Genomic DNA, 72,089 nt, shown 5'->3' with positions numbered 1-72,089 from the left:
TTTCGTACTCATAAGCCCAAATACGTCCGTATGTATTATCTCTAGTAGTTCGCTTGCTCTTTCACCCACCTTTGAGAAAGATCGCTTTGTCATTTTGCCAAGTAAACAAGATTCGCATTGATCAATCTTCTCTAAGTCGAATGATTCTAGAATTCCCTTCCTTTGAAGCCTTTCCATGCGATTTGTGAATGACGAGTTGGACCAATATGCGAATCGAGCGAGCTACCTACCGTTTGACAATCCTGACAGAACAATGACTTCCCAATCTTGACGAGAGATAAGGGATTTACGCGCTGCCCCACTTTTGTCCAGTTGGTAGAGGTGCGTGCAGCTTCAAAGCGTTCTTCTTCTAATGACAGAGGCTTCCTATAATGGAGGAAGTTTCACCGCCGCCGGTGAACTAAAACGACACTGGGGGGTGAAGGGGAGCGGGCAGAAAGTTGGAGGACACTGCAGAACCGCGTGATTGATCCATCTGCCCTTTTTTTGCCTCAAAAGGAGCACATTGTTAGGTTATGATACATATAAAGAATATATATTTCATGCGGAAAAGCCATAAAGCCAGGAATCCAAATTAATTGCCACATAACAATTAGCATAATTTAGGATTCCCTAACTGCTCCCGAACCGAACAAGAACAAGTTTAGGACTCCAAATGTCGTCCCTCCGTCGATAGTCCACAACACGTTCGGATCCGCCTTAGATTTAATTAACTAGAATTGCACCTAAGGTTTTAAGTTATTCGAATAATTTGTGGCAAATTAACGTTAGTTTTAATCCTTAAAACTTATGTGAATACTTGAATTATGTATGTGTATAAATTGTGAATGTCATCATATATTTATAGGGTTGGAATAATGGAATTTAGAAGTCTACTAGGTTTCAATTAATCTAATCTTATTAGAATTAGACATTAACTAAAACTAATAAGTTATTGTTTAATTAAACAACTAACTCTAGTAACTTTAGGAAATTTAATCTTTAATCTAATCCTAATTGCTTAAGGATTCGACGTATGCACGAACTCTACGCACACACACACGCACAACCCACGAGGGGCGCTGGACGCGCGCGCGCACGGAGCAACTCGGCCCACAGCGCTGCGCAACCCACTGCCTTGGGCGCGCCAGTGGCCTTGCGCGTTGGGCCTGGCCTTGCGTGCTGCTTGGCTGGGCCTGCGTGCCTTGGCTCGCTGTGTTGCGCGCAAGGGCTTGCTAGGCGCAGGCCTGGCTTCGTGCTGGGCCTTGTGTCTAGCAAGCTCGTCCGATGTTTATTTCGTACGACGCGCTTCCGATTAATTTTTCGATTCCGGAATTCATTTCCGATTCGAACAATATTTAATAACAAATATTTAATTTTTCCGATTCGGGAATTATTTTCTGATTCCGATAATATTTCCGATTCTGACAATATTTCCGTTTCCGGCAATATTTCCGATTCCGGCAATATTTCCATTTCCGATTCCGGCAATATTTCCATTTCCGATAATATTTTCCGATACGTACCATGTTTCCGTTTCCGCCAACATCTACGACTTGGATAATATTTATATTTCTGATACGATCCATGTTTCCGTTTCCGGCAATATCATCGTTTCCGGAGTATTCATAATTTGCCTTTGACGATTTCAGCTCCCACTGGAACCGAGATCCGTCGATTCAGAATTTCCATAAATGGAGTATTTAATTCACTTAAATACTTGATCCGTTAACGTAATATTTGTGTGACCCTACGGGTTCAGTCATGAGAAAGCTGTGGATTAATATTATTATTCCACTTGAACTGAAGCGGCCTCTATCTAGGCATACAATTCACTTGATCTCACTGAATTATTAACTTGTATAATTTAATTAATACTGAACCGCATTTATTAGACTTTAGCATTGAATGCATACTTGGACCAATGGCATTATTTCCTTCAGTCTCCCACTTGTCCTTGGGGACAAGTGTGCATTGCCTAATTCCTTTGTCGCTTGATGCTTGCTCATGAACATAGGTAAGAGTTGCCATCCTTATTATGTCCAGAGGTGTTTCTCTATTTCAGAGTTTAACTGATCAAATAAACAGATAATCATCGCCTATGATTCATCTGAGCACGACCATGCTTTTTACAGTTTCTAGCTCTCCGAGTGGCCTTGTACAACTTTCAGCATCTCATCCCGATTTATGGGAGGACAATCCCAATCTTGCGATCTTGAGATTAGACTTCGTTTGATAGGTGATTACCCGAGCGTTGCCGTTATAGCCTCCTTTTACGGTGCGGCGGTTGACAACGTAAAAGTAACCAGTTCTCAAACAAGTAATCTCAAATCACTCAGGTATTGAGGATTAGTGTGTAACAATTTTAATGAAATTTACTTATGACAGATTTTCATCTCTTACAGCAAAGTTTCATAGGTTTGCCCGATACTAGTCTTCCCAAAGTAAGTATCTATGCAAATGATTGCGACATTGCCATGTCCACATAGTTCAAGAAATAGAACTACTAGTCATCTTACATTCTAGTCGTCTAACGTTTTCTATGCGTCCATCTTTATAGAAAACTCCGACCAGGGACCATTTTTAACTTTTGACATTCAAGTTCACTTGATAGACATTTCTTAGTCACAGGACTGGTCCTAACAGTCTATCTTGAATATATCGTCAAATTGAAGGGACTCATCATTTAATAAACCACAAATTAAATGGAAAAATGAATTCTATTCATTAATGTGAATGATTAACCAATAATGTTTTACAAAGTATTAAACTCTAAAACTTTAAAACATTAAATAAGGACATCAAAGCCATTCTCCAACATCCTTGATTCCCATAGCTGTAGTGCGCGAGTTGTGCTTCACCTGCGGCAGAGGTTTAGTCAAAGGATCTGAGATGTTGTCATCAGTTCCAATCTTGCTTATCTTAACTTCTTTTCTTTTAACGAACTCTCGTAGAAGATGAAATCTACGAAGTACATGCTTGACTCTCTGGTGGTGTCTAGGCTCCTTTGCCTGTGCAATAGCTCCATTATTATCACAATACAGAGCTATTGGTCCTTTAATGGAGGTGACTACACCAAGTTCACCTATGAACTTCCTTAGCCATATAGCTTCCTTTGCTGCTTCATGTGCAGCAATGTACTCCGCTTCAGTTGTAGAATCCGCAATGGTGCTTTGCTTAGCAGTTTTCCAGCTTACTGCACCTCCGTTGAGGTAGAAGACAAACCCAGACTGTGATCTGAAATCATCTTTGTCGGTTTGGAAACTTGCGTCCGTATAGCCTTTAACAATTAATTCATCATCTCCACCATAGACCAGGAAATCATCTTTGTGCCTTTTCAGGTATTTCAAAATGTTCTAGGCAGTAGTCCAATGTGCCTCACCTAGGTCTGACTTGTATCTGCTCGTAGCATTGAGTGCATACGCAACATCCGGGCGTGTACATATCATAGCATACATTTTTGAACCAATCAATGATGCATATGGAATCCCATTCATTCGTCTGTGCTCATCAAGTGTTTTTGGGCACTGAGTCTTGCTTAGAGTCATTCCATGAGAAATGGGTAGGTAGCCTCGCTTGGAGTCTGCCATATTGAACCTTTCAAGCACCTTATTGATATAAGTGCTTTGACTGAGTCCAATCATCTATTTAGTTCTATGTCTGTAAATCTTGGTGCCCAGTATGTACTGTGCTTCTCCTAGGTCCTTTATCGAAAAACATTTCCCAAGCCAAATCTTGACACAGTTCAACATAGGAATGTCATTTCCGATAAGTAATATGTCGTCGACATATAATACTAGAAAAACGATTTTGCTCCCACTGACCTTCTTGTATACACAAGATTCGTCTGCGTTCTTGATGAAACCAAAGTCACTGACTGCTTCACCAAAACGTATATTCCAGCTCCTTGATGCTTGCATCAATCCATAGATTGATTTCTTAAGCTTGCATACCTTTTTAGCATTCTTTGGATCCTCAAAACCTTCAGGCTGTGTCATAAACACAGTTACTGTTAAAACGCCGTTTAAGAAAGCGGTTTTGCACCCTTCAGCCATATTTCGTAATCGTAATATGCAGCGATTGCTAACATTATCCAAATAGACTTTAGCATTGCAACTGGTGAAAAGGTTTCATCGTAATCCACACCGTGGACTTGCCTGTAACCTTTTGCAACCAATCTAGCTTTGAAAACTTCAAGTTGAAAACCCATTTGCTTCCTATGGCTTGGTAGCCATCTGGCAAATCGACCAAATCCCAAACTTGGTTTTTAGACATGGAGTCTAATTCAGATTGCATGGCATCTTGCCATTGCTTGGAGCTAGGTCACGTCATAACTTGTTTGTAAGTCGTAGGTTCATCACTTTCAAGTAATAGAACTTCATAGCTCTCGTTCGTCAAAATACCTAAGTACCTTTCCGATTGAGATCTATATCTTTGCGATCTACGGGGGGTTACATTTCTAGATCGTCCTTGATTCTCACTAGATACTTCTAAAGATCTCTGAGTTTCATCCTGAATGTCATCTTGAGCATTCTCTAGAGTTTGTTGTTTGACTCGAATTTCTTCGAGGTCTACTTTTCTCCCACTTATCATTTTGGAAATGTGATCTCTTTCCAAAAAGATACCATGTCGAGCAACAAACACCTTGTTCTCAGATGTATTGTAGAAGTAATACCCCTTTGTTTCCTTTGGATAGCCCACAAGGATACATCTGTCAGATTTGGGATGAAGTTTGTCTGAAATTAATCGTTTGACGTATACTTCACATCCCCAAATCTTAAGAAAAGACACTTTTGGAGGCTTTCCAAACCATAACTCATATGGAGTCTTTTCAACAGCTTTATACGGAGCTCTATTTATAGTGAGTGCAGCTTTATTTAGTGCATGTCCCCAAAATTCTATTGGAATTTCGGCATGACCAATCATCGATCTAACCATGTCTAGCAAGGTTCTATTCCTCCGTTCGGACACACCATTCTATTGAGGTGTTCCAGGAGGTGTCAATTCTGATAGAATTCCACATTCTTTCAGATGGTCATCAAATTCATAGCTCAGATATTCACCGCCTCTGTCAGACCGCAGTGCCTTAATCTTCTTGCCTAATTGATTCTCTACTTCACTCTGACTTATGCTTCATTAGGTAGACATAACCATATCTACTGAAGCCATCAGTGAAAGTGATAAAGTAGCTGAAACCTCCTCTAGCATTTGTACTCATTGGTCCACATACATCTGTATGGACTAAACCCAATAGTTCATTTGCTCTTTCTCCAACTTTAGAGAAAGGTTGTTTTGTCATTTTTCCAAGTAAACATGATTCGCACTTACTGTAATCCTCTAAGTCAAATGGTTCTAGAGTTCCTTCCTTTTGAAGTCTTTCTATGCGTTTCAAGTTAATATGGCCTAATCGACAATGCCACAGATAGGTGAGATCTGAATCATTCTTTTTGGCCTTTTTGGTATTTATGTTATAAACTTGTTTATCGTGATTTAATAAATAAAGTCCATTGACTAATCTAGCAGATCCATAAAACATCTCTTTAAAATAAAACGAACAACTATTGTCTTTTATTAAAAAGGAAAATCCCTTAGCATCTAATCAAGAAACATAAATGATGTTTTTAGTAAGACTTGGAACATGGAAACAATCTTCCAGTTCCAAAACTAGCCCAGAGGGGAACGACAAATAATAAGTTCCTTCAGCTAATGCAGCAATCTGTGCTCCATTTCCCACTCGTAAGTCGAATTCACCTTTGCTTAACCTTCTACTTCTTCTTAGTCCCTGCGAATTGGAACATAAGTGTGAGCCACAACCTGTATCTAATACCCACGAAGTTGAATTAGCAAGTATACAGTCTATAACGAAAATACCTGAAGATGGAACGACTGTTCCGTTCTTCTGATCTTCCTTAAGCTTCAAGCAATCTCTCTTCCAATGCCCCTTGATCTTGCAGTAGAAGCATTCAGATTCAGAAGTGGGTTGGCTCACCTTCTTCTTTTCAGATTTGGTGCCGCCTGGTTGCTTAGTCTGGCTGGCCTTGTTGCCACCTTTCTTAGCACTCCTCTTCTTGCCAGATTTCTTGAACTTGCCCCCACGCACCATAAGCACATCTTGCTTATCACTTTTCAGCGTCTTTTCAGCGGTTTTCAGCATACCGTGAAGCTCAGTGAGCGTTTTGTCCAGACTATTCATATTGTAGTTCAGCGTGAACTGATCATACCTGCTATGAAGAGAATGGAGGATGGTGTCTACAGCCATTTCCTGAGAGAATTGCTGATCCAGCCGACTCATATTCTCAATGAGTCCAATTATTTTGAGAACATGTGGACTTACGGGCTCGCCTTTCTTAAGCTTGGTCTCAAGAATTTGCCTATGAGTCTCGAATCTTTCGACTCGAGCCAGATCTTGGAACATGTTCTTTAACTCACCGATGATCGTGAAAGCATCTGAGTTGATGAACCTTTTCTGTAGATCTGTACTCATGGTTGCAAGCATTAGACATTTCACATCCTTGTTGGCATCAATCCAACGATTGAGGGCTGCCTGAGTGACCCCGTCGCCAGCGGCTTCGGGCATCCCCTCTTCTAGGACATACTCTTTTTCTTCCTGCATAAGAACTATTTGCAAGTTCCTTTGCCAGTCAATGAAGTTTTTCCCGTTCAACTTCTCTTTTTCGAGAATTGATCGGATGTTGAATGAATTGTTGTTTGCCATAGTTAAAACTACAATTGAAAAATAATAAAAAAAATAAATAACCATTCATAGTTTCTCTTAATAAACTTTAAATTCTAGCATACACGCATAATTTATCATTTATTAAGCATTTTATTCAAGTTATGTGTTCCGGCAGGTGTGAATAAAATGATTCCAAGACCCTTAAATCATTGAAGAATTAAGCACATTATGTATTTAGACTCAATTCTAAAATATTTTAGGTAAGCAAAGCCTTTGCTAATAGTCTAGATGTTAGGTTATGATACATATGACAATTCATAAATCATGCGGAAAAAACCATTTAGCCAGGAATACATATTATTTACACATAATCATATAGCATAGTTTTAGATGCATACTCTTTGTTGCGTGCCTTCCCTAGCTGCGCCCGAACCGAACAAGAACAAGTCTTTAGGACTCCAAGTGTCGTCCCTCCGTAGATAGTCCACAGCACGTCCGGATCCGCCTTAAGATTGACCAACTAGAATCGCCCTTAAGGTACTAAAGATTTTCGGCACTTATAGTCAAGGAATGTGTCTGAATTTTCTCTCAAAAACTCACTTTGAATACTTGAATTATCTATAAAATATATGACCCTAGGCACGTATTTATAGAGTTATGGAAAGGGTTTTGGAATCCTATTAGGATACTAATTTATTTAATTATAACCCTACTAGGACTCTAATTAAATAATCATTATCTAATAGTTTTAGGATTTAATCACACTTCGAATTCTGATTGCTTCAGGATTCCCGCACAAGCATTGCACGAGCACCGTACACCCGCGCAAGCCTTGCGGCCCACGCTAGGCGCACAGCGCTCGGCCCACTGCTGTGCTCCGCGCGCGCGCCCAAGGCCTTGGCTGGGCCTGGCCTTGCGCTGGGCCTGGTCGAGGCTTGGCGTGCGCTGGTGTGCGTTGGCTCGCTGGGCGACGGCCTGGCTTCGTGCTGGGCCTTCGTCTAGCGGGCCTCGTCCGATGCTAATTCGTACGATACGCTTCCGATTAAATTCCCGATTCCGGAATTCATTTCCGATACGAACAATATTTAATATTTCCGATTCCGGAATCAATTTCCGTTTCGAACAAATATTTAATATTTCCGTTTCCGGAATTATTTTCCGATTCCGATAATATTTCCGATTCTGACAATATTTCCGTTTCCGGCAATATTTCCGATTCTGGCAATATTTCCATTTCCGATAATATTTTCCGATACGTACCATGTTTCCGTTTCCGGCAACATCTACGACTTGGATAATATTTATATTTCCGATACGATCCATATTTCCGTTTCCGGCAATATCATCGTTTCCGGAGTATTCATTTCTTGCCTGTGACGATCTCAGCTCCCACTGAAACCAAGATCCGTCGATTCCGAATATCCATAGATGGAGTATTTAATGCCATTAAATACTTGATCCGTTTACGTACTATTTGTGTGACCCTACGGGTTCAGTCAAGAGTAAGCTGTGGATTAATATCATTAATTCCACTTGAACTGAAGCGGCCTCTAGCTAGGCATTCAGCTCACTTGATCTCACTGAATTATTAACTTGTTAATTAATACTGAACCGCATTTATTAGACTTAACATAGAATGCATACTTGGACCAAGGGCATTATTTCCTTCAGTCTCCCACTTGTCCTTAGGGACAAGTGTGCATTTCCTAATTCCTTTGTCGCTCGATGCTTGCTCTTGAACATAAGGTAAGATTTGTCATCCTTATTATGTCCAGAGGTGTTTCTCGGTTTCAGAGTTCAACTGATCAAATAAACAGATAATCATAGCCTATGATTCATCCGAGCACGGCCATGCATTTCACAGTTTCTAGCTCTCCGAGTGGCCTTGTACAACTTTTAATCATCTCATCCCGATTTATGGGAGGACAATCCCAATCTTGCGATCTTGAGATTAGACTTCGTTTGATAGGTGATTACCTGAGCGTTGCCTTTATAGCCTCCTTTTACGGTGTGACGGTTGGTCAACGTCAAAGCAACCAGTTCTCAAACAAGTAATCTCAAATCACTCAGGTATTGAGGATTTAGTGTCTAATAATTTTAATGAAATTTACTTATGACAGATTTTCATCTCTTACAGTAAAGTTTCATAGGTCTTGTCCGATACTAGTCTTCCCAAAGTAAGTATCTATGCAAATGATTATGACATTGCCATGTCCACATAGTTCAAGAAACAGAACTACTAGTCATCTTGCATTCTAATCGTCTAACGTTTTCTATGCGTCCAATTTTATAGAAAACTCCGACTAGGGACCATTTTCAACTTTTGACATTCAAGTTCACTTGATAGACATTTCTTAGTCACAGGACTGGTCCTGACAGTCTATCTTGAATATATCGTCAAATTGAAGGGACTCATCATTTAATAAACCACAAATTAAATGGAAAAATGAATTCTTTTCATTTATTGTGAATGATTAACCAATAATGTTTTACAAAGATTTAAACTCTAAAACTTTAAAACATTAAACAGAGACATCAAAGCCATTCTCCAATATGCTTGATTCCCATAGCTGCAGTGTGCGAGTTGTGCTTCGCCTGCGGCAGAGGTTTAGTCAATGGATCTGATATGTTGTCATCAGTTCCAATCTTGCTTATCTCGACTTCTTTTCTTTCAACGAACTCTCGTAGAAGGTGAAATCTACGAAGTACATGCTTGACTCTCTGGTGGTGTCTAGGCTCCTTTGCTTGTGCAATAACTCCGTTATTGTCACAATACAGGGCTATTGGTCCTTTAATGGAGGGGACTACACCAAGTTCACCTATGAACTTCCTTAGCCATATAGCTTCCTTTGCTGCTTCATGTGCAGCAATGTACTCCGCTTCAGTTGTAGAATCCGCAATGGTGCTTTGCTTAGCACTTTTCCAGCTTACTGCTCCTCCGTTGAGGCAGAAGACAAACCCAGACTGTGATCTGAAATCATCTTTGTCGGTTTGGAAACTTGCGTCCGTATAGCCTTTAACAATTAATTCATCATCTCCACCATAGACCAGGAAGTCATCTTTGTGCCTTTTCAGGTACTTCAGAATATTCTTGGCAGCAGTCCAATGCGCCTCTCCTGGGTCTGACTGGTATCTGCTCGTAGCACTGAGTGCGTACGCAACATCCGGGCGTGTACATATCATAGCATACATTATTGAACCAATCAATGATGCATATGGAATCCCATTCATTCGTCTACCCTCATCAAGTGTTTTTGGGCACTGAGTCTTGCTTAGAGTTATTCCATGAGACATGGGTAGGTAGCCTCGCTTGGAGTCCGCCATCTTGAACCTATCAAGCACCTTATTGATATAAGTGCTTTGACTAAGTCCAATCATCCTTTTAGATCTATCTCTGTAAATCTTGATGCCCAATATGTACTGTGCTTCTCCCAGATCCTTCATCGAAAAACATTTCCCAAGCCAAATCTTGACAGAGTTCAACATAGGAATGTCATTTCCGATAAGTAATATGTCGTCGACATATAATACTAGGAAAGCAATTTTTTTTGCTCCCACTGACCTTCTTGTATACACAAGATTCGTCTGCGTTCTTGATGAAACCAAAGTCACTGACTGCTTCATCAAAACGTATATTCCAGCTCCTGGATGCCTGCTTCAATTCGTAGATTGACTTCTTTAGCTTGCATACCTTTTTAGCATTCTTTGGATCCTCAAAACCTTCAGGCTGTGTCATAAACACAGTTTCTGTTAAAACGCCGTTTAAGAAAGCAATTTTGACATCCATCTGCCATATTTCGTAATCGTAATATGCAGCGATTGCTAATATTATCCGAATAGACTTTAGCATTGCAACTGGTGAAAAGGTTTCATCGTAATCCACACCGTGGACTTGCCTGTAACCTTTTGCAACCAATCTAGCTTTGAAAACTTCAAGTTTCCCATCCTTGTCCTTTTTCAGTTTGAAAACCCATTTGCTTCCAATGGCTTGGTAGCCATCTGGCAAATCGACCAAATCCCATACTTGGTTTTCAGACATGGAGTCTAATTCAGATTGCATGGCTTCTTGCCATTGCTTGGAGCTAGGGCTCGTCATAGCTTGTTTGTAAGTCGCAGGTTCATCACTTTCAAGTAATAGAACGTCATAGCTCTCGTTCGTCAAAATACCTAAGTACCTTTCCGGTTGAGATCTATATCTTTGCGATCTACGCGGGGTAACATTTCTAGTTTGACCATGATTCTCACCAGATTCTTCTAAAGATCTCTGAGTTTCATCCTGAATGTTATCTTGAGCATTCTCTAGAGTTTGTTGTTCGACTCGAATTTCTTCGAGGTCTACTTTTCTCCCACTTGTCATTTTGGAAATGTGATCTTTCTCCAAAAAGACACCATCTCGAGCAACAAACACCTTGTTCTCAGATGTATTGTAGAAGTAATACCCCTTTGTTTCCTTTGGATAGCCCACAAGGATACATTTGTCAGATTTTGGATGAAGTTTGTCTGAAATTAATCGTTTGACGTATACTTCACATCCCCAAATCTTAAGAAAAGACACATTTGGAGGCTTTCCAAACCATAATTCGTATGGAGTCTTTTCGACAGCTTTAGACGGAGCTCTATTTATAGTGAGTGCAGCTGTATTTAGTGCATGTCCCCAAAATTCTAATGGAAGTTCGGCCTGACCCATCATTGACCTGACCATGTCTAGCAAGGTTCTGTTCCTCCGTTCCGACACACCGTTCCATTGTGGTGTTCCAGGAGGAGTCAATTCTAATAGAATTCCACATTCTTTCAGATGGTCATCAAATTCATAGCTCAGATATTCACCGCCTCTATCAGACCGCAGTGCCTTAATCTTCTTGCCTAATTGGTTCTCTACTTCACTCTGAAATTCCTTGAATTTGTCAAAGGATTCAGACTTATGCTTCATTAGGTAGACATAACCATACCTACTGAAGTCATCAGTGAAAGTGATACAGTAGCTGAAACCACCTCTAGCATTTGTACTCATTGGTCCACATACATCTGTATGGATTAAACCCAATAGTTCATTTGCTCTTTCTCCAACTTTAGAGAAAGGTTGCTTTGTCATTTTGCCAAGTAAACATGATTCGCATTTACCATAATCCTCTAAGTCAAATGGTTCTAGAATTCCTTCCTTTTGAAGTCTTTCTAAGCGTTTCAAGTTTATATGGCCTAATCGACAATGCCACAGATAGGTGAGATCTGAATCATCCTTTTTGGCCTTTTTGGTATTTATGTTATATACTTGTTTGTCGTGATCTAATAAATAAAGTCCATTGACTAATCTAGCAGATCCATAAAACATCTCTTTAAAATAAAACGAACAACTATTGTCTTTTATTAAAAAGGAAAATCCCTTAGCATCTAAGCAAGAAACTGAAATGATGTTTTTAGTAAGACTTGGAACATGGAAACATTTTTCCAGTTCCAAAACTAGCCCGGAGGGCAACGACAAATAGTAAGTTCCTACAGCTAATGCAGCAATCCGTGCTCCATTTCCCACTCGTAGGTCGACTTCGCCCTTGCTTAACTTTCTACTTCTTCTTAGTCCCTGTGGATTGGAACATAAGTGTGAGCCACAACCTGTATCTAATACCCAAGAAGTTGAATTAGCAAGTATACAGTCTATAACGAAAATACCTGAAGATGGAACGACTGTTCCGTTCTTCTGATCTTCCTTTAGCTTTGGACATTCTCTTTTGTAATGGCCTATTCCATCACAATAAAGACAACTTGATGTGGACTTGTCCTGCTTTGATTTAGCATTGCCCTTGGACTTTCCACCTTTCTTGAACGGTCTCCTTCTAGCCTTGAGTAAATCTTTGGCTTCACAGTCCAGTATTATTTCAGCCTTTCTGACAAGGTGAACAAATTCTGCAACTGTTTCTTCTCTTGGTTCACTTAGGTATAGTTGCTTGAAGCGACCAAACCCACTGTGGAGTGAATTGAGCAAGATAGAGACTGCCGTCCTTTCGCTTATTGGTGTTCCTAGTAGACTTAGGCGATCAAAGTATGAACGCATAAGATCCACATGGAACCTCAGTGGGACGCCTACCCTCTGTTTAGTGCGAAGGAGCTGAACATGTGTTTCTTGGACCTCCATCCTATAACACCTGTTGGGAGAACTAACCTTTAGACCAGACATTGATTCAATCAACTCATGGACGTTCAGGTCCCTGTCCTCCGTGCTTCCACGACAGATATCCCTCAGATTCTTGATGAGCGTAAAAGGTTCATAGGCTACAAACCTTCTAGCCCAATCATCAGGGATATTGTTCAGCATGAGACTCATAACCTTTTTGAGATCCGCATCCCAGGCGTAAAATCTCTCAGGGGTCATGTCTATGGCATAGTAGCTTGGCATGGGATGTGACAGTACATACTCAAGTCCATTGAGTTTGACTATTTCAACTAGCTTAGCTTCCCATTCAAGAAAATTTGCCAGGTTCAGCTTGACCATAAGCTCAGAACCTTCGATGATGTTTTGATTGTTGTTTGCCATATTTAAAACTACAATTGAAAAGAATAAACAAATAAATAACCATTCACAGTTTCTCTTAATAAACTTAAATTCTAGCATACATGCATAATTCAATGTTTATTAAGCATTTTATTCAAGTTATGTGTTCCGGCAGGTGTGAATAAAATGATTCCAAGATCCTAAAATCATTGAAGAACTAAGCACAGTTTGTCGACTTAATCCTAAAACATCTTAGGTAAGCAAAAGCCTTTTGCTAATAGTCTAGAAACTATTCTTGGTTGATAGGTACGTCTAAGAACTTATTAGGTAAACCTATCGATTTTGCCACGACATAAAAGGACTCCTTACTTATATCGTTGAGTTTCACCAAAACTAACATGTACTCACAATTATTTGTGTATCTTGCCCCTTTAGGACCAATAAGTAACACCTCGCTGAGCGAAAACTATTACTAGATTGATGTAAAGGATATCCAAGCAAGTGTATATTTTGGCATGGCACCTTTTAACTCAATTTTTAAGTTTGGAACTTAAGGCTCTTACTATGTTGGTTAGATTTTAAGTGAACTAAAATCCTTAATCATGCAACATAATCAAGCCACAATCTCATGCATAATTAAGACATATTTAAAGCAATAAATAACTTAAAGCATGCATAAGATAAATGTGATCTAGTATGGCCCGACTTCATCTTGAAGCTTTAACTTCAAAGTCCGTCTTGAAAATGGATTGGAAACTCCGTCTTCAAATTCATAAATCATGCGGAAAAAACCATTTAGCCAGGAATACATATTATTTACACATAATCATATAGCATAGTTTTAGATGCATACTCTTTGTTGCGTGCCTTCCCTAGCTGCGCCCGAACCGAACAAGAACAAGTCTTTAGGACTCCAAGTGTCGTCCCTCCGTAGATAGTCCACAGCACGTCCGGATCCGCCTTAAGATTGACCAACTAGAATCGCCCTTAAGGTACTAAAGATTTTCGGCACTTATAGTCAAGGAATGTGTCTGAATTTTCTCTCAAAAACTCACTTTGAATACTTGAATTATCTATAAAATATGTGACCCTAGGCACGTATTTATAGAGTTATGGAAAGGGTTTTGGAATCCTATTAGGATACTAATTTATTTAATTATAACCCTACTAGGACTCTAATTAAATAATCATTATCTAATAGTTTTAGGATTTAATCACACTTCGAATTCTGATTGCTTCAGGATTCCCGCACAAGCATTGCACGAGCACCGTACACCCGCGCAAGCCTTGCGGCCCACGCTAGGCGCACAGCGCTCGGCCCACTGCTGTGCTCCGCGCGCGCGCCCAAGGCCTTGGCTGGGCCTGGCCTTGCGCTGGGCTTGGTCAAGGCTTGGCGTGCGCTGGTGTGCGTTGGCTCGCTGGGCGACGGCCTGGCTTCGTGCTGGGCCTTCGTCTAGCGGGCCTCGTCCGATGCTAATTCGTACGATACGCTTCCGATTAAATTCCCGATTCCGGAATTCATTTCCGATACGAACAATATTTAATATTTCCGATTCCGGAATCAATTTCCGTTTCGAACAAATATTTAATATTTCCGTTTCCGGAATTATTTTCCGATTCCGATAATATTTCCGATTCTGACAATATTTCCGTTTCCGGCAATATTTCCGATTCTGGCAATATTTCCATTTCCGATAATATTTTCCGATACGTACCATGTTTCCGTTTCCGGCAACATCTACGACTTGGATAATATTTATATTTCCGATACGATCCATATTTCCGTTTCCGGCAATATCATCGTTTCCGGAGTATTCATTTCTTGCCTGTGACGATCTCAGCTCCCACTGAAACCAAGATCCGTCGATTCCGAATATCCATAGATGGAGTATTTAATGCCTTTAAATACTTGATCCGTTTACGTACTATTTGTGTGACCCTACGGGTTCAGTCAAGAGTAAGCTGTGGATTAATATCATTAATTCCACTTGAACTGAAGCGGCCTCTAGCTAGGCATTCAGCTCACTTGATCTCACTGAATTATTAACTTGTTAATTAATACTGAACCGCATTTATTAGACTTAACATAGAATGCATACTTGGACCAAGGGCATTATTTCCTTCACTAGAAACTACTCTTGGTTGATAGGTACGTCTAAGAACTTATTAGGTAAACCTATCGCATTTGCCACGACATAAAAGGACTCCTTACTTATATCGTTGAGTTTCACCAAAACTAACTTGTACTCACAATTATTTGTGTACCTTATCCCTTTAGAATCAATAAGTAACACCTCGCTATGGCGGAAAACTATAACTAAGATTGATGTAAAGGTTATCCAAGTAAGTGTTATTTTGGCATGGCACCTTTTAACTCAATTTTAAAGTTTGGAACTTAAGGCTCTTACTATGTTGGTTAGATTTTAAGTGAACTAAAATCCTTAATCATGCAACATAATCAAGCCATAATCTCATGCATAATTAAGACATATTTAAAGCAATAAATAACTTAAAACATGCATAAGATATAAATGTGATCTAGTATGGCCTGACTTCATCTTGAAGCTTCAACTTCAAACTCCGTCTTGAAAATGGATTGGAAACTCCGTCTTGAATTTCATCATGGCGCCATTTTCTTCAAATAGGATAAACTATAATTTAAACTAATTACAACTATTTGATGGTACGCAGACCATATTTAAAGCAATAAAATTTGGTACTTTAGACCAATATTACATTCAAATTAATGGTACGCAGACCATATTTACTATTCTATTTGGGCCATACTAGTCACTTTCCATAACCTGCAAAACAGTACATTTACAATATACCATTCACCCATTCATTTATCAATGAATGGCCCACATAGCTGGTTAGTAGAACATATTATGCATCACATAAATATTTGCAGCAATTAATCAAGGCTTCCAATAATCTACCAATTATTCAATCCTTATTAATTCTAATAAAGTTGTTTTAACCTTAAAGGAATGTAGACCTAATCAAGAGTTTATGACTAAAACGCTCCCACTTAAACCAATAAATTTACATGCTTTACTAATTTTAAACATAAAATTGTATTTCCTAGTCTAACAGGAAACACACAAATTTAATTAAAATTTAAAGCTCATATAAATTATTATTTGAATCCTTTAATTTATTTTCAGTTTATTAAGTTAATTAATTTAAATTTAATCAAGGTTTTAATTTTAGTAAAATAATTAGTATAAATAAAATTTATAATAATTAAATTATTCAAAATTAAATTCCGAGAAAAAATTAAATTACAAAATTAATTAAAATCGTTTTCCAACTGAAAATCAAAATTAATTTCAAAGCGTATCAATCGGGTCAAGACGAGTCCATCGAGGCAGCCTCGCCCCTCTCCAGAGATCGCACAGCAATGCACGAGCAGCAGCCACGCGCAAATGCAGCAAGCCAAGCCACGCTTGTGCGCAACATTGCTCGTTGGCTTCGTAGCGCAGCAGCAGGCTTGGCGAGGCAGCGCTCGCTGCTGCGAGGCATCCCTCGCTGCCCGCGCGCGCGCGCCTTTGTTTGCTTGCCTTGCTTTTCGCCCCACCTGCCCATGCACATCACATCACTCGACGGAAGGCCCGCCCATGCACATCACAGCACTCGACGCAAGGCAGGGCTACTGCCTTGCGCTCGCGTGCCACTCGCTTGCTCGTTGCATACGTACCGCATGGGCGACGAGCTCCCATGCTCGTCGTCGCATACCCACATTATACAACACCCCTTAAGGGTAACACTTAGCGTCCATTGCTTTGTGCGTGCAAGATTCATGAGCGGATTACATAAAAATCAAAACTTTTTAATTTAAATTTATAGGCAAATTAATAAATCATATTAATTTCATAAATTTAGGGCGAAAAATCGAAAATTTATTATCCAAATTAATTTCCGATTATCATGGATTCAAATCTAGGTCATAAAATTTAAAAGTTTACCAAATTTACCAAATTTTATGGTGGTTTTTAATCATGGATACCTAATTAAATTGTCAATTAATTATGAAAAACAAATCAAATTCTAAATTATTCGAATTTCAACAAATTAATTACAATTAAAAATTAGGTTGTATAATTAACAAGCTTAGGCATTAAAATTGTTAAACATATACAGTAGGTCAATCATAGATTCAAGATTTACAAACAAGAATCGCAAATATTTAATTTAACATCTTAAAAATTACAAATTTTGCGTTCGAAAAACTAAAACCTCAGAAAAGTCATAGTTAGGCTTCGAATTTGGGAATTCTGGGTTCGGCATCAAATCTTGGATTTTAGTCAAAATTTTAAAACGCCGTTTACATGCGAAATACACAATAAAATTATACGATTCCGACCAATATTGACTAAACTGCCGAAAATTCTGCGAACATATAATTAAATAATCGCACGAATTTGCAATTAATTACAAAAAATCAAAATTAATCACCCCTTTAGTTCATTGCAAATTTATAAAATTTAACCATGTTAACTATAATTATTATGGAATTAATTAGAGGCTCGTGATACCACTGTTAGGTTATGATACATATAAATGAATATAAATCATGCGGAAAAACCATAAAACACTAGTAGAAAAAACCCCTATTGCAGCCCCCTTGTTGCAGCGTACATGTATTAATACGCTTCAACAAGCAGTAGGTCAACGCGGGTCAAATCCCATTAAAGGGTTGTTGCAGCGTACAAATTAATTGCCCCCTGCAAAAGAGTTTTTTGCAGCGTACATATTAAAAGCCCCATGCAATAGCTAGATACTGTTGCAGCGTACAAGTCATTGTACCCTGCAACAATTCCGTGTACCAAATTTATTCGCTGCAATAATATTATTGTCGAATAATTAATTCATTTAACCAAAATATCTATCTCAAAATTTTAGAGTTCCCCGCGCTCAACTCTTCCCTCAGTTTTCAATTCCCTCCGTCGCCGTCGAACTCAGAGCTTGCTCGGTCCCGCGTCGCCGTCGAACTCAGCTTGCTCGGATCCGCCGTCACTCTCCTCGCCGGTGAGTGTCTTTTCTCGCCTCCTCGCCACCCGTCGCGTCCAATACGTTCTCCGCGCTGAACCACGACTGACATAGTCACTGAAAACTCAGCTAGCTCGGCCGGTGGTTCCAAGAAAGAACGGTCTGTTCTCCGGTGCTTGCTCGGCCGCCACTCTCATCGCCACAACAAGTAATTATCTTCCTGTCCCCTTTTGATTTTCGTTTTCAGAATTAGGGTTTGTACAATTCTTTTTTTTTTGGCTAGTTGTTCAATTCGTTCTTTGCACTTCATTTTTGAAGATCGTACTACCTGCAGGAATCTATCATCGTGCTTGTCTGGATTTCAACAACTGCATTAAGGTATTGATATATCTAATTATATTCATAAAGTTTCTCTTTTTCCTCTTTTGAAAGTCTGAGGCCAGCTCATAGGAAGTCATAATTTCTATATCTTTGGTAATTGAAAAGTTCAATTTTTGGCCCCCTCAAAAATAAAAGTTCAATTTTTGGCATTATTTAAGAATTATAGATAAATTACAAGTTGGTATGTAATTTGAATGCAATTTGAAAAAATGTTGGATTTGATTCTGGAACACTTCTTTTGTAATCACCTTTTTGGTTTTCCTTTTGTTTGTATTATCTGATAATTTAATTGTAAAGTCAATGAAAATGCTTGCTGGAATATCTGTAACCCTTTTGGATTAAATTGATTTACTTCATGGCAATACGCTGACACTTAACTGAAGTTTTATAATTTTGATACCAACTGAACATGCAGGAGTTTGAGCAGTTTCTTATTTTGTGATTTTTTGAAAATGCAGGCTTCTATTTTTCTGTTGACACCAGCCTTTGCAAGGCTTATTTTGCGACTTAATCTTCAGCCTCCTGAATTTGTTACTGGTACTTATTATTTTGAGTTTGTCTTATGAAGTATTACATTTACATTTACTCTCTTTCGCCTAGTTACAATCAGATCTGTCTGTTCTTTTAGATTTTGAGTTAGCGCTCCCTAGTCAAATCCTATTCTGCTATGGTACCAGCTAGCCTCTTGCTTGTAGGGGATAAGTAAAGGTAGAGTTCCCCAAAAACCATTCACAAAATAATCGATTTTTGTGCCTGGAAGTCTACAATTACTCATTGGCGCCAACTTTGCGTGTGCTGGTTTGGGTTACGCCGAGAGAACAGCCAGCTTATATGTAAAGTTTCAATCTTTCCATGCAAACCCTTGTTAACTCAGAAAACCTAACTTTAATGTTAAAGACTAACTTTGTTGGGTTTGCAACTACAGAGGGCGGTATCTCTTACGCAACAGTTGGGGTACTACAAGGAGTACCAGAGTAAGGTGACAAAATTGGTGGGGATTGAGAAAGCAAAAGGGATGTTCTCAGCTGGAATTCATCTTCTTAGTGTTGGAAATAGTGATTATGTTCAGAATTACTACATCAATTCTTATATCTACAGACAGTATGCACCTGTTCAGTTTGCTGATCTTCTTATGACCTCCTTCTCTAACTTTGTCCAGGTCTCTCTCTCTCTCCTAAATCTCCTCATTTCATAATTTAAATGCATACTGAAATTAGATAAGGAATTTTAAATCCACTTCCAGCGTAATTCTCAGGTAGCTTAGCTTCGATAACAAAACACCCAACAAATAGTTTTTGAAGTCAAAATTTTTACTTTTAAAATTAGGAAATCACATTTTCCCATGTTTATATAAATACTAGTAACACCACGTATCAAAAGAGTAAAAGTGGTAATTGGTGGAAAGTGATGGTTATCTTGCTGAGAGAGAGAGAGGGTTCCTCATAATTTTATATGTATCAAGGATTCGCTTTGGTGAGACTTGAGAGCATGTCTACAGTCACTTTATGGTTTAGATGGTTCCCTTTTTTAAACCTTCTGTTGGCCAAAGTTGCACCGACTTTCAGAGAAATCAGGTATTGTTTTGAGAGGAACCAATGGCACGGCCTTTCTGGTATAGGCACCTCTGGTTGTGATTGAAATCTCTGCATCCCATTCATGAGAACCTCAAACCTGTCTGGGGTAAGAGCAAACTCACATTGGCACTAAAATGAATTCACACCACTCTATCTTTTGCTGCCATATCCATCTGTTTGTCCATGCAGCTATAGGCAGCAGGTGCTTTTTCACATCTTTTCTGTTTCTTTTTTAGCATCCATCAGACACGCAGCATTCTGTTACTAATTCTTGTGAACAAAGGTTAGAACCTTGTTTGATATCCAGTTTTTGGTCTGGTTCTAAATTGGTACAGGTGGTCCCTAATAGGGAAACACCTGCAAGGAAGAAGCTTGCACGTTATTAATCTAATCAATATCAATATCAAGAGTTCCCAGCAGTTAGATTTTATTCCTAACAGGAAGATACATTGATAACACCCTAGCTAATTATCTAACTCTCATATATGGTTGACCCGTGTTTTTCCCAAGTACAGAAAATGGATGATGAGATTGGGACAGGACGGGGTTAGCTAAAACGTTCCCGATCCTGCATGCTCATATCTGTAATAGAATGGATTCTTTTTGTCCTTCTACTCCGGAAAGTCCATAACTTTCATCATCCCCACGGATATGCAAATCTTCTGTAGCTTTATGCTTCCACATATTATTGTTCTCCTTTCTCACCCTTAACTTTTGACTATGTATTAGATTGAGAAAGAGAGCAAGATAGGGACGCATTATCTCTTATACTACAATAGTAGATTTTACTTTACCGCCATATCTTGACTCTCTAACATATTTTTCTCTACAAGTTTTTGGCTCAGCATATTTGCTCAAGATGTTTTTGAGAAAGCATATTTGCTGAATAACTTATGGTTAGCATGTGAGCATTTTAGCTCTTTAGATTGCCATGATTCTCATACGGTTCCTATCCGTTTGCGCGCTAGCAGATTAAACTACAGTCTTTTCACTTATTCAGTGGCCATTTCTTTAATGCTTTAAAATATGCTGGTGCTGTCATTATGAGATGATAATGGCTTTGTAATGATTCTGTATCTAGTATGCATTTCCTGGTTTGTCAAACAGGTTTATTTTGCAGATTGGCTGAATTTAAATTTAATTTCCTCATCTTCTTTAGATTGGAGGTCACCATACCCAAAAAGATTTTTCAGTGAGAGGCAAGGAACCCAAGGACGAGGTTCAAATTTATACCTGGATGGATGCTACACTTAGAGAGATGACTGATCTCGTATGTTTGCAAACCTGAACTCCGCATTATTATTCATCATTTTTATCTCCTATCTTCCCTCACTCGTATCCACAGGTTTCATGTGTGTGATATTGATTGTTATTACCTTCAGGTGAAAGAAGTATCTCCAGCTGCCAGAAGACGAGATGCAAAATTGTCATTTGCAGTTGTATATCCTGATAAAAATGGTCGTATGCAAGTAAAGAAGGTATCTTCTAAATACCCTAAGCCAGATCATCATAATAGTCTGTCTTTGCTTCCAGACTTCCCATTTCTCAATTTAGATCAGTCAGCACAAAGTGGGACTGTCGTTATTTTTTCATAATCACAAACAAAGCAGCATGAATCTCAATGTTGACTGTTAGATTCTCATATTCAGCAAAGATCCCCTACCATAAACATATCATTATCACACCAAAAACAAAAAAAAAAAAGTTAAATGAGGGAGAAAACAATCAACACTTACTGTGCATGCTATTCTAGTTTAATTTTTTCATTCATTATACCTGAAGATTGAGGTCTTCATACAGAGATTTCACAACACCAACATTTGCTGGATCTGTTTTCCCGTAGTACCAATAACAATAACAGTTTCTTATGCTCCTCGTTGGAAACTTCTAAAGCTTTCACCACCAACCAAGAACACTTGTAGTCTTCAATGTATGATCCAATGTGATTGGTCGTTATAGGTCATATTTAGAGCTAAAATGACATTTACGCTCCCAACTTTGAACTAAAAAACATAATGACTCATTTTATTCTTGTTACATGATTAATATGCATAGTTTAAACTTTTTAAAACTCATCCCAATCTATGTAAGCACATTTAAAGGATAATTTGGTCGTTATAGGTCATATTTAGAGCTAAAATGACATTTCCGCTCCCAACTTTGAACTAAAGAACCTAAGGAGTCATTTTATTCTTATTACATGATTAATATGCATAGTTTTAAGTTTCTAAGACTCATTCTAATCTACCTATGCACATTTAAGGATCATTGGATCGTTATAGATCATATTTAGGCTAAAATAACATTTTCGCTCCCAAATTTGAACTAAAGATCTTAAGGACTCATTTTATTCTTATTTCATGATTAATATGCATAGTTTAAACTTTCTAAAACTCATTCCAATCTATGTAAGCACATTTTAAGGATAATTGGGTCGTTATAGGTCATATTTAGAGCTAAATTGACATTTACGCTCCCAACTTTGAACTAAAGAACCTAAGGACTCATTTTATTCTTATTACATGATTAATATGCATAGTTTTAAGTTTCTAAGACTCATTCCAATCTACGTATGCACATTTAAGGATCATTGGATTCGTTATAGATCATATTTAGGCTAAAATAACATTTTCGCTCCCAAATTTGAACTAAAGATCCTAAGGACTCATTTTATTCTTATTTCATGATTAATATGCATAGTTTTAACCTTCTAAAACTCATTCCAATCTATGTAAGCACATTTTAAGGATAATTGGGTCGTTATAGGTCATATTTAGAGCTAAAATGACATTTTCGCTCCCAACTTTGAACTAAAGAACAAGGACTCATTTTATTCTTATTACATGATTAATATGCATAGTTTTAACTTTCTAAAACTCATTCCAATATATGTATGCACATTTAAGCCTCATTGGGTCGTTATAGGTCATATTTAGAGTTAAAATGACATTTCCGCTCCCAACTTTGAACTAAAGAACCTAAGGACTCATTTGATTTTTATTACATGATAATATGCATACTTTTAGCTTTTTAAATCTCATTCCAATATATTTATGCACATTTAAGGCTCATTGGATCGTTATAGGTCATATTTAGAGCTAAAATTACATTTACGCTCCCAACTTTGAACTAAAGAACCTAAGTACTCATTTTATTCTTATTACATGATTAATATGCATAGTTTTAACTTTCTAAAACTCATACCAATCTCTGTATTCACATGTAAGGCTCATTGGGTCGTTATAGGTTATATTTAGAGATAAAATGACATTTTCGCTCCCAACTTTGAACTAAAGAACCTAAAGACTCATATTATTCTTATTACATGATTAATATTAATAGTTTTAACTTTCTAAAACTCATTTCAATCTATTTATGCACATTTAAGGCTCATTGGATCGTTATAGGTCATATTTAGGCTAAAATGACATTTTCCTTACTTTTGATTCATATTCTAGACGGTTAGGACATTGTCATTAGTTGTTTGAATGTTAAAATGTGACATTTAATTTGCATTTAATCTAATGCTTAATTTTTATTTTTATTTTTATTTTTGTAAAGGTATATACTCCGAGGAATGCGCCTTATGCTAGTGAGGAAATTGATGTGGTTCGTGAGCAATGGGCTAAGTTTTTTACTAGCAAGTATTTGTTATTGGCGTGAGCGCTTGATCGAGTTGGTTTAGATGTTATAGAACAATATTTTATATAAAAATGTATGCGTTCGTTGAAATTGGACATACATATATTTAAATGTATGTGGTACGTGCACTTTTGTTTTGGGATATATACAAATCAACAACAATTGTTTTTATATTTGTTATACAGGTTGCGATATTCTATTATTGTTGTGACAGGTTTCTATATTTGGTGCAAGGCACTCTAGGTATCCCTAAACAAAACTAAAATTTTCCTGCCAAAAGTGCTTTTTTGCAGCGTACATATATATCTGTACGCTGCAACAAGGTGTAAAATTTAGCAAAATTTCATACTTGTTGCAGCGTACAAATAGATGTACCCTGCAACAGGTGGGGTCTTTTACAGCGTACATGAATTTGTACGCTGCAACAAGTCAAGATTTTGGCCAAAATTTTGACACTTGTTGCAGCGTACATACATGTGTACGCTGTAAAAAAGTACTTTTCGCAACGAACATTGTACGCTGCAATAAGTTCAGACTTGTTGCAGGCCCCCCAGTTGCAGCATACGATGTACGCTGCAACAGGGGTCTAAAAGCCCGCTGCAATAAGGGTTTTTTCTACTAGTGAAAGCCAGGATTCAAAATTAATTGCCACATAACAATTAGTATAATTTAGGATGCATACTCTTTGTAGCGTGCCTTCCCTAACTGCTCCCGAACCGAACAAGAACAAGTTTAGGGCTCCAAATGTCGTCCCTCCGTAGATAGTCCACAGCACGTTCGGATCCGCTTTAGATTTAATTAACTAGAATTGCACCTAATGTTTTAAGTTATTCGAATAATTTGTGACAAATTAACGTTAGTTTTAATCCTTAAAACTTATGTGAATACTTGAATTATGTATGTGTATAAATTGTGAATGCCATCACATATTTATAGGGTTGGAATAATGGACTTTAAAAGTCTACTAGGTTTCAATTAATCTAATCTTATTAGAATTAGACATTAACTAAAACTAATAAGTTATTGTTTAATTAAACAACTAACTCTAGTAACTTTAGGAAATTTAATCTTTAATCTAATCCTAATTGCTTAAGGATTCGACGTATGCACGAACTCTATGCACACACGCACGCACAACCCACGAGGGGCGCTGGACGCGCGCGCGCACGGAGCAGCTCGGCCCACAGCGCTGCGCAGCTCACTGCCTTGGGCGCGTCAGTGGCCTTGCGCTTTGGGCCTGGCCTTGCGTGCTGCTTGACTGGGCCTGCGTGCCTTGGCTTGCTGTGTTCCGCGCATGGGCTTGCTAGGCGCCGGCCTGGCTTCGTGCTAGGCCTTGTGTCTAGCAAGCTCGTCCGATGTTTATTTCGTACGACGCGCTTCCGATTAATTTTCCGATTCCGGAATTCATTTCCGATTCGAACAATATTTAATATTTCCGATTCCGGAATTCATTTCCGTTTCGAACAAATGTTTAATATTTCCGATTCCGGAATTATTTTCCGATTCCGATAATATTTCTGATTCTGACAATAGTTCCGTTTCCGACAATATGTCCGATTCCGACAATATTTCCATTTACGATAATATTTTCCGATACGTACCATGTTTCCGTTTCCGGCAACATCTACGACTTTGATAATATTTATATTTATGATACGATCCATGTTTCCGTTTCCGGCAATATCATCGTTTCCGGAGTATTGATAATTTGCCTTTGACGATTTCAGCTCCCACTGGAACCGAGATCCGTCAATTCCGAATATCCATAAATGGAGTATTTAATTCACTTAAATACTTGATCCATTCACGTACTATTTGTGTGACCCTACGGGTTTAGTCAAGAGAAAGCTGTGGATTAATATTATTAATTCCACTTGAACTGAAGCGGGCTCTGGCTAGGCATACAGTTCACTTGATCTCACTGAATTATTAACTTGTATAATTTAATTAATGCTGAACCGCATTTATTAGACTTTAGCATTGAATGCATACTTGGACCAAGGGAATTATTTCCTTCACACAGGGCCTGCACAAAACTTACCTTGCTACCCACGAGACGACATTGAGGCTGAGGTGAGTTCCGAGGAAGCTAGGCTCCGAATCGACAATGCCACAGATACGTGAGATCGGAATCACTAGTTTTAGCCTTTTTGGTATTTATGTTATTAATGTGTTTTCTTGTATCTTGCACATATAGACCATTTTCTTGTTGTGCTGAACCATAAAATATTCCATTCAAAGAAAAAGAACAACTATTGTCTTTAAATTGAAAACTAAAACCTTTAGAATCCAAACTTGAAACAGAAATAATGTTTCTGGTGATACTAGGGACATAGTAACAATTTTCTAGTTCCAAAACAAAACCACTAGGCAAAGATATAAAATAAGATCCTACGGGTAATGCAGCAATCCGTGCTCCATTTCCCATGCGTAGATCCATCTCGCCTTTATCAAGCTTTCTATTTCTCCTTTGTCCCTGTGAATTGGAACATAAGTGTGAGCCACAACCAGTATCTAATACTCAAGAAGTAGAATTTGCAAGATTACAATGTATAATATACGTACATGAAGGAGAAGCAACGTTTCCGTCCTTCTTTCCTTCCTTTAGTTTGGGGCAATCTCTTTTGTAATGACCAATTTCATTACAATTGAAGCATTGTGATGTAGATGGAGAACGATCCTTCTTCATTTTCCTCTTGGAGGGCGCCACTTGCCCTCCTAGGGTAGATGGGGATGCACCCTTGCTTTGGATCTTCCCCGGAACCTTTTTCTTGATTTTCTTACTCTTTACTTTTAGTGACGCTTGCTTAACATTTACAAAGTCCAATTCATATTGATTAAGCAAATAGATTAGCTCACTAACACTGTTTTCCTTTTTCTTAGAGAAATAGAGTAGTTTTAATTTCTTATAACCAGGGTGAAGAGAATTCAAAAGTATTCCCGCAGCTGCAGAATCTGGGAATGGCTCACCAAGAAGCTCAACGCGGTTGAGAAGCTCAACCATTTTCTTTGTATGAGCCTTAATTGGTGTTCCATCTGTCATTTTAAGATCAATGACCCTTTCCCTTGCTTTTTGTCTTTCGACGTCAAAGCAACAACCGAGTGGAGCATTAAGCTTTAGATCCCCAAATGAATGTACCAATTCAAAGACATTTTGGTTGACATGTTGACCACCATGTTGGAATCTACCACGGCATATATCCCTAAGATGCCTTAGAAGTGCCCATGGCTCATATGCAATGAACCTTGCACTCCAATCCTAGGGGATTGAGCTAAGAATAAGATCTATCACTAGCGACATGTGGTTCGCCCACGCACAGTGCTTTTCTGAAGTCATATCCTTTGAGTAATAGTTGGGGATGGGATTGTCAACAACATATTCAATGTTGTTCCACCTGAGGACTTGCTGAACCTTCCTCTCCCAATCAAGAAAGTTTGATAGGTTCAATTTTACATCCAGAATTTATGTTACTTTGAGTGTTGTTTTAGACATTCTACATTTGAAAAGAATTCTCAATAAGTAACCATTCACAATCTTTAATAACTTTGAAATAAATGCGATCATGCAACCATTAAAGATAGTAAACATTTCATTCATGCAAAAGTAAAACATGGTCCAAAAATGAATGAAACGATTCCAAGACCCTAAAAGTCCTAAATCCTTAAGCAGCTTTGGCATGTCCTAAGTCTTTTAAGATTATAGGTAAGCAAAATCTATTGCTAGTAATCTCCAAATTACTCTTGGTTAATAAATTAATTCCATAATTTATTCCTTTGCCACAACATATGCCATTGTTGTTTGAGTTAAAACCACAATCAACGTGTTCCTTTGGGATACCTTACCACCTAAGTCAACTAAAATAGCACCTCGCTTTGGCGGAAACCTACTACCTTAGATCCTTAGATTTTTGTAAATGCTTGATTTGAAAGGCAATTTTAAACTCAATATTACTTTGGACCTAGTTGTTTCTATGTTGGTTCGATTAGTTAGTGAACTAAATCTAATCGAGCATACAAACAACATTCATGCATAATATACATTCATTCACAATATATATAGTGCATAAATTAATTTTGGTGAACTAGTATGGCCCAAAACATTGTCTTGAAGCATCAAATGTTTCTTCACCTTGTTAGCTTGGCATCGTCTTGAACTTCATTCAATAAGCTAACTTAAAGTTCTAAACTTCCTAGAACTACTTGAAATAATTAAATAATTACATCAAAATTTCAATGGTACGCAGACCATATTTAAAACTTTACATTCAAAGATAAAACGGTACGCAGACCGTATTTAACTATCCTAGATTGGCCATACTAGTCACCTTGAATACCTGCAATACATGAAATATATATTCTATGCATTCATCCATTCCTGTCCTAAAACGAATGGCCCAAATAAATATGCAAGTATTTACATGATTTATTTAAAACTCACGTTCACATAAAACACGTCCTAAAAGATTAATCCAATTCCGAAATATTAATGCTTAGAATTTATTCTAATCAAAATTTAATTCAATTAAAGTAATGGTGCCCTACGAAAATAATTAAATTAATTATTTCATTTAATTTCATTAAATGGCTCCCACTTAAACCAATATTTTAATTTAGATAATTTATTTTTAAATATCTTATTAAACTCACGGTCCGGCCAAAGTTAAATAAAAATAAATAAAATAAAAATCCACCGTTTGCCATTTCATGCAAAAATTAAATTTAAAGCCCAAACGAAGCAAAATAGCCAATTTGTGCAACACGGGCTAGGCTTGCGCCCAACCCAACATCGCCAGTGCATTGCGTGCCATACGAGGCCTCGAGGAGCATCGCCCCTGCCTCGCAAAGTACAGTACACAACACTGCAGCCATGATGATGCTGCTGTTGCTTTGCTCGTCGCTGCTCGCAAGCCAAGGCCAGCGTTGCTGCCTTGCTTGCTCGCTGCTTCGACGCTGAGCCAAGGCACAGCTGCTGCCTTGCTCGCTGATGTGGCCAGTGCGCGCTGGCACGCCCAGCTCGCTTGCTGGCTCCCTCGCGTTGCTGCGCCAAGCTACAGGGGAGCGGGGGGCCACGTGCATGGGCTACGCCCAGCCACACGCACCTCACACCCATATTCCGCGCCTTTGGCTCGTGCCATAAGAGGCAATTAACAATTTTTTTATTTTAAAATTTCACGGAACTTAATTTGCATGAGTTATTTTTCTTGAAATTAACACCATTAATCGTTTTATTTTCGAAAAATAACAAAGTGGGTGATTTAATTAATTTTCCAACAATCCAATTTTGAGAAATTTATTAAATCATGGCTAACAACATTCAAATTTAACGAACGATCTATATCAACAAAAATTTGAAAATAGTTGATAATCCAACCCAAAATTCTAAATCGTTCTAAACATTTAAATTTCAGATTTTTATCAATTTGGTTTAAATGATGATTAAAATTAACGAATCTAATCAAAATTTTAATCCAATAATTTTTAAAAAGCTGCCATTTAATATGAAATTATATTCCCTTTCCCAATTAAACAAATTGTCAAATCTAAATTATTTTAAAAATCAATTTACGATCTAAAAATCACCAATTTAGGGAAAAATAAAATTAGGGTTTATACTTAACATTTATGGCCGAAAGCCTATGATCGGATTCACTGGGGTTTTCTGTTACGTGTTCTTAAAGCCTATGGTTTTCCATCGATGTGGATTATTTGATATATCAGTGAATTTCAACAGTTTCATTCAAGGTTCTTATTAATGGAAAAACGTCGCCTCCGTTCAGGCCCAAGTGTGGTTTAAGGCAAGGGGATCCCTTGTCCCCGTACTTGTTTCTCTTCTGCATGGATATTCTAGGACGAATGCTATCGTTAGGTCAGGATATTAAGTTGTTTCAAGGGATTAAACTTGCAAGGCAAGCTCCGACGATTAAACTTTGCTGTTGATGCGATGGTTTTTTTCCGAGCAACGGAAAGCACTTGCACAAATGTAAGAGGTATTCTGGATCGCTATTGTCGTGTATCAGGTCAGCAGCTAAATCTAGCTAAATAATTTATTAAGTTCAGTCCAAATACATCTCTTCCGCATCAAGAACTTTTCAAAACAATATTTTGAATGACACAAGTTTCACAGTTTGGACAACATTTGGGTGTTCCCATTGATTTTATGGACCCAAAAAACGTTCATATCTTAATTATTTGATAGACAAGGTTGCGGATTTGATAACTTCATGGAATGAGGTGATGCTATCCCAGGTACAAAAGTTGGTTTTAATTAATACCATCGTCGTTGCTATGATCTCTCATGTTATGATGAGCTTGGAAATTCCAGTGACAATTGCGAACAAAATTGATTCAATGATAGCTACTTTCTTTTGGGCAAAACAAGGAAAAAAGGGAACGCATTGGATTCGAAGAAATATCTTACATTTACCCAAAGGAATGGGAGGCTTGGGTATTCGTCACTTATCGACACTTAATAAAGCATTTTTAATGAAGCAAGTGTGGAGAATGCATCAAAATCCCCAGCTTTTAATTTCAAGAATCTATGCTGCAAAGGGGAAATTTGCTTTAGCTACAGGCAAGCCTAACAGATGCCAATGTCGGGTTTCGTGGGGTATGCGCAGTTTTCGCCAAGCAGAAAATGCGTTACTTCAAGGTGTTCTTGGAAGATAGGAAATGGAAGCAACGTCATAGCAGGAAGGGATAATTGGGTTCACTGTAAGATACCTGTTTTTGCTTCCCATATTCGTTTAGCAGATGCATAGTTGTGGAGGGTCAATCATTTTATTCAGGACTCTGAATAGCGTTTGAATGCTTCACTAATTAGAAATTCCTTTGTTAATGTGGATGCAAATGCTATCTTGGCTGTTGAGCTTCCATCAGGGTCAGTTCCAGACCAGTTATATTGGACTAAAACTGTAAACGAAAGTTTCACAGTTAAAACGGGTTACACATTCTTACAAGATCGTCTCAAAGACCAGGATTCTATGTTTGGAATAAGACAGAATAGGTTTCTACCTTTTTTAAGGTTTTATGGACTCTTAAAATTCTTCCAAAGTGGAAGCTTTTTATTTGGAAGGTAATGATCGACGGGATCCCAGTAAAAGCTAATTTGGAGCGAAGAGGGATTGGTTTAGATGTAACTTGTGACTTACGCTGTGACTTTTGCGAAGATGACCAACACTTGTTTCGCCTTTGTAAATTGGATCAAGATGTTTGGAGGAGTTTTATTCTAGGCATAAACTCAAATTTTAACGAGAATCTATCCCTTCAACATTGGATTCTCAACTATATCCATCTTTTTATTAGCGAGGATGGAAAATTAAGTGATCGTATAGTTACTTTTATAGGGATCTTGTGGGAATTATGCGTAACACGTAATTCAAGAGTTTTCAGTTCGGAAACTGGAGACATTCAAATGGTTCAAACACACTTCAAGTTAGCTTTGGAGCAGAACAAAATCTATAGGCAGAAAGACAATGAACAATTGAGCTTTTTACATCCTCCGGAGGACACACCAACCTACCCACCAGGGTTGTATTTTGCAAATATCGGTAGGGTTAACGTTTATTTGCGTGTTACAGTTATATATATTGACGGAGCTTGGAACAAAGACATATCAAGAGCTGGTATGGGATGGGTGCTTCAACAACAACCACAAGCAGCTGGGACAAGTATTATAGGAGGTAGTGACTATGGTTTAGGCCATTCAGCTTTACATGTGGAATCGATGGCTTGTTTGCAAGCGTTACAATGGGCAATGACATCTTCACTAACTGATATTGCAATACATACTGACTCAGCTACCTTGGTCTCTTATTTACAAGGACAAGTTAAGCCTGATATCCGTCTCACTTGGACAGTGAAGGCCATTCTCGAAATAGGTACATGTTTCAGAAGTTGCATGATTATCAAGGTGGAACGAGATGATGTACAACCTGCTCATGATCTGGCTAAACGGGCTGCAAAGGAAGGACTTCGATTCTTTTCATCATTTGGTGTTAGGCCAGATGGTTAATTGGCTTATTGTTTTTATTTTGCTTTTACTTCTGTATCTTTATCCTATGTCCAAAAAAAAAAAAGTTTTACCATGATTTTAAGATATACCCAAGAACAGTAGGGCAATATTTCAATTAATTCCGAGTAGTTTAGGTCGAGCAATTAATTGAAAAACTTTCTAAAATTATTAATTTAATTCATTAATTAACAAAAATGCCCAAAAGCGCAAACTTCGGGGCTTGTTTTTGCGATTCTTTTCTCTTGATTTGATCTTAAAACGCCATTTTCAATCAGATTAGGGTCAGAAAAATCGAATTTCCGACAATTTTCGAATTCAGAACATATTCTACAATCTATCCAATAATCCAGAAATATTTCGTAAATTCATGAAAAAATTCAGAAAAATTCAACAACATCAAAAACATATTAACATGCCAAAAATTACTTTAAAATACATGTAACTCATGATACCACTATAGGAGAATACAGTTAAATACATATTAACGCAGCGGAATAATCCCCAAAGCCAGGAACCATGTATAAAGTACAAATTAAGCAAACTTACATTCGAAGCGTGTTTTCCCTAGTTCAACGAATCACGAACACGAACAAGAACTCCAAATTGCGTTCCTCTACTTGGTTCACCGACACGTTCAGATCCGTCTTGAGATTGTAGCTTAGACGTCACTCAAGATATTTTAGCTTTTAGGGAAGAACAATATGAACGGAGGCAAAGAGAGAATTAGGGTTTCTCTTTGATTAGGTTAAACTGAACTACGTCAATTAGTTTGTGTGTTGTGTTGGAAAAACATTAGGAGAGGTGGTGTGTTATAACCCTAAGGTTATAACATGACCGGCCAAGGGACAAGGCCTCAACCGGCCAGCTACACGCACAAGCCCATGAAGCAGCGCGCACAAGGCAACACAGTCGTGGACCTTGGGCCTCGCTTCTTGCTTGCCGCCAGCGCTGCTGTCCGCGCGCGCCTAGTCGTGGCCTTGCGGGCTTGCTCTAGCTGCTAGCGAGCTACTGGCTCGTTGGGCCTTACGCGCTTGCGCGCTTGGCTCGATGGGCCGACAACCTCGTCTCGCTCGTATCCGCGACCAACGCCTTATGTATATTGTTTATCGTAAAGTACTTGACGAATCACCGTCGTACGATACGATTATTCATTTTTTTCTAGCTTACGAATATTCGGGATACGATATACGATTCCGATCCAACGTCATATCGTATATTTATGTTTTTCTGAACTAATTCCCGAAAAGCTATTAAATGAATTTCCGATTCATTTAATCCGGTGATCTGTTACATACTATTGGTGTGACCTTATAGGTTCAGTCAAGAGTAAGTTGTGAGCCTAATATAGATTAGAACTCACTGATCGAAAGCATTACTCCAACTAGCTGTTCCGATCACTTGATCTCACTGAAATAATTGCTCGTAATTAATCTGAACCTTGGTATTAGACTAATGCACCTTGGGGTGAAGGACATATGTCCTTTAAGGATGTATATACCTTATTTTACAAAATGGAAATATTTAGTTATTTTGATTATTACTCAAGGTTCTAAGTTGTAAAGTACTCTAATTCAAGCAAGTTGAGTGATTAACGCAAAGGGCTATGTGTTTATTTCTTTAATTCTAAATGCAATGCCGTATACACATATACAGCTTAACTATGGGATTTGAATAATCGGAAGGAGGGTCATGAGTGGCACCACTCTTTCCATTATGTTTGAAGTGTTCGATGCTTGATTGCATATTAAGTGAATTGCTTGCAAGAACTGTAACTTTTGTAATGTCTATGTCGAACCCAGCTATTAAGTAGTCCTTTCTTTCATCCAGGAGGAGAGAAATGGCTAATCAGGAACTAGCTGAGGTGGTTAGACAAATAGCTGATATAGTCCAGAACTTAGGAGAGGCTAGACAAAACCCAGTTTATGATCCGGCTGGGGTGATGTTTAGGAAAGTGGCTCAAAGTAAGACTCCATGCCTTTGGGCAGAACACTTCTAGCAGAGGCACAAAGGGATTTTATGTTTTCTCTGTTCTTAGGTTAGAAACTAATTAGGTTAATGTTGTGGAAAAACATAAGTTGTTGATTAGTGTTATAACCTTTCGGTTATAACACCAACCGGCCAAGGCACAAGGCCAAGACCGGCCAACGTCCACTTGCAAGCCCATGCGTGCACATCCACAAAGGCGCTTGGACTTGGGCCGCGCAGTGTGCGCTGCTGCTGCTAACCCTTGCACGCGCGCGCGCTCAACCGATGGCTTGGGCCTTGCTTGTGTGCGCAGGCGTGCTTGGCTTGTTGAGTCGGCAGCGTTGCCTTCTCGTATTTGCGTCCAATGCCTTACGGCGATTATTTATCGTATAGTGCTTGACGATCCAATGTCGTACATATACGATTATTTGTTTCGCCTAGCTTATGAATATATGGAATACGATATACGATTCCGATCCAACGTCATATCGTATATTTATGTTTTTCCGAACTAGTTTCCCGAAAAGCTATTAAATGAATTTCCGATTCATTTAATCCAATGATTTGTTAGATGCTAATGGTGACACCTTATAGGTTCAGTCAAGAGTAAGCTGTGAGCCTAATATAGATTAGGGCTCACTGATCGGAAGCATTGCTCCAGCGAGCTGTTCCGATCACTTGATCTCACTGAATTAAATGTTCGTAATTAATCTGAACATTGGTATTATACTAATGCACAGTGCGTGAAGGACACATTTGCTTCAGTCTCCCACTTGTCATTCAGACAAGTGTGCATTCACATTCCTTTGTCGCCTAGTGTTACTTGCTGAACATAAGGTAAGATCCAAGCCATCCTTATTAGGTCCAGAAGTGTTTCTCAGATTACAGAATTCAACTGTTTAAATTTTACAGAAGGTTAAGACTTATCCATTCTGAGCACGTCCATGCATTTTCACATTATCTAACTCTCCGAGAGGCCTTGTTACACAACAACACATATCCTATCAAAGATAGGAGGACAATCCAATCTTGCAATCTATGAATACTCACTTTGATTAATAGTACGCCCAATAACTGCTTTTATAGTCTCCTTTTACGGTGCGACGTTTAGCGAGCATCAAAGCGAACTAATCTTCAAACTAGCAATCATAATTACTCATGTTTCGAGGAATGATTCTAATCACTATTAATGGGAACTACTTATGACATGAATTTAATCTCTTAAAGTGTTCTCATGGTCAATCAGATACAAGATCCAATAAGTATCTATGCAAAAGATTTCTGACATAACATGTCCATCTAGTTCAAGAAACAGAACTATAAATCTACTTTCAATCTAATATTCATTCGTCATTGGTCATCCAACCATTCAATGACCTGGATTAGGGATCCTTTGTGAGTAAAATATTCAAGTTCACCTATGGGTGTTTCTTTGTCAAAGAATCCATCTTGACATTTGTAGACACCTAAATCGTGTCTCCCCATTGGGATGATGACGATACCATTATCCTTGTTAGGTGGTTGGAACAAATCCGTGCGGAATAACCAATTGCTAAGAATACATTCCAAAATCCAAGAGCCAAAGTCCAATACCCGAGACCGTTCCCATTCCGGAACTCGGTACAAAATACAAATTCCAATAATCAATTTCAAAATCCAATTACAATCTCGCCCAATGGACTATCCCATTGGTTTTACAAGGCCTTTTCCAGTCAAAATGACCCTAAGAAATCCCAATTCGGGCGCCGACCCACAAAACCGAGCAAGCCGGGCCTCGTCCCGTAAAACCGAATTCAAAAACCCGAAATGGCCTGTTTTTAAACGCAAACCAAGCCTTAATCATCAAGAAAACACTACGTGCCAAATTCGTAAAATTCGTACAAAGGTACACCATTACAAGCCAAAACACAAGGACGACATATTTGTCCTTGTTTAGCAGCTTTTGGCCACGTCAGCAGCGCTTGACGCTGGTAGCTGCGCTGGACGCTGGCGTCAGCTGGCGCTTATCTACAAATCTTCCTATTTATACCCCCTTATTCTGAGCATTTAGGGAGGGAAAATCGAAAATACAACGTTGTAATACAAAATTGCCAATCAAATCAAAATACAAACTTCTGTCCAAAAATCACATACAATTTCAAAGTTCTAAGCAATTGGGAGCTCTAAAAGGAAATCTAGCCTAAACCTAACTAGGTATTTCCGAATCCCAACCTAATCTACAATGTTTTCATGATTTTATTTCAAACATGATTAGTAAAGTTGACACTTTTATAATTAAAAGTGTCACTTATAACAATCATAAACTTTTGCAAAATCCTCACTTTATGTGATTCAAGTTTCAAAATTTCAAGATTCAATGATGTTTAAGGTTGTTTGTAATCACTTCCTTAACTAGAATCGTCTTCAAAATATAGAGTAATCAAGGTGAGGCCTTTCTAATGTTTAAAGGTCCAAGCTTTGAGATTCAAAACTCCATTTTTCAATATACAAGTTTAGGTTTCCAAATTTCAAGATTCAATGATGTTTAGGGTTGTTTGTAATCACTTCCCTAAACTAGGATCATTTGAAAATATGGAGTAATCAAGGTGAGGCCTTTCTAATGTTTAAAGGTTCGAGATTTGAGAATCAAGACTCCATTTTTCAATATACAAGTTCAACATTTCAAGTTCAACAATTCAAGTTCAAACATTTCAAGTTCAATATTTCAAGTTCTATATTTCAAGTTCAATATATGTTTCTATATTCAAAATCCAAGACACTTTAGGTCGAGAAACTTTACCTAAAGTAGAGATTTTTGCTTTGAATCCGTGGGCGCACTTATTCTTAAGGAATCGCTTCGCGTTCGGATCTCATGTGCCAAAGTTCAAGTTCAATATCGCACTTCAATATTGCAATTTCAATTATGCTTTTCAATTCCGCACTTTCAATTATGCAATTTCAATTCCGCACTTTCAATTATGCAATTTCAATTCCGCACTTTCAATTATGCAATTTTAATTCCGCACTTTCAATTATGCAATTTCAATTCCGCACTTTCAATTATGCAATTTCAATTCCGCACTTTCAATTACGCAACTTTACTTTACTAGGTGGTTTCACCTCCTTTCCATTTCTAGGTGGTTTTGTACTTTACTAATTTCGCACCTATTTTCTATTGTGATGTTTCTTTACTTGTTTATTGCTTTCATCACCACACATGCTAAATACAAAACACAAAATTACATCACGCTTAACAAAGATAATTTCTTGGACAAACCGATCTTAGGTTCCCTTAAATTAACTTTAAAGCAAAGTGACCACGATACAAAGTAGAAATTCTATATGTTCTAAATTCAAACCAACGTAGTCTAAACTAGGGTATTTTCGAAAATTTTGTGCCACGCATTTGAATTATTTTGGTCTCACCCATCTGTTTCTAAGATTCAATGCCCTATCCTAATCGAGTCACTTTTTGGTCTTTCCAAACGGGACCCTTAAAAATGTTTGGTGGCGACTCCTACAAAATACAAAAATACAAAGGTTTCTAAACAACCTCCCTCGTAGGGAAAAAGAGTACGAAAAAACCCCCTACAATTCTGGCGACTCCACTGGGGAGTTCCTGATTTCAACTTTGAAAATACCAGCACACTTTGAGCAGCAAGCCACTGATCTGCTTAAGTTCTGGATGCCAACACTGGCGCCAGGCGCAGGCCCCTGCGCCAAACGCCACTGCCTGCATCCAGCACAGTGGCTCACAGTGGCTCGTTGCCCATGTTGCTCAAGTTTTCAAGTGGGAGTCAGTCTGTTTTTGAATTTTGAAGGACGCTCCCAAACCTTGAGAACGAATGTCGAAAACGAGCTTTTCAAATACAATATTCAAATGCGATTTTCAATTTTCAATTTCTAGGCATTTCATGCATATTTCGAAAACCATATTTGTGCAAAACGAATTTCTACCTCGCCCAATACGAATGTGTTCTACATTCGGGCTAGCCCCGGGGGCAACGAAATGGTGACTCTCCATACGGTTCCCGACCAAAGTGTGTGACCATTTCCACGCCTACCGAAACTTGGCATTTGCTTGACATTCCCGATGTCAAGTATTGAGGTCGTCTGGCGACACACACGTCCCTTAGGTGGATGTGCAAGTTGTTGCCGGATCCGCCTCTTAGTCGAGTACCTTTTGACACCCAAAGCCGACCACTTGCATCATACAAAACTTAGACCGACCTTAGGTTGAGAACTTTTCATCTCGCATTCATATTCCATGTTAGTGTGACAACATGCTATTTGTGCATTGGGTCGGCGTCTTTGCACGTGTGAATGGCTAACCTCGAGCTCTAGCTTTGCCAAAACCATTAGCCTCCAACTAGGAAACCAAACCCCTAGGAGCATCATTCAAACCTCATGCATCTAAAATCGCCGATTTAAGGTCTTTTAGGAGTGCTAATCCATTTGACTCAAAACCCTTAAACACGCCTCACGCACAAATGCAAATTCAAAATTCAATCCAACGGCGTCATAATGCCGGATTTTCTAGTCCAAAATTCAAATTCCATATTCAAATTCAATCCAACGGCATCATAATGCAGGATTTTCTAGTCCAAATTTCAAATCCCCATACTCAAAGTTCAATCCAACGGCATCATAATGCCGGATTTTCTAGTCCAAATTTCAAATTCAAATTCAAAGTTCAATCCAACGGCGTCATAATGCCGGATTTTCTAATTCAAACATTCAATTTCCAAGTTCAAAAATTCGATTTCAAGCATTCAAATGTTCAATTCCATCTTTCAAACCTCAATTTCAAGTAACCAATTTCAATCTCAAAATCTCAAGTACAAATGTCCAAACTCATGCCGTCGTAATGCCAACTTTTCCATTCCCTATTTCAAAACTCAAATTCGAAGTTTCAAATTCAATCTTTCAAATTTCAAGTCCTATATTCAAGAACTTCAATTCCAAATCCATGATGGCGTAATGCCGGAATTTTCCTCATTCAATTTCAAATTCAAACTTCCATGACCAAACACTTCAAAATTCCAAGTCCACGGCGGCATGATGCCAGACTTTCAAAATTCCAAATCCAATGTCTCAAATACATGGCGGCGTAATGCCGGGATTTTCAAAATTCAAAACCTCATACCTTATACAAAAATGCGTCTTTTCCATTTCCAAGTTCAAACTCCGAGTCAAATTAAATTTCAAATTCATCTTCAAGCTACAAAAAAAAATCCTTGCCTTCCATTATTCCCAAATACAAAATTCGAAAATACTTCCAATGGGTTGAAAATCCCTAGAAATAATACAAATTCAAATTCCGCATTCTATCACGGGTTGAAATCCCCCTAAAATATTTCAATTCCTTCCAGCGGGTTGAAAATCCCTTGAAATAGTACAAATTCAAGTTCTAGCACGGGTTGAAAGTCCCTTGAAATAGTACAAATTCAAGTTCTAGCACGGGTTGAAAATCCGCTGAAGTAATACAAGTCCAATCTTTAAATTCCAACGGGTTGAAAATCCCCCAAAATAGTACAAGATCCAATTTCCTTTCTATCGGGTTGAAATTCCCCTAAAATACTTCGAAATCTAATGGGTTGAAATTCCCCTGAAATATTGACGGGTTGAAATCCCCTTGAAATAATACAAAATTCAATTTCCTTTCGATCGGGTTGAAACTCCCTTTAAATAATACAAAATCCAATCTCCTAAAATACTTCCAATGGGTTGAAAGTCCCTTGAAATAATACAAGTCCAATTTTCAAATGGGTTGAAATTCCCCTAAAATAGTCCAAAATCCAACAGATAGAAATCTTCCTTTTCGATATTTCAATTTATAGTACAAGGAGATAACTTCCACAAAAGAATGAAGCTCCTCTCAAATATTTCCAACGGGTTGCAAATCCCGAATACAAATACAAAATCCAAAATCCTGAATCTTCGGAGTGGCACTTAGAGTGAAGTCTAGGTCTCATTCATTGCATGCATATCATATCATGTGTCGGGAAGTTCAAGTTCTAAAATCATGTCATGTAACCTAACTAGGAGTCCAAAGATCCTGTGGGTTCGCCGAAGAGGAGAAAGGTTAAAGAGAACTCCATCAACCCTAGCCTCCCTTATAGCCGGCATCGAGCAAGCGACCAGCTCACCTTCTACAATCAAGCTTCAAGTCCTTTTCAAGAAACAGTTCAAATGGCCGCCCTCGATCAAATCACTCAGCTTATGGCCGCTGTCGCCAGCCTCAGGACTAACTTGGAGAACATAAGCAACCGTCTAGGTATTGTGGAACAGGCCACACCCACCGATGACCTAACCAAAAGGATCGAGAGTCTAGCTAATAAGGTCACCAATCAAGAGAACTACTTCGGCACCTCAATGGAGGACAACCTCAAAGGGAAGGCAAACTTGCCTGACAAATTCTCTACCAATGACATTCCACAATTCAAGTGAACTAATAATCCCAAGTATCACCTCAAGAACTTCAGAGCTACAATGGCTATCAAGGGGGTCGAACTCGAGCTATACCCTGTGGTATTCCTATGTCCCTAGAACCTGTCTACCAGAAGTGGTATTACTCACTCAAAGAGCATCAAACCAGTACATGGGAAGCAGTTGCTCGAGCATTCATCGAGCAGTATCAGCCCAACATTCAACTTCAAACAACTCTGCGGGAACTGGAGGTTCTCAGGCAAGGGCCTCAAGAAGGTTTCACTAACTATCTCAACCGATGGAGAGAGATGGCTTCCCAGATGGTGACTCGACCCCGCGAGAAAGAATTGGTCAAGATCTTTATTGTTGGGCTCCTTCCGAAGTACAATACTCATATGAAATACCTAGGCCTGGAAAGTTTCAAGAGAACCTATGACATCGGAGTCGATATAGAGGACGGTCTGATGAAAGCACCATTAGCACCAACTCCCCAAGCTGAAAAGTGGAAGGGTAAGAAAGCTGAAGAAACACACGAGGTCAACGCCCTAGAAGCTCCTCAAGGTCCAAAACCAAACAACTTCAAGAAAAGCAGCAATCAACGCAACTTCCAGAACAGGCCTCAAAGGGTCTTTACCAACCTCGGCATGACCTATAGTGACGCCTTTGATCGGTTGGCCGAGAAGCAAGTCTTTGCTCCGATCGGTGCTACACCAGACCCTCTGGTCTACAAAAGGTCCAAAAGTTGGGACCCTGCAGCCTATTGCAAGTACCATCAAGGGAACGGGCATGACATCGAAAGGTGCTTCAAGCTCAAGCATCTAATCCAGAATATGGTCGACAACAAGACTCTGCCCCTACCACTAGGAGCCAAACAGTCTCCCTCGGTGCAAGCTATCTCCTGTGATGGTGAAGATGAAGGAGAGGACTTTCCATGCAACTTAATCTCTACAGTATACAAGCCAGGCTACGAACTGATGGTTTCAAGCTTCTGCCATCTCATTCCAAGTGTTCAAAACTGGGTGATCCCTGAACCAAGGGTAACCACCGACATTCAAGAAAATATTTGTCCCCTTGCCACCCTGAAGGCTTTGGGCTTCTCTAATTATGATCTCATGCTGACTACCCAGCAGACCATCAAGTTCCAAGGCATTACATACAAGATCTTGGGGGTCCTCGATTTGGTCTTTTCTTTTGAGACCTACTACAACCTTGTTGAATTCCTAGTCATCGATGTGCCTGCCAGCTTCGATCTGCTATTTGGAGAACCTTGGTTCGAGGAGCTATTGGACGGCCCTGCCTGCCTCACTCTCAAAGGTTCAAGCTTTCATGACACTTCTATCAAGCAAAAGCCGGCCTTGCACCAAGAAAAAGATGAATGCATCCAAGGGTACTATCACAGGTGGAGGATCTCTGCTCGTACGATCAAGCCTGAGCTGCCTGAAGGCAAAATGGTGAGAATGTTCCTCCTAGAGCTCAATACCTCATGCAAAGGCTGCTTCGCGGCATTTCCCTACAGCACGTGGGACCAATTCTGGCGTCAAGTCCTGCAGATCTGTGCATGTAGCACCACCTATGACGATGATGATGATGATGGTGTGGACGTCTGGGAATACCCCGAGAACTATCTTCAAGTCCAGAGTCTATCTTTCAATTTTTGAGTCTAGTGATGAGTCTAAGAGTCTAGGGCTAGAGTCTTGCATCAATCAAGAGCCTCTAAAGGCCGATCTTCAAGTCAAAGCTGTCGATGTAATGATAGCAAATTTCAATAATACTTCAATTTCCTCCTACTCTTCATGTCCAATTTCAAAACACACCTCTAATCCAAACAACTTTGCTTCACAAGAAACTGACTTTGAAATACTAAAAGCTATTGAAAATCATGAAAATAGGACGCCCATAATTGAGGAAACAGAAAAAGTTAACCTTTCTAACAGCAGTGATCCAAGACTAGTTCAGATTGGTCTAACTCTATCTCAAGCAGAACGGGATGATCTTATCAAGCTACTTTCAGAGTACATAGACGTCTTCGCATGGTCCTATCATGATATGCTAGGGGTTGATCCAAGCATCGGTCAACATACAATTCCCCTCATCCCAGGTTTAATGCCCATCAAGCAGAAACTCCGTCGCATGAAATCGGATGTTTTCCTCAAAATTGAAGAAGAGGTCTCTAAGCAGCTAGAGGCCGGGTTTATTCGAGAAGCCAAATATCCGGAATGGATTGCAAATGTCGTTCCAGTTCCAAAGAAGGACGGAAAAGTACGAATGTGTGTGGATTACAGAGATCTTAACAGGGCCAGCCCTAAAGACGGCTTTCCACTGCCTCACATCGACATCTTGGTCGACAACACCGCAAATCATGCCTTACTCTCTTTCATGGACGGGTATGCAGGCTACAATCAGATTCCCATGGAAGAGGAAGATATGGAGAAGACAACCTTCATCACTCAGTGGGGTACATATTGCTATACAGTTATGTCGTTCGGACTGAAGAATGCGGGGGCTACATATCAAAGAAAAGCCACAGCCATCATGAGCGATATGATTCATAGAGAGATCGAGGTATATGTCGACGACATGATCGTCAAATTCTCCGAAAATTCTTCGACAGGCTCAGGCAATACAATATGAGGCTCAATCCTAAAAAATGTGCATTCGGGGTAACGTCAGGCAAGCTACTTGGATATGTCATCAGCTCTCGGGGCATCGAGGCTTTCCTTCAAAAATCAAGGCAAGAGATGAAGCCGCCAACGAATGAAAAGGAAATTCGGGGGTTTCTCGGCAAACTGCAATACATCAGTAGGTTCATTTCAAAGCTCACTATGATCTGTGAACCGGTATTTCGAAAGCTCCGCAAAAGTGAGCCCAAAGTCTAGGATGAGGACTGTCAACATGCGTTCGACATTATCAAAGATTACCTATCCAACCCACCAGTTCTAAAACCAGCCATGCCAGGGATTCCCCTCAGGCTCTACCTTACAATGATAGATTCAGCAGTAGGGGCCATGCTCGCCCAAGAATTTGAAGGCAAAGAGAACGCCATATACTACATAAGCCAAAAGTTGATCGTGTAAGAAACCAGATACACTCAGCTCGAGAAACTCAGCATCGCCTTGGTTTGGGCCACAAAGAAACTACGGCACTACATGCTCTCCCATACAGTGCATATAATTAGCAAAGCGGATCCTCTCAAGTACTTATTTGAAAAACCAGCTCTCAACGGACGGTTGTCCAGATGGTTGGTCATGCTAGCAGAATTCGATCTCAATTAAACCCCTCAAAAGTCTATCAAGGGTTTAGCAGTCTCAGACTTCCTAGCCGACTGTCCTGTCAAGGCAGAAGAGGAAGATTATGACTTACCCAACGAGAAAATCTTAATGACAAGCGATGACAATTGGTCGATGCACTTCGACGGTGCTTCAAATCAGAATGGATATGGTGTTGGAGTAATTCTAGTATCCCCAGACGGCACCCACATTCCTATGTCAGCAAAACTGCAATTCAACGTCACAAACAATGCGGCAAAATATGAAGCGTGCATTATGGGCCTGGAAGCCGCCTTAGCATTGGGTGTCCAGAAACTTCGAGTCTACGGGGATTCCTCCCTGATCATCAATCAAATTTCCGGCAAATGGAAAGTAAGGAGCAAAAGCTAGCCCAATACCTATCATATCTTGAGGAGCTAGTATGAGCAAGTAGAAGGGCTTCGCTATACATACCTCCCGAGAGAGGAGAATCAATTCGCCGATGCACTGCCAAAACTGGCTTCAATGATCAACATTCCAAATGGCAAGGCTGAAATGCCACTTACAATTGAAACACGTCAAGAAGCAGCATATGTCCATGCTATTGACGACATCGAGTCTGACAGAGATGAACCTTGGTTTACAGACATTCAAAGGTATCTGCAAAACTCTGAATATCCCCCGCACTTTTCAAGCAAGAGTCAAAGGGATTTACGACTACAATCAACCAATTTCGTCATAGAAGGCGACGTTTTATACAAGAGGTCCTATAACGGCCCTAATCTCCAATGTGTCGATAGGCACGAAGCACAAAGAGTCATGGACACCGTACATGCCGGAGTCTGTGGTACGCACATGAATGGGAAGATGTTGGCCCTCAAAGTCATCAGGGCTCGATATTATTGGACTACCCTAGAACGGGATTGCTACTTCTTTGTCAAGAAATGTCCTACCTGCCAAAAGTGTGCCAATTTAAAGCATTCCCCCGTCCTTGCTATATTCTCAGTCATCACCATGGCCATTCTAATCTTGGGGTATCGACGTCATTGGCAAAGTCACTCCAACAGGCACCTGGGGTCATGAGTTCATACTGGTCGCCATCGACTATTTAACCAAATGGGTCGAAGCCAGGTCATTCAAAGTGTTGGGTTCCAAGCAAGTGGCCCAGTTCATACAAGAAAACATCATATGCAGATATGGAGTTCCTCACGAGTTTATTAGTAACCATTTTCAAGGAGAGTGTGAAGATCTATTCACCGAGTACAAAATTCAACATCACCGTTCTTTGCCTTATCGCCTGCAAACTAATGGGGCAGTCGAAGCAGCCAACAAGAATGTCAAAACCATCATCATGAAAATGACAACCAATTACAAAGACTGGCCCCAAAAGCTTCACTACGCATTGTGGGGGTATCGAACTTCAATTTGCACTTCAACTGGTGCAACCCCATTTTCATTAGTCTATGGAATGGAGGTAGTATAACCTATCGAGCTGGAGATACCTTCTCTAAGGATAGTCCTCGAAAGCAAAATCCCAGAAGTTGCATGGGTACAAGCAAGATATGATGAGCTAATCATACTCGATGAGCGTCGACTTCAAGCCGCTCATCATGTACAAGTCTATCAGCGCCGAGTGGCCAGACATTTCAACAATAGGGTTAGAACCCGAAACATCAAGGAAGGCGAGCTTGTCCTAAAAGCCCTTCGCAAAAGCGTCATGGACAAAAGGGGAAAATTCAAACCCAACTGGGCAGGCCCATACATTGTCAAGAAAATCCTCTCCGGGGGAGCAGTCGAATTAACAGATGTCAATGGGACAGAGTTCTGATCCCTTACAAACCTCGATTAGCTGAAGAAGTTCTATGTCTAAATTCTAGGTTCAAAATTCAAAAGCCAATTCAAAGAGTTCTGTAAGTTAGAACTACGTTCGGCCAGATTCCTTAACGGGACACGTAAGCAACCTCATTCCGTGGCCCGACCACTTTAATACAAAAAAATTCAAAATTTCCTCAATTAAGGGAATCCTAAAAATCAAATCAAAAATTCAAAATTCAAATGTTGTTGTCTTTATTCCAAATGTGCCAACTTCAAACCAAAGCATATTCAATTTGAATTTAACACAATAACTTTTTTATTTTTGGCTCTAAGGCCTTCAAAGCTAATTCAAGAACAAGGTTGGAATCAAGTGAATCAAAATTCAAAGCCTTTTCACTTCCACTAAACAAAATTTCTAAACACATCTTCTAAACACACTCCAAAACACAATTTCTACTAATACAACTTCAAACACATTTAGCCTACAAAGATCTAGGGTCGGGCGACTATACTCTCGAGTCTTGGCACCATGAGTACTATCCCCTGGCTCTTCCGGCAATCAATCATCAATCTTCCCCTTGCCCAAGCGGCGGGAGAAGGAACTTGCTAGTCTTCCAAGACGAGAGGATGACGAACCTCCTTTGGACTCAGATCGGTCAAGCACCGGACAGGCCACACTCCCGTCACCTTCCTCATAATCAGTTGATGCAGGGCGTCTAGTCCTAGAACCTCGGACTCTAGCTGGTTCGGGGAAAGAAATGTCCCTCTGGCTTGGGCCTTTCATCCATACAATATAACCTGCAGACAGAGTAACTAGCTCAGGTGGGTACTGAATATTCAAGAATGGTTTGGCAACCCAATACCACCTCCAAACTTCAAGTCGATCTACATTTGGCACAACAGGTCTCGGGCTCTCTTTAGCATAATCCTGGATTTCTTGTTTCAAGCCATACTGTCTCATCACTCTAGCAGGCGAGTAGAAGACCAATATTATGAGGCTTGGCACCCTCAAAACAGTAGAACCTGGGGCATGTCTCATAGCAGGAATCCCCCACCAAGGAACTACCCACCTTATACAAGATTCAACTCCAGAGAGTGCGCAACGCCACTCATCCAATGAAAGTCGGCCATACACCATGGGCCGCACAGTGAACCCCTTTCTATTATAGCTTTCCATGTTCTCCGGTGGTGCCACCATCATGAGTCTCTCCATAAGCCAAACCTTGCGGAGTATACAAGAAAAGCATTTCAAAATTCAACATTCAAAATACAAGTACAATTTCAATATACAAGAAAGCTCCAGATCCTTACTTGGAGTAATTCCGGACTTCCCGACGGCAAAGAAGAGGGGTCCGACTTCAACATATCAAGGCCCATCAATGTTTCGCCGATCACAAGAGGCATCGGGTCCCGGCCACTAGAAAACTTCTCTAAAATTTCTATTAGGGAAGCATTGCCATTGCCAAACCCCTGCTTCGAAAAAACGAACGAGCAAAGATACAAAAACTCAAGGCCCTCAAGCGGAAAACCTTGGGGACATCAAGCCCAGCAAAGTAAGTAGCAAGGAGGGACAAATCCACCACTCTGCCATATACAACAGCACTCAAAAGTGTGGTGGCTTCAAGCTCAAATATCTTTCATAGCCCAAGAAAAAGTGTTCTTCAACACTAGGCATGAATGGCTCCGGCATAATGGCCCACCCCCATATGGCACTAAACTCATCAGGGAGGGGACATACCTCATTATTTCCAAAGCGAAAGACATGATGATTTGGATCCCAAGCCTCCAGAGCAGCAAGAATGAAGTGCACGTTAAGCTTTACAAACCGAAAGGAGGCGAGCACCCCAAGATGCATGCCTTCAAGCTCCCTTTTCTCCATCTTGCCTAACGAACTAAGCCAAGAGTTCAAGGCATTTTCAAAAGACATGGCCATTTTCTCTTTCTTTTCGTGAGGAAGCAGCATACAAAGAAAAGCAGGGAAGGATTGATGCAAAGTATGATCCGGAAAGCTCCCTATTTATACAAAAACCAGCCCCCATGATAGTACACCGACGTCGGACGCTGGAGCCTGCGCTTGGCGCAGGGGTCTGCAACAAAGGACGAGGACACCGTCCCCTTTATTATTCCGAGTACGCACTCTTTATTGCTTTTGACAGCAATGTGCAGCCTCAATTATTCAAGATTCCAAAGCCGCAAGCCGCACAATTTCAAGCAGTTCGAGTCAGCGCTTCGGACCGATTTCGGGTCAATCTGTTCAAAATTCAAGCATTCTAGTCCTAGATCGGCGTCCTAAGTTGAGTCTGCATATGTATAATCAAAAGTTGAATATACTTTGAAGTGCGCTTTTTCTAACCTAAAAACCTCAGTCAAAGTGGGGGCTTATAGTGGGTATGTGCACTCGAACAAATGGGCAATTTATTTTTCAAGAGTCTGCATGAGCAAAAGTCGAATATACTTTGACTTGCGCTTTTTCTAAACCAAAAAACCTCAGTCAAAGTGGGGAATTATAGTGGTTATGTACACCCGAAAAATGGGCAAATTTTCATGCATGCATATAGCTACAAATTCCAAAAGCACACACAACGCATACGAAATTTAAATTTTCAGCCATACAAGATTCAAAAAGTCAAAACCTTGCAAAATTCAAAACAAAACCATACAAAATTTCCAAAGTTCAAAACAAAACCATACAAAAATCCAATTTCCAAACCGCACAATCCATACAAAAACAATCCATACAAAACCCAATCAAGGCAAGCTGGAACTCGCTACCATGCAGGATCAGTCTGAGTCATCATCAGCTGTAATGTCAACCACAAGCTCCTTGTTCCTGTTTCGGCTCCTATAGCGCTCCAGATCCCGATCCAGCTCTGTCCCAGGGGTACCAGGATCCTGCTCTGAAATGCGAAGAGTACCGGGAGAGCAATAAGTTCCCTGCTGAGGGGAAGGATACCGGTAAGGCTGCAGCATCGCCATGAACTGGCGCTGCGCCTCAAAAATCTGGGCCTGACGCACCCAGTCGATCTCCTGCCGGTAACCCCAAGTATCTGCACTCCAAGGCTGAGAGCCGCTCGCTCCGAAGAAAGAACCAGGGGGTGACACAAAAGGCATCGAACTGCCCTGACCTCCGAAATAATGCCTGATGGGATCAACATATACAAAGGGAACAGCTCCCCTGTCAACATCAGAATGCCTCTGATGAGTACTAGTACCAAGACCTATGCTCGGTCCTTCCTTCCCTCTCGAAGTCTCCGCCTGGGGCTCCCTGTCAACAGAACCTCTGCGACCTCGACGGCGCTCCTATACAAAATTCAACATTTAAGAATCAGTCATCGACATTCAAGTTTCAAGAATACAAATTTTCCAGTCAGTGAACGCACCTCTCTATCCCGGCCAGTAAGCTTCTGGGTCAGCTTGGCACAATGCCTCTTCAAAGAATCAATCACAAGCATTCAACGACGCACTCTCACCCGAGGTGCCTGCATACAAAGTTCAACATCAATTTCTAGATACAAGATTACAAACAGTTTCAAGAAAATACAATGGTACTTACAGCTGCATAATGCTCCGGTACAGCATCATACGACCTCCGGTGTGGAGGAGAAGCGACGGGAATGGTCACCTCCACCTGCTCCCCATCCGAGTTCTCATAGCGGATAACCCTTTCACCATAGGAAATATCCTTGGGGTAGTTCTCCTCCTCCTACAAGCACTCATACAATAATCCAATTATACAAGAATGCAATTATACAAGAGTACAAGAATACAAGATACAAAATTCAAAAGCTCACCGGCAGTACGAAGCTTACAGGTGGAGCTAGCCTCTCCAAAATGTCCTTATGGCGGCTTCTCTTATTTACAAAGTTCTCCCAAGGGAGAAAAACAGCATCACTCCCAGCATTCACATAAAATTGGACGAGTACCTCATCTGTCGCTAACATGGTCTCCGGCGGGTCCTTAGGGACAAACCTGCCCCTCGTACTATGCTGAGGGGACACTCGTTCCCCCAAATACCACATATGGAGGTACACCTCCGGGAGCAACACCCCGCGCTGAGACAAGAAGTGAGCATGCATGGCCTGAACGGGTGTAGGCGCATCGACAAAGGGACGCCAAACCACCTACAGAGCAGACAACTCAGGCAACTATACAAATACAAGTACAAAAGGACAGAACAGTACAAAAACATACCTCCCCAATAGGCAAAACCCGCAATGCTCTGCGGGAACTCGCCAAGGATATCCTCCTACGCGCCGCTCCTATCCAAGAGGCAGCATAGGGGTAAGCCGCATCCCTAGTACGAGCCGGCGCCAAGGTAGGGAAATTCTCGTACATCCAAATCTTCAAAAAATACAAGCAAAGCATGGGTCAGATCCTATGTGCAAAATTCAAGATACAAACATACAAGTACAAGATACAAAGTACAAGGAGTCCCAAATACTTCCAGCACACTCCACAAAGCAGCAATACTCGGGCTGCCCTCCGGCGAAGTCCAGGAGGCATACTTCATCTCATACAAAAGGTGCCTATACGCCAGACCACCCTAGTTGAAGCCCGTCCCTCAAATCATGAAAAGCCATCAGGAAGCCAACATGCACCCGAATGTTCCTGCTCAAGGCCATCACTCTACTCACCAGAGCCGAGAGGAAAAGCCGAACCCTCTACTCCGTAGATATGTCCACGCTACGGATCGTGGCCATGATCACCGTCACAAAAGCATGGGTGTCATCATCCGCCAAGTCAACAACAGGGCCGAGCAACTCCCTGACACCATCCGAATGCCACTTCATACCCTCATCAAAAATCACGTTCCTCTCAGAGATGGGAAGACCCGTGATCATAACAAATCCCGTGATCATAACAAAATGAAATGGGTTAATGGTGATCTCCCCCCATGACATATGAAAAGTGTTGGTGGTATCCCACCACCGCTCCAGCAAAGCTTATAGCCGGGCTTTGACGCTTGTCCTCCTCTATGTATCTCCCATGGCACGCCAGAAATCGACTAGGCCTATCTGCAACCAGATCTCCCTAGCCTCCTCGTCAGCATCTGAAGGAAATATGTCCTTCACCCAAGGTGCATTAAGTCTAATACCAAGGTTCAGATTAATTGCGAACTACTAATTCAGTGAGATCAAGTGATCGGAATAGCTAGCTGGAGCCATGGTTCCGATCAGTGAGTTCTAATGGATATTGAACTCACAACTTACTCTTGACTGAACCTACAAGGTCACACCAATGACGCGTAACAGATCACCGGATTAAATGAATCGGAAATTCTTTTAATAGCCTTTCGGGATTTAAGTTGGAAACGTATTATACGATACGACCTTGCATCGGAATCGTATATCGTATCGCGAATATTCGTAAGCTAGGCGAGACGAATAAAGCGTATCGTACGACGGTGATTTGTCGTATACGAAACGATAAATAATATATCGGAAATATATTTAATCGTGAATACGAGGAGCGGCCCACGAGCCGAGTGCACGAAGCACTCAAGGCCCATGGGCGCGCACACGACTAGGCGAGCAAGCAAAGCAAACGCAGCAGCAACGAGGCCCTTGTGGCGCGGAGCTGTGCGCGTGCATGCGGGCCGAGACCACGACACAGCAACAGCGCGGCCCACGGCCCACTAGTTGTGCGTGTCCGTGTGTTAGGCGTGCGGGCTTGCTAGCCGGCCTTGCCTCATGGCTTGGTCGGTTAGTAAGATTATGAAAATAACCTCATAACCTATTTTCCAACTAAGCACAATCATAACACAATACACACAACCCTAGGAGAAAACAGAGAACCCTAATTCTCTCTATGCGTCCATAGTGTGTTCATCCCAAAAGGCAAAATATCTTGATCGATTGTCTAAGCTACGATAATCAAGACGGATCTGAACGTGTCGGTGAACCAAGTAGAGGAACGACAAGTGGAGTTCTTTGTTCGTGTTCGTTGACATATTATTGTGGAAAACACGCTTCGAATGTAAGTTTGCTTAATCTGTGCTCTATACATGTTTCCTGGCTTTGGGGATTGTTCCGCACATGTTATTATGTTTAATTGTATTCCCCTACAGTGGTATCATGAGCCTTATGTATTCAAAGCATGAATTAGCATGATTATTATTGTTTTTGCAGCTGTCGAAATATTTGGAATTTTTGTTGATTTTTTGGAATTTTTACGAATTATTGGATGAATTGCGTAATAATCAGGTTTGAAATAAAAAATGTTCGTTTTTTCGAGTTTTAAAACCCTAATCTGATGGAAAAATATTTTCTAAGATCAAATCTTGCGAACGGAATTGCAAAAACAGGCCTCGAAGTATCGTTTTTGGGCGTTTTTGTTAATTTTTCATTAAAAATTAAAGTGTCGGACAGTAATTCAATTAAAAGGTCGATCTAAACTAGTCGGAATTGCTTGAAATTTTGACACACTGTTTCTGGGTATATTCTTGATATATGGTAAAAGTTCAGATTTTTCCGATAAATATAAACCCTAATTTTGCCTTTCCCCAATTCGTAAAATTTGAAACCCTAATTGAATTTTAATTAATTTTGGTTTAATAATTCGGTTAATTGGGAAAGGGGATATAATTTCATGGGTCAGTGGCTAATTTTAAAAATTATTGGATTAAAATTTTGAATGGTTTCGTTAATTTTAATCGCACTTAAACCAAATTATTAAAAATCTGAAATTTAATTGTTTATGAACGATTTAAAGCTTCGTATGTTATTAATTAAAAGTTCAAATTTTAATGTTAACTCGTTCGTTCATAAAAGTTTGAATAATGTTAGCCCTTGATTTAATAATTTTACGAAATTGGATTGTCGTTAAAGTTTATTAAATCGTTAAAAATCATTGTTTTTGGAAAATAAAAATCGTAACTTTTTGAAAAATAAAATTAATGCAAGTTCGTGAAATTAAATTAAATTTTAATTAAGTTGGTCCGTATCACGAACCAAGGGCACGAACACAAGTATGGTGGACGTATGGCTCGTCGAGCCATACGGGCTGCTATGCTTAGGCCGAGCCGCATGCGACACGGGCAGCAGCAAGCATGTTGCGTGCCTCGTGCGCGCTGAGCGAGGAAAGGGGCAGGCGGGACGCTTGCGGGGCTGTGACGAAGCAAGGCGCGAGCCATGCGACGTCCAGCACACACGAACACATAACACGCAGCTCAGGGGGACCTGTGCTGCGGGGACGCGCGCGCGCGAAGGGCCTGGGGTGTGCGAGCCTTGCTCGTGCGCCTCTTGGGCCAAACGCAAGGCATAGGGCTGGGCTCAAGCCTAGCCCAACTACGTAATCGGACTTTTTTTTCGCTGAAAATTGTTTATTTCGTTGGGCTTCGTATATTTGCATTAATTTGGGCTAACGGGATATTTAATTTAATATTTTATTTGCTTGGGCCGGGCCGCGTGTTTTAATTTAATATTTCATAATTAATTATCCGGAATAATTATTGGTTTGAGTGGGAGCCATTAAATGAAATTAAAATGAAATAATTATCTTTAATTATTTTCGTAGGTCGCATTATTTTAATTAAATTCAATTTTAATTAGAATAAAGTCTAAGGATTAATAATTTGGAAATTGATTAATCTTTTAAGACGCGTTTATGTGAACGTGAATTTTAATTAATTCACGTAAATACTTGCATATTAATATGGGCCATTCGTTTTAGCACACGAATGGGTGAATGCATAGAATATATATTTTATGTATTGCAAGTACTCCAAGTGACTAGTATGGCCAAATTTAGCATAGTTAAATACGGTCTGCGTACCGTTCTATGTTTGAATGTAAAGTTTTAAATATGGTCTGCATACCATGGAAATTTTGATGTAATTTATTATTTTCAAGTATTTCTAAGTTTAGAACTTTAAGTTAGCATTTGAACGAAGATTCAAGACGATGTCAAGCTAACAAGGAGGTGATGAAGATTGGATGCTTCAAGACAAGATGTTTTGGGCTATACTAGATCACCATTTATTTATGCACTTCTATATATATATATATATATATATATATATATATATATATATATATATATATATATATATATATATATATATATATATATATATATAAATATATATATATATATATATATATATATATATATATATTATGCGTGAATGTATGAATGTATGTATGCTTTGCATGAACAGGTTGTTTCCTATGAATCGATTAGTTTTAAGTTCACTAAATAATCGAACAAACATAGAAACAACTAGGTCCAAGTAATATTGAGTTTAAAAATTGCCTTCCAAATCAACACTTACAAAAATCTAGGAATCTAAGATACTAGGTTTACGCTAAAGCGAGGTGCTATTTTAGTTGACTTAGGTGGTAAGGCGTCCTAAAGGAGCACGTTGATTGTGGTTACAACTCAAACAACAATGGCATTAAGTTGTGGCAATGGGATAAATTATGGCATTAATTTATTAACCAAGAGTAATTTGGAGATTACTAGCAATAGGTTTTGCTTACCTAAAATCTTAAACTACTTAAGACATGCTAAAGCTGCTTAAGGATTTAGGACTTTTGGGGTCTTGGAATCGTTTCATTAATTTTGGACCATGTTTTTGCTTTTTGCATGAATGAAATGTTTTAATAGATTTAATGATTGCATGTTTGCTTTTATTTCAAAGTTATTGAATTGTATGAATGGTTATTTATTGCAAATTCTTTTCAATTGTAATAATCAAAATGGTCGCAAACATAACAACAATCATATCAGCTGAAATTCTGGATGTCGAGTTAGACTTGACTAATTTTCTTGAATGGAAAGAGAAACTTGTCGAAGTTTTGAAAGTTAATGGCATACACTATGTCATCGAACAACCTTTCCCTAGCTATGATGCGCGAGGCATGACTCCTGAAAGGTACAGAAGTTGGGCACTTCACAAGTACCTTGTCACGGAGTTCATCCTTAAGTCTATCCCTGAGAGTTGGAGAGGGAGGTTCATTACTTTTGAACCTCAAGCTCTCCTAAGTAGCCTCGAGGATAAGTGTGCGGGTTTTCGACCCTTGTGCCAAACTGGTTGCAATGGGGTTGACGAATTGGCTAATTGGATGAGCGATCTCAAGCTCATAACCCCACGCAAGTCGTGCCTAGAAATCGAATTTCTGGAGGCACAAAGGCTCATTTACTCTGTCAAGATGGACAAGAACACATCAATTCGGTCTCATGTGGATATGATGTCTGGATTATTTTTCACAATGGAGAGTCTTGGTGGTTCCATCAAAGAGTCAATAGCTATTGCACTAGTGCTGAATTCTCTTCATAAGGATTATGAGGGTTTTAAAATGCACTATCTCTTTCATCAGAAAGAGAGCACATTCTGTGAACTTGTGGAATTACTCGTGAAATGCGAGAAAATTCTTAAGTTCAATCAAGACCCTTTGAATGTGAGGTGCACTAAATTCAAGAGAATAGGCAAGGGGAAGAAAAGCAAGGATGCATCTTCGTCCACTCCCGGAGGGCATATAGCGCCTTCCAAGAGCAAGATGAAGAGGAATGCTTCTCCTTCTACATCTCAATGCTTCAATTGTAATGAAATGGGTCATTACAAGCGAGATTGCCCAAACTAAAGGAAGAGAAGAAGGACGGAAACATTGTTTCTCCTTCAGGTATGTATGTTATACATTGTAATCTTGCTAATTCTACTTCTTGGGTATTAGATGCTGGTTGTGGCTCACACTTATGTTCCAATTCGCAGGGACTAAGGAGAAGTAGAAAGCTTGATAAAGGCGAGATGGATCTACGCGTGGGAAATGGAGCATGGATTGCTGCATTAGCCGTAGGATCTTATTTTATTTCTTTGCCTAGTGGGTTTGTTTTGGAACTAGAAAACTGTTACTATGTTCCTAGTATCACCAGAAACATCATTTCCGTTTCAAGTTTGGATTCTAAAGGTTTTAGTTTTCAATTTAAAGACAATAGTTGTTCTTTTTCTTTGAATGGAATGTTTTATAGTTCAGCACAACAAGAAAATGGTCTTTATGTGCTGAAAGGCTAAAACTGGTGATTCGGATCTCACATTTCTGTGGCATTGTCGATTAGGCCATATAAACACAAAGCGCATGGAATTACTTCAACGAAAGGGAATTCTAGAATCATTCGACTTAGAGAAGATTGATCAATGCGAATCTTGTTTACTTGGAAAAATGACAAAGCAACCTTTCTCAAAGGTGGGAGAAAGAGCAAGCGAACTACTAGGGATAATACATACGGAAGTATGTGGGCCTATGAGTACGAAAGCTAGAGGTGAATTCAGCTATTTCATAACGTTTACGGACGACTTCAGTAGATATGGATATATTTACTTAATGAAGCACAAGTCTGAATCGTTTGATAAATTCAGAGAATTTCAAAATGAAGTAGAGAATCAACATGGCAAGAAAATCAAAGCTCTAAGATGGGATCGAGGAGGTGAATACCTTAGCCACGAGTTTGATGACCATCTAAAAGAATGCGGTATTCTTTCTGAATTGACTGCTCCGGGGACACCTCAATGGAGTGGAGTGTCGGAACGGAGAAACAGGACCTTACTCGATATGGCCAGGTCAATGATGGGTCAGGCCGAACTTCCTTTACAGTTCTGGGGACATGCGTTGCAAACTGCAGCACTCACACTGAATAGTGCTCCGTCAAAAGCTGTTGAAAAGACTCCATACGAATTATGGACTGGGAAACTTCCAAAGTTGTCTTTTCTGAAGATTTGGGGTTGCGAAGCATATGTCAAGCGATTAATTTCGGACAAGCTACAACCTAAATCTGACAAATGTTTCTTCGTTGGGTATCCAAAAGAAACTATGGGGTATTATTTCTACAACAAGTCAGACAACAAGGTTTTCGTTGCTCGTGACGGTGTCTTTTTGGAAAGAAATCATATTTCCAAATTGAAAAGTGGGAGAATAATAGACCTCGAAGAGATTCGAGACGAACAACGAACTCAGAACTCTTTAGAAGCAGTTCAGGTTGATGAACCTCCAAGGTCTTTAGAAGATCCAGTGGGAGTAGTTCCTCGAAACGTTGCTGCCCCTCGTAGGTCAAATAGAACTATTTTTCAGCCGGACAGATGGACAGGCATCCTCTTGACTGAAAACTTAGACGTTCTCATATTGGATAGTGACGAACCTATGACTTACAAGCAAGCTATGACGAGCCCAAGCTCCACTAAATGGTTAGAGGCCATGCAATCTGAAATAGACTCCATGTCTGAAAATCAAGTCTGGGATTTGGTTGATTTGTCGGATGGGTTCACACCTATCGGATGCAAATGGGTCTTCAAGTTGAAGAAAGAAAAAGATGGAATTGTATACATATACAAGGTTAGATTGGTAGCAAAAAGGTTACAGGCAAGTTCACGGCGTTCACTAAGATGAAACCTTTTCTCCAGTCGCGATGCTTAAGTCTATTCGGATAATCCTTGCGATTGCCGCGTTTCATGACTATGAAATATGGCAAATGGATGTCAAAACTGCCTTCTTGAACGGTGTTCTTGAAGAGACTGTGTTCATGACACAGCCGGAGGGTTTTGTCGATCAAAAGAACCAAGGAAAGGTATGCAAGCTTAAGAAGTCCATCTACGGACTAAAGCAGGCATCAAGGAGTTGGAATAAACGATTTGATGAAGTAGTCAATAAGTTTGGCTTCATCAAGAATCAGGACGAATCTTGTTTATACAAGAAGGTCAGTGGGAGTAAAATTGCATTCCTAGTCGTGTATGTTGATGACATACTACTTATTGGAAATGACATTCCTATGTTGGAGTCTGTAAAGACTTGGCTTGGAAAGTGTTTCTCAATGAAAGAGTTTGGAGAGGCACAGTACATATTGGGAATCAAGATCTATAGGGATAGATCTAAGAGGATGATTGGACTAAGCCAAAGCACTTACATTGACAAAGTGCTAGCTAGGTTCAATATGATGGAAGCCAAGAGAGGCCATCTACCCATGTCACATGGCATATATCTAAGCAAGAATCAGTGTCCCAAAACATATGATGAGCGTAGAAAGATGAGTGGAATTCCATACGCTTCGGCTATTGGATCCATCGTGTATGCTATGATTTGTACAAGGCCGGATGTTTCGTTCGCACTCAGTGCAACGAGCAGGTACCAGTCAGAACCAGGTGAGGCGCATTGGACTGCTGCCAAGAACATCCTAAAGTACCTGAAAAGGACTAAGGATCAATTTCTGGTTTATGGTGGTACAGATGAGTTGATTGTTAAGGGCTATACGGACGCAAGCTTTCAAACCGACAGAGATGATTTCAGATCAAAATCTGGGTTTGTGTTCTACCTCAACGGCGGAGCAGTAAGCTTGAAAAGTGCTAAGCAAAGCACTATTGCGGATTCTACAACTGAAGCCGAGTACATTGCTGCCTCAGAAGCAGCAAAGGAAGCTGTTTGGATTCGGAAGTTCATCGAAGAACTTGGTGTTGTCCCCTCCATTAAAGGACCAGTGGCTTTGTATTGCGACAATAGCGGAGCCATTGCCCAAGCAAAGGAGCCTAGAAGCCACCAGAAGTCCAAGCACGTACTGCGGCGATTTCATATACTTCGAGAGATCGTTGAAAGAAAGGAAATCGAGATTTGCAAGGTTGGAACTGACGACAACGTCGCGGATCCATTGACTAAACCGTTGCCACAAGTGAAACACAACGCACATGTAGCAACCATGGGAATCAAGCATGTTGGAGAATGGCTTTGATTTTCTAAGTATTGTTTTAGAACATCTGTTAGATCTATGTTTAAAACAACTGGTTTTACCATTTCATATTTATGAAATTTTTTTATTTCATATTCATTTAATTGTGGTTTAGAATTAAATGATAAGTCCATGTGATTCAAATCATTCAAATGGGATGTCAAGATGGATTCTTCGACAAAGAAACACCCATAAGTGAACTTGAATATTGAAGTCACAAAGGATCCCTAATCCAGGTCATTGAAAGGTGGACGACCAATGACTAATTAAGATTAGATTGCAAGTAGATTACTTAGTTTTGTTTCTTGAACTAGAGTGACTGGATGTCAGAATCTTTTGCATAGATACTTATTGGATCTTGTATCGGATTGACCATGAGAACACTTTTAGAGATTAAAGTCATGTCATAGGTAGTTCTCATTAATGGTGATTAGAAACCGTTCCTCAGAACATGAGCGATTATGTCTTCTCGTTTGAGAATTAGTTCGCTTTGATACTAGCTAAATATCGCACCGTAAAAGGAGGCTATAAAAGCAGTTATTGGGCGTACTATGAATCAAAGTGAGTGTTCATAGATTGCAAGAATGGATTGTCCTCCTATCTTTGATAGGATATGGTGTTGTTGTGTAACAAGGCCTCTCAGAGAGTTAGATACTGTAAAATGCATAGCCGTGCTCAAAATGGTTAGGCTTAACCTTCTGCAAAAGTTTGATAGTTGAACTCTGTAATCCGAGAAACACTTCTGGACCTAATAAGGATGGCTTGGATCTTACCTTATGTTCAGTAAGTAACACTAAGTGACAAAGGAATGTGGATGCACACTTGTCTGAATGACAAGTGGGAGATTGAAGGAAATATGTCCTTCACCCAAGGTGCATTAAGTCTAATACCAAGGTTCAGATTAATTGCGAACAATAAATTCAGTGAGATCAAGTGATCGGAACAGCTAGCTGGAGCAATGCTTCCGATCAGTGAGTTCTAATGGATATTGAACTCACAACTTACTCTTGACTGAACCTACAAGGTCACACCAATGACGCGTAACAGATCACCGGATTAAATGAATCGGAAATTCATTTAATAGCCTTTCGGGATTTTAGTTGGAAACGTATTATCCGATACGACCTTGCATCGGAATCGTATATCGTATCGCGAATATTCGTAAGCTAGGCGAGACGAATAAAACGTATCGTACGACGATGATTCGTCGTATACGAAACGATAAATAATATATCGGAAATATATTTAATCGCGAATACGAGGAGCGGCCCACGAGCCGAGTGCATAAAGCACTCAAGGCCCATGGGCGCGCACACGACTAGGCGAGCAAGCAAAGCAAACGCAGCAGCAGCGAGGCCCTTGTGGCGCGAAGCTGTGCGCGTGCATGCGGGCCGAGACCACGACACAGTAGCAGCGCGGCCCACGGCCCACTGGTTGTGCGTGTCCGTGTGTTTGGCGTGCGGGCTTGCTAGCCAGCCTTGCATCATGGCTTGGTCGGTTAGTAAGGGTATGAAAATAACCTTTTAACCTATTCTCCAACTAAGCACAATCATAACACAATACACACAACCCTAGGAGAAAACAGAGAACCCTAATTCTCTCTGTGCCTCCATAGTGTGTTCATACCAAAAGGCAAAATATCTTGATCGATTGTCTAAGCTACGGTAATCAAGACGGATCTGAACGTGTCGGTGAACGAAGTAGAGGAACGACAAGTGGAGTTCTTTGTTCGTGTTCGTTGACATATTATTGTGGAAAACACGCTTCGAATGTAAGTTTGCTTAATCTGTGCTTATACATGTTTCCTGGCTTTGGGGATTGTTCCGCACATGTTATTATGTTTAACTGTATTCCCCTACAGCATCGACAACCGGAAAAACGTTGTGAAGGTCCGCCAAGGACCAAAAAGTGCACAACGGCTCTCCATCAGCCTACGGACGAGCGAATCAGTTCAAAACCTATACAAGTTCAAAACACAAAAGCACAGTACAAGACTCACCAAGCCAGCGCGAGGCCGCTGAGACAAATGAAACTCCGATCGGAACACAAGGTCGGAAGGACTCCAGCCACTGCCGACGAAGGCAGGTACTCTCTGTGGTACCATGCCCGCCTCCGGCACGTCGGTCGCAACCGCTTCATCATCTGAAGCATCCTCCATGGCAGCTCGAACTACCGAACATTCGGCAAGCTTTCTCCGAGTATGACGAGGCATACTAAGTCATTCGAAATATAAAACATCAAAATTCAAGATTGGGGGCTATCCTATACTAGCCCGTGCAAAATATGAAAATTCAAGATTAGGGGTTATCCTATACTAGCCCGTACAAAAGTCAAAATTCAAAAAAAATACCTAGTGGCGGTACAGACTCAGCCAAGGACCTCTACTCCAACATACGAGTTCTACACCAACGCCTAGGCTATCCATGCCGAAGCAAGAATATAAGTTCTACACCAACGCCTAGGCTATCCATGCCGAAGCGGGAATACAAGTTCTACACCAACTCCTAGGCTATCCATGCCGAAGCAGGAATGCAAATTCTACAAACAACATTTAGGCATCCTAGCCTACTCTCCTACAAGACCCAACAAGGTAACCAGTGAGGCCACTATCTACAAGTGCCAAGTACAAAGTTCGAAAAAAAATTCAAAATTCCAGATTCTACAGAAATTCAAAATCTACAAAGTTTCAACAATTCAAGTTCAAGTGGCTATCAAACAATTTTCTACAAGATTCAAGAAGCCCACTATCATACAAGCCTCATATCAACAAACATTTCGAGGTACAAAAATCAAAACTACATGCAATCTTAGAGTTTATTTCATAAGCAAAACATGAAATACATATATGGACAAGGCAAGAACAACAAGATCAAGGGAGAGTATTCGAACTTTGAGAGAAAAAGCAAGAATATACAAGCTTGAGCTCTTCAAATAGCACGAAAAGGAGGGCTTTTATAGCCCAGCCCCACGCCGAACGCCGAGGACTGCGCTGGGCGCAGCCCTGCTGCATGCGTGGAATCTTCAGTGCACGGTCCTCCGTGCTGATTGTACATCCTTTGCTGCTACGGTTTTCTACACCAGGCATCAAACATCAAGCCATTCTACTTTCCGAAATTACGGGTATACACCTGTATCTCCAAGAACCAACAGATGAATATTTCAAGTATACGAAGTCCGAAAAATACAACAATTCAGGCGTTCGACTCCAAACGGATCCAAGCTCTAGGAAAGTCAGTCGAAATTTCAAAATCTAAAGGCCAATTGAAAGCTCTTCCCCCAAGTGAAGCACATCCCTAAGGGATCAATTCCGGGCATTCAAATTCAAAATTTCGAAATTCAAAATTTTCGATCCCAAGCTCCGTCCTAAACCAAAGGAGGAAGTGCAGTACAAGTACAAATCAGAGTCGTCATAATCGCACAGAGGTAGACTCTATCCTTTTTTCTAACGCCTGTTTTGTGCAGGTACCGACGTACAAAGAATGGTCTTTATTGCAGAACATCTTGATCATTCTCCGTCCCGAGTCGAAACTTTCACTTGCGCTTTCCTAACCGGACGCTCAGTCAAAGTGGCGGCTTCTGTAGACACCTAAATCGTGTCTCCCCATTGGGAGGATGACGATACCATTATCCTTGTTAGGTGGTTGGAACAACTCCGTGCGGAAGTGCCAATTGCTAAGAACACATTCCAAAATCCAAGAGCCAAAGTCCAATACCCGAGACCGTTCCCATTCCGGAACTCGGTACAAAATACAAATTCCAAGAATCAATTTCAAAATCCAAGTACAATCTCGCCCAATGGACTATCCCATTGGTTTTACAAGGCCTTTTCCAGTCAAAATGACACTAAGCAATCCCAATTCGGGCGCCGACCCATAAAACCGAGCAAGTCGGTCCTCGTCCCGTAAAACCGAATTCAAAACCCGAAACGACTTGTTTTTACACGCAAATCAAGCCTTAATCATCAAGAAAACACTACGTGCCAACTTCGTACAATTCGTACAAAGGTACACCATTACAAGCCAAAACACAAGGACGGCATATTCGTCCTTTTGCTTGGCAGCTTCTGGCCAAGTTAGCAGCGCTTGGCGCTGGTAGCTGCGCTGGACGCTGGCGTCAGCTGGCGTTTAGATACAAATCTTCCTATTTATACCCCCTAATTCTGAGCATTTAGGGAGGGAAAATCGAAAACACAACGTCGTAATACAAAAATTGCCACTCAAATCAAATTACAAACTTCTCTCCAAAAATCTCATACAATTTCAAAGTTCTAAGCAATTGGGAGCTCTAAAAGGAAATCTAGCCTAAACCTAACTAGGTATTTCCGAATCCCAGCCTAATATACAATGTTTTCATGATTTTATTTAAAAAATGATTAGTAAAGTTAACACTTTTATTATTAAAAGTGTCACTTACAACAATCATAAACTTTTGCAAAATCCTCACTTTATGTGATTCAAGTTTCAAAATTTCAAGATTCAATGATGTTTAAGGTTGTTTGTAATCACTTCCTTAAACTAGAATCGTCTTCAAAATATGGAGTAATCAAGGTGAGGCCTTTCTAATATTTAAAGGTCCAAGCTTTGAGATTCAAAACTCCATTTTTCAATATACAAGTTCAAGTTTCAAAATTTCAAGATTCAATGATGTTTAGGGTTGTTTGTAATCACTTCCCTAAACTAGGATCATTTCAAAATATGGAGTAATCAAGGTGAGGCCTTTCTAATGTTTAAAGGTCCAAGATTTGAGATTCAAGACTCAATTTTTCAATGTACAAGTTCAACATTTCAAGTTCAAACATTTAAAGTTCAATATTTCAAGTTCTATATTTCAAGTTCAATGTTTCTATATTCAAAATCGAAGACACTTTAGGTCGAGCAACTTGACCTAAAGTAGAGATTTTTTCTTTGAATCCGTGTCGGGTGCACTTATTCTTAAGGAGTCGCTTGGAGTTCGGATCTCATGTGCCAAAGTTCAAGTTCAATATCGCACTTCAATATTGCAATTTCAATTATGCCTCTCAATTCCGCACTTTCAATTATGCAATTTCAATTCCGCACTTTCAATTATGCAATTTCAATTCCGCACTTTCAATGACGTAACTTTACTTGCCTAGTCCTTCTAGGCAATGTGGTTTCACCTCCTAGTCCATTTCTATGTGGTCTTGTACTTTACTAATTTCACACCTATTTTCTATTGTGATGTTGCTTTACTTGTTTATTGTTTTCATCACCGCACATGCTAAATACAAAGTACAAGGTTACATCACGCTTAACAAAGATAATTTCTTGGACAAACCAATCTTAGGTTCCCTTAAATTAACTTTAAAACAAAGTGACCACGATACAAAGTAGAAATTCTATCTGTTCTAAATTCAAACCCACATAGTCTAAACTAGGGTATTTTCGAAAATGTTGTGCCACGCATTTGAATTATTTCTAAAGCTCGCGAAATAAGCATCTCGTTCCCTTGCCCGGATCTCACCCATCCGTTTCTAAGATTCAATGCCTTATCCTAATCGAGTCACTTTTTGGTCTTTCCAAACGGGACCCTTAAAAATGTTTGGTGGCTACTCCTACAAAATACCAAAATACAAAGGTTTCTAAACAACCGCCCTTGTAGGGGAAAAGAGTACGAAAAAACCTCCTATAGAACCTATGGCTACATCTCGTCATTCCATCTAGGATAATGACCCATAAATCATAAGCTAGTTCCTAACACAAATATTATTTAAGGAGGGTGAGCATTAATTCTTGTAAACTAATGTATATAACTACCATTTTTAATAAACAAGGAGATCTCTAAGGTTCATGAAATACAAGTTAATGACCTTACATACAAAACAACTTACTGTGCCGAATGTAATCCTACTGGAAGGAATATAAATATGTTTTAAATTATATGTCGCTCCAAATGTTTAATTGTCATGCACGATTAAAGATATTATAAACTGAGGGTAATATATCACAAAAATTATCAAACGTCACCCAAATATTAAACAAGAGTACAACCCTTGGTCAATTTGAAAAATTGAATAAGGAGAGTAACTTCCCACCGTAATAAAAGTATATTTACATATGTATTATCAACCCGTAACCGAACCCATAAACAAGGAGATCTCCTAGGTTCATTAAATACAAATCAATGACATTAAGTACAAAACAACTTACAAAAATTATCAAATTGAGCGTAATAAACCAATGATTAAAGATTTTATAAATTGAGTGTAATATCTCACAAAAATTATCAAACGTCACCCAAATAATAAACAAGAGTTAGAGTACAACCCTTAACTGAATAAGGAGTGTAACTTCCCACCGTAATAAAAAAAAAAAAATTACATATCATAAAAACTAAATATCTTTGTTAATGTAAATTAATTTTATTTGGGTGACGATTAAAAATTTTTGTGAAATATTTTACTTTAACTTAGTGTTCACACTAGTTAAAGTAAAATATTTTTTACATGAATTCTAGGAAACGACATACGCCCATATCACAAATCAACACTGGGTGAAAACTAAGGGTACCTATTGGTCCAATAGGATTAGTTTTTAATCCCAAATCAATAGCTACCAACAGAGGCTGGTCAAGTTTGCATTTTGAAATTTGGTTTCTGGTGTTTAATTGAAAACACTGATTTTGTCATAGTATTGAGTTCTTGACACATAAACCCTATGCTAACATGCATGCATATGGCACCCATCTTATCCTTATCTGGAAACCTAATCAGTGTGAACACTCCCCTTTTCATTTCCTATACGAATTACTCCCTCCGTAGGTAAATATTTTTCCCATTTACTATTTTACGCAGTAATTAAGAAGAAATGAAACAAAACAACGTTGAGAGTTGATATGCATTTATTGTTGTATTTTATGGGAGTTAATGTCTTTTCTGATTTTTTCACAAGAAAACAAAACAACTTTTAAAGTTGTGACTTGTGAGAGCCAATATAATATATGAAATCAAAAGTCCAATTAATCAATCCATCAATACTTAAACTAACCAATGAGATCGCACGGTTTTATATTGATAAACCAATAACATTATAAGGTTAAAAGGGAAAGAGAACAATTGATATTTGGCTCCTCGTATTTCATGTTATATAAATGGATTTCAAAAGACAGGTCGAAACACAACAAGTCACACAAGTTTGAATAATAGAAACACAAGATTAATAACAATAAAATGGATTAAAGAATCTTCATGTAAAAAACAACTTACTACATATGTAACTTAACAACATGGTCGTATTGGGTTTAAACCCTATTTGATTTATTATACGTTGTTATCGATCATTTATAGAGTAAATAGACACTGTTTTCTGGGCTCTTTCGGTATTACTGCCAGTTTCCAGTTTTTGGTTTTTATTTAATTTTGTAAGTCATATGATTTAGATTGAATAATGAACTAAAAAATAATCTTACTTATAGTAATCAGGTTGATTTTTAAAACTGGCAACAAAAAACATGAAACTACTTTTTGTGGGTTTCATATTTTGGTTTTTAATTTTGTAAAAAGCAGAAAATTGGAAACAAAAAACAAAACTATAATTATTGTTTCTCCACGAAAGGATTGTTTCTAAAATAGTATTATAATGATGTTCTACTGTAAAGTTATGACGTTTATTTTCTTGCTCCAAAATAGTTTCAGTGTAAGCCAACTTTGAGCTTGGAACAATTGTGATAAAGTACTAATGTTTAAATATAGATTTTGCTTCTCGTATTTCATGTTATATAAATGGATTTCAAAAGAAAGGTCGAAACACAACACAACAAATCACCCGAGTTTGAATAATAAAAACACGTAAAACACAACAAATCACACGAGTTTAAATAATAGAAACACAAGCTTAATAATAATGAAATGGATTAAAGTTTCTTCATGTCCTACTATATGAATTAAAAACCAGGTTATCACAGCACCGAGAATATCATTTTGAGACAGTTAAAAAGGATATGGGAAAAACATTTAGATCCGGAATATATAATTATCATAACACTTGTTATCATCAACTTATACCAATATTGGGTAGTAAAAATCAAAAACAGTAGCCAATATTGTACAGTTAAAGGCTCAATGATAGAGACTGACTTGGAAATCTAGGAATCTCACGCCTGCTATAATTGTATTGGCCAGTCAATGGTTAATTTCATTGAAAATGATGTTCGGTATTCAGAACATGTAGATAAAAATCCTTGAACAGTGATATTATAATAACTAGTACGTGTCAATATATAAACAGATACTTTGTATTTTTAAGGTATTAAGGGCATAACTTCATCCAACTTGATATTATGGTTCTTATCAACGTCGTACATTTAACAATTGCCTAACTAGCGAACAAAATAACTTTTACTACTTGATCACAGAACTTTGTCGTTTATCCTTATACTAAATAGTATTGAATTATTTACATAAGAATTTATTTATATGTACACTCTCTTATTGTGAAAAAACTGATAAGATCTGATCTGATATGAATTGGACCGATAATGACCTGATTCGGTTTCTGACCCGAAATCTTGACCAAAACTATAATTTCAGACTAATCCTAAAGTACTTGAGTATTTAAAGGAGATTTACGTAAATATAGGCCCTTAACAAATTAAGATAGTACTCCTTGACAATTTGACAATTAAAGGGAGTATGTAGGTAAAATTCAATATCACCCTTGGTTGTTTTGTAAACAAATCGTTTAGAAAATTGGTGGGAATAATAAGAAGTCAAAGAAACTGAATGTAAGTCGTAATTTATGGTCAACATAATTTCAAATGCAGTGCATGAAACATTGTGAAAATGGCCAATTAGGGGTCGTGTCTCTTCAACACAACTTTAACATTTCCTTGAAGGAAATAATGCCATTGTCCAAGTATACATTCAATGCTAAGTCTAATAAATGCGGTTAGGTATTATTAATTATGCAAGTTAATAATTCAGTGAGATCAAGTGAGTTGTATGCCTAGCTAGAGGCCGCTTCAGTTCGAGATGAATTAATAATATTAATCCACAACTTACTCTTGATTGAACCCGTAGGGTCACATAAATAGTACGTGAACAGATCAAGTATTTAAGTGAATTAAATACTCTATTTAAGACATTCAGAAACGACGGATCTCGGTTCCAGTGAGAGATGAAATCGTCAAAAGGCAAAAAAAAGAATACTCCGGAAATGATGATATTGCCGGAAACGGAAATATGGATCGTAACGGAAATATAAATATTATCCAAGTTATAGATGTTGCCGGAAACGGAAACATGGTACGTATCGGAAAATATTGCCGGAATCAGAAATATTGCCGGAAACGGAAATATTACCGAAATCGGAAATATTGTCGGAACCATAAATAAATTTCGGAATCGAAAATATTAAATATTTGTTCGAATCGGAAATAAATTATGGAATCTGGAATATTAAATATGGTTCAAATCGGAAATGAATTCCGGAATCGGAAAACGAATCGGAAGCGCGACGTACGAAACGATCGACGGACAAGCTTGTTAGACGCAAGGCCCAACACGAAGCCAGGCCCAGCGCCTGGATAAGCCCGCGCGCGCGAGCAGCGAGCAAGGCAGGCCGAGCAAAGCAACGTCCAACATCATGGGCCGCGTGCTTGCTGGCCAGCACCAATCTCTTCGGCCAAGCCGAGCACCAGCACCCCTCCTGGGCTGCGTGGCTGTGAGGCTTCGTTCGACCAAAGCCTTGGTCGTTTAGGATTGCTTGCTTAAATCTCGTTTTCCTAATTCTACTCAAATTGAATGCTTTTGCTAAATCTGAAACACTTAGGTGTTTGATTAAACATTAAATTCTAATGATTTAATTTAACTAGAATCCTAATGGATTTAGTTATTGGAATCCTAGTAGAATTCTAATTCTGCTATTTTCACCCTATAAATACGTGGTTCATGATCGCAGTTTTTATGGCAATTCAATAAGTATTCACATAGATTAAGTTCAAGAAAGAATTTAATAATTTACCTAAATTAATAATTAATAATTAAGCTTTCCGAATAAATATAAAACCTTAGATAATATTCTAGTTAATTGAATCTAAGGCGTATCCGAACGTGTTGTGGACTATCTACGGTGGGGCGACATTTGGAGTCCTAAACTTGTTCTTGTTTGGTTCGGGAGCAGCTATGGAAGGCACGCATCACATTGTATGTATCCTAATTATGCTAATTGACTATGTGGCAATTAATTGGATTCCTAGCTTTATGGTTTTTCCGCATGAAATATATTGTTTATATTTGTCATAACCTAACAGTGGTATCACGAGCCTCTAATTAATTGCACAATCAATTATAGTTAACATGGTTAAATTTTATAAATTTGCAATGAATTAAAGGGGTGATTAATTTCAAGTATGTAATTAATTGCAAATTCGTGGGATTATTTAATTATATGTTCACGGGATTTTTCGGCAGTTTTGTCAATAATGGTCGGAATCTTATAAAATTATAGTGAATGTCGCATGTAAACGACGTTTCAAAATTTTGACAAAAATCTAAGATTTGTCGCAGAACCCAGAATTCCCAAATTCGAAGCCTAACTATGACTTTCAGAGGTTTTAGTTTTTCGAACGCAAAATTTGTAATTTTTATGATGTTAAATTAAATGTTTGCGAATCTTGTATGTAAATGTTGAATCTATGATTGACCTACTGTATATGCTTAACAATTTTAAAGCCTAATCTTGTTAATTATACAACCTAATTTGTAATTGTAATTAATTTGTTGAAATTCGAATAATTTAGAATTTCTTTTGATTTTCATAATTAATTAGCAATTTAATTAGGATCCTATGATTAAAAACCACCATAAAATTTATTAAAATTGAAAAGTTTTAAAATTTTATGACCTAGATTTTAATCCATAAAAATAAATATAATCGGAAATTAATTTGAATAATAAATTTTCGATTTTTGCCCAAATTTAATGAAACTAATATGATTTATTAATTTGTCAATTAAAATAAAGTATAAAAATTATTAATTTTTATAAAACCGATCACCAATGTTGCACGCACGAAGCAATGGAAGCTAAGTGTTACCCTTAAGGGGTGTTGCATTGTGCGGGCATGCGACAACGAGCAAGGGAGCTCGTTGCCCATGCGGTACGAGGAAACGAGCAACGAGGCATGCGCGGCAGGCGTTGGCTGTGCCGTGTGTGCCGTATAGATGGTCGAGCAAAAAGGGGGAATGATGCTACGTAGCTCCATGCACGAGGCAAGGCAGCAGCATACGAGCAAGGGAGCTCGCATGCCGTTGCGCATGCCACTGCCCAGCGCAGGCAGCCATCGATGCAGCGAGCAGCCACCGAGCATGCGAGTAGCAAGCACAGCACAAGGTTGTGCGCAGCGATGGGCATCACTCGGCCACACAGCGCAGGCCTGGGCGCTGCTTCGTGCACGCGGCCCATGGCGTTGCAGCTGCTTTGTGCTTGGCGAGGCTTGGGCTTCGGCCTAAGGCCTTGCCTTAGTACGTAAGGGTTGTTTTATTTATTTTTCGGTTGAAAGAAATTTTAATTAAATTTAAATTCGTAATTTAATTTTTTCTCGGAATTTAATTTTGATTAATTTAATTATTATAAATTTATTTTTACTAATTATTTTACTAAAATTAAAACCTTCATAAAATTTAAATTAATTAATTTTAATCAACTGAAAATAAAAGTAAAGGATTTAAATATTATTTTATATGAGCTTTAAATTTTAATTAAAATTGTAAGTTTCCGGTTGGACTAGGAAATATAATTTTATGTTTAAAATTTGTAAAGCATGTAAATTTCTTGGTTTTAGTGGGAGCTTTTAGTCATTAAACTCTTGATTAGGTATACATTCCTTTAAGGTTAAAACAACTCGATTAGAACTAATAAGGATTGAATAATTTGTAGATTATTGGAACCCTTTGATTAGTTGCTGCAAATGTTCATGTGATGCATAATATGTTCTACTAACTTGCTATGTGGGTCATTCATTGATAAATGAATGGGTGAATGGTATATTGTAAATGTACTGTTTTGCAGGTTATGGAAAGTGACTAGTATGCCCCAAATAGGATAGAAAATATGTTCCGCGAATCATTAATTTGAATGTAAAATTGGTTTAATGACCAAAGTTTTATTTTAAATATGGTCTGCGTACCATCAAATAGTTGTAATTAGTTTCAATTATAGCATCCTATTTGAAGAAAATGGCGCCTCCCATGGTGAAATTCAAGATGGAGTTTCCAATCCATTTTCAAAAACGGAGTTTGAAGTTGAAGCTTCAAGATGAAGTCGGGCCATACTAGATCACATTTATATCTTATGCATGCTTTAAGTTATTTATTGCTTTAAATATGTCTTAATTATGCATGAGATTATGGCTTGATTATGTTACATGATTAAGGATTTTAGTTCACTTAAAATCTAACCAACATAGTAAGAGCCTTAAGTTCCAAACTTTAAAAAATTGAGTTAAAATGTGCCATGCCAAAATAACACTTACTTGGATAACCTTTACATCAATCTTAGTAATAGTTTTCCGCCATATCGAGGTGTTACTTATTGATCCTAAAGGGGTAAGGTACACAAATAATTGTGAGTACATGTTAGTTTTGGTGAAACTCAACGATATAAGTAAGGAGTCCTTTTATGTCGTGGCAAATGAGATAGGTTTACCTAATAAGTTCTTAGACGTACCTATCAACCAAGAGTAGTTTCTAGACTATTAGCAAAGGATTTTCTTACCTAAAATATTTTTGAATTGAGTCTAAATACATAATGTGCTTAATTCTACAATGATTTAAGGATCTTGGATTCATTTTATTCACACCTGTCGGAACAATAAATTCGAATAAAATGCCAATGACTTGTTTAAATTGCATGATTGCTTTAATTTTCAAGTTATTACTCATGATAAATGTTTAGACTTTGCATGCTTCAATGTATGTTTTAATTATTGTTTATAATTAAATATCTTTTACTGCAATAAATCCTTTTAGAAGGGTAACAGTAAAGTTCCTCGATTGGTAGTGAATCCAGATCGATTCACGGAAATGAGAGAAAATGAGAAATTTAAAATGTACGTTTCTTAAAGCGACTTTTATGGTTGTTTTCGAGTATCAAAGTCGAATGGCAAACCGATTGGTGCTTGTGAATTCAAAATACAATGTAGTTTCGAGATCATAAAGCATTGAGTTTAAACTCTCAGCTTTACCAATGATTAACAACCAAATATCTTTGTCCATTTAATTCTCGAATGAGTCTAGTTCCTAGACATTCGAATAGATCGATGCTTAGAGAACTTTAGAAGCTTCTAGTAAGATCATCTAGTTGAAGAAAAATATTCAACATAAATTAAATGGTACTAACTTTGTTGGAGTGACATTGGACATGTCTAACAAAGTACAAAAGTCAACACTAGAGAAGTCAATTCTTAAGACTATAAGAAAGGGTACGAGAAATAGGAAAACAAGGAACAAATGAAAGGAATTTACGATTCCGTGTCTACCTATAAGTTTATATTTAAAGAGAAGTGACCTAGCAATCAAACTTCCTTGGTATCATATACCGCTTGAGGTTCTTACTCCCTTAATAACGCAAACAATGGAAGCTATGATACACTAATGACCTACAAGTGGAAAATGAAGCATGTCAATGCTACATTAGTTTTAGCGTCATCTAGTATGTTTTAAGTCCTTTCAAGGCTGGAACTTAATGGCTATTTTGTTCCATAATCAGCATACCTAAATTTCTGCTTCAAACATAGAAAGACTCACATTCAAGAAAAACAAAAACTATGTTTGTTTGTTTATTTGAATGAAATGGTCATTTACGGGTTAAGTCATGTATGCTTGATTAAAACAATCAACTCTTTAACAATAAGAACTTTACTAGGTTCAAATCAATCTCTTGATTTTAGTTCCACAAACCTTTAGCATTGTTGCTTAGACCATGTCAACAAGTTAACACTCAAAAGCTCTATTTTGATGGACTTTTGAAAGTTGATTGATTTCTAGATCATTCAAGACAAGCTAGTCTTACTTATTGAAAGCAACAAAAGATATGAACTATTGTTAGAACTCCTAGACAATAGAGTTCAAAGCTAAAGAAAGATTTTATGACTTTAGTATATCACCTGGATTTGAATGAATATTGGTTTATTTACTCAATGTAATATAAGTTTGAATCTGTTTGGCTAGTTCAAAGATTCATAAAAAAGTATAA

General features: G+C 38.9%; 1 protein-coding gene across 1 annotated transcript; it reads left to right on the top strand.

The window, feature by feature from the left end:
- Positions 1-18,355: 18,355 nt before the first annotated feature.
- On the top strand, positions 18,356-21,640 carry LOC130471746 (histone deacetylase complex subunit SAP18-like; the record flags this gene model as incomplete). Its single annotated transcript, XM_056842034.1, has 4 exons — positions 18,356-18,385; positions 21,246-21,356; positions 21,469-21,564; positions 21,620-21,640. Coding segments are annotated over 4 exons (258 nt in total), but the record flags the coding sequence as incomplete, so codon positions are not given.
- Between the last annotated feature and the right edge of the window lie 50,449 nt (positions 21,641-72,089).

This window comes from Spinacia oleracea, chromosome 4 (genome assembly GCF_020520425.1).
Source record: "Spinacia oleracea cultivar Varoflay chromosome 4, BTI_SOV_V1, whole genome shotgun sequence".
In the NCBI taxonomy this organism is placed as follows: Eukaryota; Viridiplantae; Streptophyta; class Magnoliopsida; order Caryophyllales; family Amaranthaceae; genus Spinacia; species Spinacia oleracea.
This window is presented reverse-complemented; position numbering and strand designations above follow the sequence as displayed.